The sequence below is a fragment of the Cherax quadricarinatus genome, chromosome 1 (genome assembly GCF_038502225.1).
Source record: "Cherax quadricarinatus isolate ZL_2023a chromosome 1, ASM3850222v1, whole genome shotgun sequence".
NCBI lineage: Eukaryota > Metazoa > Arthropoda > Malacostraca > Decapoda > Parastacidae > Cherax > Cherax quadricarinatus.
The window spans coordinates 91,276,087-91,348,175 of NC_091292.1; the positions used below are offsets into that span (position 1 = coordinate 91,276,087).

Below are 72,089 nucleotides of genomic sequence, written 5' to 3' on the forward strand. Positions count from 1 at the left end.
ATCTAGAGTACCACAGTGTTTTCTTTATTAATGCTAATATCATAAATTTTGTTGGGTGCATGTGCTACTCTTTGTGCAATAATGAGAAAAACGTAGAAAAATGAATTTTTTTTTAAATATGCATGTACATTTACAGTATTAAAGTACTGTATGATCAGCTGACTACAGGTTAAACTGATGCTGGGGGCTCTTGATCCAAGGAATTGGACCTGCCCACTCCATCATTGGATTGAACCTGATTGTCCCCCATTTCCCCAGCCATTGTATGACACCTATGGGTTTAGCACTCCTCTGAATATACAGTAATAATGGAGGGTAAGCCACATGTAGAGTCATCTATATTGTCTTGTTACACTGCAGAAATAAAGGGTAAACGCTACTTGTATGTACCTTTCAAGACAAGGATTTTCTAAACAGTAAGTGAACAGAGACTTCCATAAAACATATAGCAGTGTGTTGGGGTGGATAAGTGTGAGCTTCAGCAGTCAGCATGTTGCCCAGTACTGTCCTCTAGTTATGTATGTCTCAAAAAAGTAGACACTGCTTAGCCTTGCAAATTATGTCTAGGATTCTCTGAGTAATGAAAAAACATAAGCTTTCACATAAATGTCCCAAAGTGTAAGCTATCATTGTTTTCTTTGAAAGAGGTTAATAGCAGCTGCTCTTGCTCTAGGCATTGCTGGTACCATTGATGCTAGTAGTGATTTTGCTGGGGCTGCTGATGCTGTGATGCTGGTAATGGTGTTGCTGGAGCTTTTACTATTCATGCTGGTAGTGGTTTTGCAGTGACTATTGTTCTTGATGGTAGTGGTGCTGTTGCAGGCAGCTGCTTCATGTGTACTATTTTGAACATTACCTTACACTTCCAGTTTCTGGGTTATCAAGGGATTTTACTCATATTTCTGATAACCCCAGCATCACTTGTGTTCTTGGGTGCTATGGTTAATAATACCCAGAGATGAGACAGTTAGGGTAATAACAAAAGTGCTTGGCAAACACTTTGTTACAGGCAGATGGCCATCCACCTACTCTTGGCAATATCAAAATTTCTGCCATGTTTTATTAAGATTTTGTGTTTAATATTTACCTAGCTAAGCTTGTTGGAGGCTGCAGTAACAAAATCTCCCAGACCAGGGCTGTGTTAAATTAGGGTTCACTCTCAATAACTGCTTGAAATTTGTGTTATTTCTTTAGCCTATTTTTTGGCATAAAATTTTGAATGTTAGTCATACCTTTTTTTTTTTTTTTTCCCAACAAACCGGCCGTATCTCACCGAGGCAGGGTGGCCCAAAAAGAAAAACAAAAGTTTCTCTTTTCAAATTTAGTAATTTATACAGGAGAAGGGGTTACCAACCCCTTGCTCCCGGCATTTTAGTCGCCTCTTACAACACGCATGGCTTACGGAGGAAGAATTCTGTTCCACGTCCCCATGGAGGTAAGAGAAAATAAACAAGAACAAGAACTAGAAAGAAAATAGAAGAAAACCCAGAGGGGTATGTATATATATGTTTGTACATGTATGTTTTCAGATACTTGGGAGTTGACGTGTCGGCTGATGGATTTTTGAAGGATGAGGTTAATCATAGAACTGATGAGGGGAAAAAAGGTGAGTGTTGCATTGAGGTATATGTGGAGTCAAAAAACGTTATCTATGGAGGCAAAGAAGGGAATGTATGAAAGTATAGTAGTACCAACACTTATATGGGTGTGAGGCTTGGGTTGTGAATGCAGCAGCGAGGAGGCGGTTGGAGGCAGTGGAGATGTCCTGTCTAAGGGTAATGTGTGGTGTAAATATTATGCAGAAAATTAGGAGTGTGGAAATTAGGAGAAGGTGTGGCGTTAATAAAAGTATTAGTCAGAGGGCTGAAGAGGGGTTGTTGAGGTGGTTTGGTCATTTAGAGAGAATGGATCAAAGTAGAATGACATGGAGAGCATTTAAATCTGTAGGAGAAGGTTGGCGGGGTAGGGGTCATCCTCGAAAAGGTTGGAAGGAAGGGGTAAGGGAGGTTATGTGGGTGAGGGGCTTGGACTTCCAGCAGGCATGCACGAGCGTGTTCGATGGGAGTGAATGGAGACGAATGGTATTTGGGACCTGACGATCTGTTGGAGTGTGAGCAGGGTAATATTTAGTGAAGGGATTCAGGGAAACCGGCTATTTTTATATAGCCGGACTTGAGTCCTGGAAATGGGAAATACAATGCCTGCACTCTAAAGGAGGGGTTTCGGGATATATTGTGGAGGGATATATTGTGTATTTTTATACGTATATAGGTCTTAGACAGGGATGTGTAATGTCACCATGGTTGTTTAATATATTTATAGATGGGGTTGTAAAAGAAGTATATGCTAGGGTGTTCGGGAGAGGGGTGGGATTAAATTATGGGGAATCAAATTCAAAATGGGAATTGACACAGTTACTTTTTGCTGATGATACTGTGCTTATGGGAGATTCTAAAGAAAAATTGCAAAGGTTAGTGGATGAGTTTGAGAATGTGTGTAAAGGTAGAAAGTTGAAAGTGAACATAGAAAAGAGTAAGGTGATGAGGGTATCAAATGATTTAGATAAAGAAAAATTGGATATCAAATTGGGGAGGAGGAGTATGGAAGAAGTGAATGTTTTCAGATACTTGGGAGTTGACGTGTCGGCGGATGGATTTATGAAGGATGAGGTTAATCATAGAATTGATGAGGGAAAAAAGGTGAGTGGTGAGTTGAGGTATATGTGGAGTCAAAAAATGTTATCTATGGAGGCAAAGAAGGGAATGTATGAAAGTATAGTAGTACCAACACTCTTATATGGATGTGAAGCTTGGGTGGTAAATGCAGCAGCGAGGAGACGGTTGGAGGCAGTGGAGATGTCCTGTCTAAGGGCAATGTGTGGTGTAAATATTATGCAGAAAATTCGGAGTGTGGAAATTAGGAGAAGGTGTGGAGTTAATAAAAGTATTAGTCAGAGGGCAGAAGAGGGGTTGTTGAGGTGGTTTGGTCATTTAGAGAGAATGGATCAAAGTAGAATGACATGGAAAGCATATAAATCTATAGGGGAAGGAAGGAGGGGTAGGGGTCATCCTCAAAAGGGTTGGAAAGAGGGGGTAAAGGAGGTTTTGTGGGCGAGGGGCTTGGACTTCCAGCAAGGGTGCATGAGCGTGTTAGATAGGAGTGAATGGAGACGAATGATACTTGGGACCTGACGATCTGTTGGAGTGTGAGCAGGGTAATATTTAGTGAAGGGATTCAGGGAAACCGGTTATTTTCATATAGTCGGACTTGAGTCCTGGAAATGAGAAGTACAATGCCTGCACTTTAAAGGAGGGGTTTGGGATATTGGCAGTTTGGAGGGATATGTTGTGTATCTTTATGCGTACATGTATATGCTTCTAAACTGTTGTATTCTGAGCACCTCTGCAAAAGCAGTGATAATGTGTGAGTGTGGTGAAAGTGTTGAATGATGATGAAAGTATTTTCTTTTTTTTGGGGATTTTCTTTCTTTTTTGGGTCACCCTGCCTCGGTGGGAGGCGGCCGACTTGTTGAAAAAAAAAAAATATGCTTCTAAACTGTTGTGTTCTGAGCACCTCTGCAAAAACAGTGATTATGTGTGAGTGAGGTGAAAGTGTTGAATGATGATGAAAGTATTTTCTTTTTGGGGATTTTCTTTATTTTTGGGTCACCCTGCCTCGGTGGAAGACGGCCGACTTGTTGAAAAAAAAAAATGTATGTGTAGTGTGACCTAAGTGTAAGTAGAAGTAGCAAGACGTACCTGAAATTTTGCATGTTTATGAGACAAAAAAAGGACACCAGCAATCCTACCATCATGTAAAACAATTACAGGCTTCCGTTTTACACTCACTTGGCAAGACAGTAGTACCTCCCTGGGTGGTTGTTGTCTACCAACCTACTACCTAGGGTTAGTCATACCTACAGTAAACAATTCATGCTCTTGTCACATGTTCTCAAATTTTTAAAAGGTTATCATGAATGTGTTTCCCACTTCCAGGTAATTAGGGAAGAAGGAATGATGCTGACTCCGTGTGAAGAGCTCCTTATATCACTGTCTTCCGAACCACAGCCTCCACCCAAAGTGCTTGTTACTTCTCACCCTGCCAAAATGTCTCTTGCCTGCCTTCTCTCTGTTACTGATGAGTCTATTAGCAAGAGATTGCTGACTTGTATGCTCGCTTCAGTTAGAGCTCGTGGTAAGTTTAGATTGTACATACCTTCCACTTTTCCTCTGTAACATGGAACAGATTTGTACATCGTTTCTGACATCTAAAATGTCCTAGCACACACTAATTGATTCCCTTTGCTGAAAGTCCCTTTTTTCACACTTACGGAAACTAATCTGCACCAACTTTGATTTAAATTTTACACTCGCCCTAGTACTCCACCTTGATTTATCCCTACTACAGGTACACTCCTACCCTTCACCAACCTATTTTTCCCACACTCCTATTCTGTATACCTCTCTCCCATCCACAGTGCTTTATGATCCATATTAGTTTAGTGCATGAAGTTGGCTAATTTTTTTTTTTTTTTTCAACAAGTTGGCCGTCTCCCACCGAGACGGCCGACTATTATTATTATTATTATTATTATTATTATTATTATTATTATTATTCTTATTATTCTTATTATTCTTATTATTCTTATTCTTTCTTTCTTTCTTTCTTTCTTTCTTTCTTTCATTCTTTCTTTCTTTCTTTTTCTTTCTTTCTTTCTTTCTTTTTCTTTCTTTCTTTCTTTCTTTTTTCTTTCTTTCTTTTTTCTTTCTTTTTTCTTTCTTTCTTTCTTTCTTTCTTTCTTTCTTTCTTTCTTTTTCTTTCTTTCTTTTTCTTTCTTTCTTTCTTTCTTTCTTTTTCTTTCTTTCTTTCTTTCTTTCTTTCTTTCTTTCTTTCTTTCTTTCTTTCTTTCTTTCTTTCTTTCAACACACCGGCCGTATCCCACCGAGGCAGGGTGGCCCAAAAGGAAAAACGAAAGTTTCTTCTTTTACATTTAGTAATATATACAGAAAGGGTTACTAGCTCCTTGCTCCCAGCATTTTAGTCGCCTCTTATGACACGCATGGCTTACGGAGGAAGAATTCTGTGTTCCACTTCCCCATGGAGATAAGAGGAAGTAAACAAGGACAAGAACTAGAAAGAAAATAGGAGAAAACCCAGAGGGGTGTGTGTATATATATATGCTTGTACATGTATGTGTAGTGTGACCTAAGTGTAAGTAGAAGTAGCAAGACGTACCTGAAGTCTTGCATGTTTATGAGACAGAAAAAAGGACACCAGCAATCCTACCATCATGTAAAACAATTACAGGCTTTCGTTTTACACTCACTTGGCAGGACGGTAGTACCTCCCTGGGCGGTTGCTGTCTACCAACCTACTACCTAGAATTTCTTCAACACACCGGCCGTATCCCACCGAGGCGGGGTGGCCCAAAAGGAAAAACCAAAGTTTCTCCTTTCAAATTTAGTAATATATACAGGAGAAGGGGTCACCAACCCCTTGCCCCCGGCATCTTAGTCGCCTCTTACAACACGCATGGCTTACGGAGGAAGAATTCTGTTCCACTTCCTCATGGAGATAAGAGGAAATAAACAAGAACAAGAACTAGAAAGAAAATAGAAGAAAACCCAGAGGGGTATGTATATATACACTTGTACATGTATGTGTAGTGTGACCTAAGTGTAAGTAGAAGTAGCAAGACGTACCTGAAATCTTGCATGTTCATGAGACAGAAAAAAGGACACCAGCAATCCTACCATCATGTAAAACAATTACAGGTTTCCGTTTTACACTCACTTGGCAGGACGGTAGTACCTCCCTGGATGGTTGCTGTCTACCAACCTACTACCTAGAATTATTATTATTATTATTATTATTATTATTGATTTTCTGATCATCTACCTCGGCGGTATCAAAAATGCTTAAGTTAGGCTACATATAGTGAGCACAGGTCATCAGGTTAAGATATAATGTGTTTTAGTTTTGGCTTTTGAGTATGTGTGATTGTACAGTATTTAGCTTTGTAAAAAAAAAAAAATGACAAGTCAAAGCACTTTGTAAATCACACAATTTTCTCTCCCCATCGTACCTTCTCTTGTTATCTTCCCCTTCTCCATTCTCTTGATCATTTTCCTGGCTTTCTGTTGATCTTCTCCTCCCTTGTCTTGCTTTCATCCTGTTCTCCCTTCTCTTGCTCTCGTCCAGTCCTCCCTTCTCGTGCTCTCATCGTGTCCTCCCTTCTCTTGCTCTTGTCCTGTCCTCCCTTCTCTTGCTCTCATCCTGTCCTCCCTTCTCTTGCTCTTGTCCTGTACTCTTGCTGTCTTCTCCCCCCTCTTTTCATTTATTGTTCTCCCTCTCCCATCTTGTTCTTTGCTCTCCCCCTCCTGTCTTGCTGTCTTTGCTTGATCTCTTATTTTACTCTCTTCTCTGCCTCTTTTCTGTTTTCCTTCCTTGCTCAGTTTCTCTCTTTACCACCCTCTCGTCTCTCTTCTCCCCCCATCCATTTTCTATCCCCCATTTATCATCTCACTCTCCTTACCATTTTCTCCTCCTCCCTTGTTTCTTATTTCCTCATCCTTCTCTCCCCCATTTTGTTCACTCTTCTATCCCTCTTTTTTTTTTTTTTTTTTTTTTTTTTACTCTTTCCTCCCTCATTTTTTCACTCATCCCTCATTTTTCTTCTCCCACATATAAAAATGTACAAACGTTTAAACTGTGTAAAAGTCTACTTTATACATTAACATTATCAATTTTAACCCTTTCACTGGCCAGACCCCTTAAATTAATTTTTGCTCCCAGTGTCCAAATTAAAAAATTAAAATTCTTCTGAAATGGTAGAGAATCTTTTTCTAAAGGTAATGACACCAAAAATATGAAATTTATAGAAACCTTTCAGAATTATCAGTCTGGGTGCAATTTGTGCATCAATGATTTTGCACACTTAGTCCTATTTTAAACCAATTAAAATGCTCTATTCAGTGAAATTCTTAGCTATTTTGCTAGTATGCCTTCCATTCCATTGATTGTGCACAATATACCACCCGTTCAACTATCAGAACTACCCTACAAAATGCACAGTCAGTAATTTGGCCAATTTTGTATAAAATTTAAAAAATTAAAATTTAAAAATAGTCTAAAACAATCATTGTAGACAATCCAGGCACTAAAACATTTCCTCTTTATGTTAATCATGTCCCCAGGCCTCTCCTATATTAAACTTGCCTTCCATTTTGAATGCATCACATAAAAAATAAAAGATTTACCTTATGTCTTGGCTATAAAGAATAACAGGAATGATTGGTTGTGGTTTATGGTGTCCCAATAATTGAATCGGATCTATTAAAAATCCATAAAACAGACTGGCGGTGTTGGGAGGGGGGCCATTCCCACCCTCAGGAAAATTGGCAAAAATTTAATTTCTACTAATTGGAGCCCAATATCAAGCTGCTTTCAGTCCTGAAACCAACCAAACTCATTTCTATTTCAGCAGTATATCCTCCAGTCTATCAAGTGACACCAAACAATAATCAATAAAACCTTAAAAGCCATCCTAGAAAACACCCCAGTCACTGTTTTAAACCAGAAACAAGGTCAGAGTTTTAGTTTTCCCATCATTCACTGTGAGGGGCAGGATTTTTTTTTTTATACTATGCACACTCGCCACACACTCTTTGTCTAATAGACCAAAATATGCTGCTTACAGCTTATCAGGGGGGCTGTGCTCAAAACTTAGATCTTCATGAGGGACTCAGGCATCAATAACATAGATCTACATGACAGCCACTGAAAAGGTTAATAGATCTCTGTAAATTTTCAGGTATATTTGGTGGCCACTGCAGTGTGAATGTTGGAGAAAAAAATTATTTAGACTTGTACAGTCGGCATGGGTTCCTAGAGGTGACAACACAAAGTACAACATTATACTTAGGAAGATCCTTCTGATGACCACCACCGCCTTGCACTGACTGTCAGGCGCTGCCAGTACCTGCTGTGTTGCAGCCTCCTGAGAGAGAGAACTCATCCTGGGCTACATGCTATGGTTATCTTTGAAATCAATTTGCCTGGGCATTTTTATGTTCTGGTGCAACTGGATATGTGCCATGGTTTCAGATGACTCAGATTTCACCAAACTTTAACATTAGTCCCTGATGCCAGTTATTCAGAATGATTGGTATTTGGGTGATCAATCTCAAGGCTGTCTTCATTCAGTTTAAGCTATTGCAGCTGTTAAATGTGATACTTATGTTGACAAGTTGTTAGCAAATTTCATGTAATTGTTGTTCCTAATTATGGAGCACAAAAGGTATTTCTTCAAATGACTTAAGTATTCTTTGCCAACAATTTGTTTACTTTTTATTTTTAGTCATACATATAACAGAGTACGTTTGAATATATGTAGTCATGTATAGTTACAAATCTTTTTATCAATAAAATTATTCTATGATTGTATTCTTTGTCTCCTTGAAAAATTGACTCCAACTTTGAGCATTTTTGGCAGACCATGTTCTCAGAATATTTTTTCAAAGAAATGCCAAACATTTAAAAAATTAATCTGTGTACCGAAATTTAATATTTAAATAATTATTTCATATTTATTTGGCTCTTACTATATTAACTCTACCAACATTTGACTGATGTTTAATTTTTCTTTTAGAAACGGTATTAATGGATATTCTTTTACCAAAAAATAATTGAGAATCCCTGGTGCTATGACAAATTCGTAAGTAACTGGAGCATTCTGAAGATAGAAAAAAAATTTTAATAGGACATAATTAAAAGGTTTCTGGTCCAGGACCAAGCAATCTTTCAAATAGGGGGTTGCCTTTATGCTTGTAAAGGCTTTTAGTCAAAGGAATTTGAGCTACCTTTCCCTTCCTCGACCCCTCAAAGGCAATGCCCTAATGCTGGTGATGGGCCCTCGAGTATTAAGGGAATTGGAGCTATCCTCCCCTTAGATTGAAATTTATTTCTTTTTTGTTCCCAGGCACTGTATGACCTCTAACCTTCCTTGAAGTGAACCTAAATACCTCTCATTCCCCAGGTGTTAAATGACCCTTACAGGTCATATAACAAAAATGTTTAGCACCTGTGGGTTTAGTTTCCCCTATAAATATAATTTGCTTTTAAATGGTTTATATTGAATTCCTAAAAGAAGGAAAACAGATTTGAGCATTGGAAATCCAGTGAGCATATTTTGAACAAAATTTTTTTTTTTTTCATTAAAATGTGTTGGTTGCCCACCACATTTTTTTAAATATCTATGCTACTCGAGGTAGATGCTTTAAAAGTTAGTGTAGGGCTCTTCATCCAAGAAACTGGAATTATCCTACCTTTAAACAAACTCCCCTTAAGGAAGGTTCCTTGATACAGGTAAAGGGCACTTGATCTAAAGAATCTGACTGAACAAACATGAATGCCTTCATTTTTCCAGGTGCTCTGACCCCTATGGGTTTAGTACCTGTTTTTTTTAACATCAGTCATCTCCCACTGAGGGTGACCCAAAAAGAAAAATACTTTAACCTTTTCAGGGTCAACAGGCCCTCTCCGAGACTTGTTCTCAGGGTCGGCCAAATTTCAAAAAAAAAAAATATTTTTTCTTATGAAAATATATAGAATCTTTAACCGATCATAATGACACCAAAAGTATGAAATTTGATGGAAAACTTACGGAATTATGCTCTCGCGAAGTTAGCGGTCTTGACGATGTTTACGCATCGGCGATTTTGCCCACTTTGAGCCCTATGTTTGGCCAATTCCTGTGTATTAGTCGACAAAAATCATAACTATTTCTCTAGAACTCCATTTTTTATACTGAATGAGTACAAGAAACCACCCATTTACTGATTTCAACTATCCAATACAGTGGTCAGAATTTAGCAACTTTGCCAATTTCACACAAATTTCAAAAGATGCCAATTTCCAAATAGAGTCCAGAATAAACAAGAAGACATTCCTGGCACTAAAATAACATTTCCTCTGTTCATTAGTCACATCCCCAGGCCCCTCTTATATTTCTTTGGCTTTCCACTTTCAATTTTTATTCTTACAAAAAAATAGAAGATTTACTGTTATGCAGACTACTGCATTAGTGTAGAAATGGTATAAATAATATCAGCGCACTTGTGAAAGAATATTAGACTCGCCAGTTGACATGTATTGGACGCTTGGCATGATTTATTTACTTTTGAACTCTGGTAAAAATCGAACATTTCTGCTACTTTGAGCTCAATTTCAAGGTACTTTTCATTGTAAAACCAGTCAAAATCATCTCAGTTTCTAGATGCACAATAACAAATACCATACGAAAATACAGTGCAAACTCGCTGTTTTATTCCAAAAACAGTCGGTTTTTTTTTTCTCAAGCACTGTGTGCTGCAGGATTTTTTTTATACTGCGCACACTGACCACATAGACCCATTCTTTCATATGTATGCCTACCAGCTTTCTCCCACTAGATTTGAGGGCGCTAGAATTTAGGCGTACTAGTACGTCAAAAACCCTGGGTCGTAAGCCGTACTAGTACGGCCGAAACCCTCAAAGGGTTAATCATTCAACACTTTCACCTCACTCATACATAATCACTGTCTTTGCAGAGGCACTCAGATACAACAGTTTAGAAGGCCCTGCAAACTGCCAATATCCTAAACCCCTGTATTTCCCTTTTCCAGGACTCGAGTCTGACTAACTGGTTTCCCTGAATCCCTTCACAAAATATTACCCTGCTCACACTCCAACAGTTCGTAAGGTCCCAAAAACGATTTTCCTCCATTCACTTTCAATGTGCTAATGCACGCTTGCTGGAAGTCCAAGCCCTTCGCCTACAAAACCTCCTTTACCCCTTCCCTCCAACGTTTCTGGGGATGACCCCAACCCTGCCTTCCCCAACAGATTTATGAGCTCTCCAAGTCATTCTACCTTCTTCCATTCTCTCTAAATGATCAAACCACCTCAACAGCCCCTCTTCAGCCCTCTTGACTACAGCCCCCTCAAGGAAGGTTCCTTGATGTTGGTGAGGGGCTCTTGATTTAGGGAATTGGATCTGTGCTCCAGTTCCCCGAATTAAGCCTGAATGCCTTCCACATCCCCACCCCCCAGGCGCTGTATAATCCTCCGGGTTTAGCGCTTCCCTCTTGATTATAATAATAATAATAATAATAATTGACTACAGCCTCTCCTCACTTAGCGACGTACTCATTTACTGACGCCTTGGACTTACGACGGGCTCTCTGACCAGTATTCACACCTAAATAATGTATATTAGGGCTGATTTCCTCTATTCTGTTTATTTCAACATACAGTACACTACTGTATAAATATTTAAAAATATACCAGAAATGTTATAAATGGTGAAAAGGTGACATTAAAACTATCAAAGATGGTTGATACAAACTTGCTACCATTATAGCATTCTTCTCACTTAGCGACGAATTTGTTTAACGATGTGGTCTCAGGAACGGAACTCCATCGTTAAGTGAGGAGAGGCTGTAATACTTTTAGTAACTCCACACCTAATTTCCACACTACGAATTCTCCGCATATTACTTACACCACACATTGCCCTTACGCACGACATCTCTACTGCCTCCAGCTGCCTTCTCACTGGAGCATTTACAACCCATGCTTCACACCCACATAAGAGTGTTGGTACCACTATGCTCTCATACATTCCTTTCTTTGCCTTCATGGAGAACGTTCTTTATCTCCACAGACACATCAACTCACCACTCACCTTTTTTCCCTCATCAATTCTATGGTTTACCTCATCCTTCACAAACCCAGCCACTGGCAAGTCAACTTCCAAATATCTGAAAATATTCACTTCTTCCATACTTCCTCCAGTGTGATTGAAAAGTTTTCTTTATCTAAATCCTTTGATACCCTCATCACCTTACTCTTATCTATATTCACTTTCAACTTTCTGCTTTACACACCTTCCCAAACTCGTCCACTAACCTTTGCAACCTTTCTTTAGAATCCCCCAAAAGAACAGTATCATCAGCAAAAAGTAACTGTGTCAACTCCCATCTTGTATTTGATTCCCCATAATTTAATCCCACCCCTCTCCCCAACACCCTAGCATTTACTTCTTTTACAACCACATCTATATGTTAACCATGGTGACATTACACATCCCTGTCTAAGGCCTAATTTACTGGGAAGTAATCCTCTTTCCTACACCCTAACCTGAGTCTCACTATGGCTTAGCGCTTCTTTTTGATTATAATAATAATGAGTCTCACTATCCTCATAAAACTTTGCAGCATTTAGTAACTTACTACCTAATCCATACACTTGCAGCATCTGCCACATTGCTCCCCGATCCACTCTATCATATGCCTTTTCTAAATCTATAAATGCAATGAAAACTTCTCTACCTGTATCTAAATACTGTTCACATACATGCTTCAATGTAAACACCTGATCTGCACATCCCCTACCCATTCTAAAGCCTTCTTGCTCATCTGCAATCCTGCTTTCTGTCTTACCTCTAATTCTTTCAATAATAACCCTAAAATACACTTTACCTGGTATATTCAGTAAACCTATTCCCCTATAATTTTTACAGTCTCTTTTGTCCTCCTTCCCTTTATATAAAGGAATTATACAAGCTCTCTGCCAATCCCTAGGTACCTTCCCCTCTTTCATACATTTTTTTTAACAAGTTGGCCATCTCCTACCGAGGCAGGGTGACCCAAAAAGAAAATCCCCCAAAAGAAAATACTTTAATCATCATTCAACACTTTCAGCTCACTCATACATAATCACTGTTTTTGCACAGGTTCCCAGAACACAACAGAAATTATTTAGAAGCATATACGTATATACACAACATATCCCTCCAAACTGCGAATATCCCAAACCCCTCCTTTAAAGTGCATGCACTGTACGTACTTCCCATTTCCAGTACTCAAATCTGGCTATATAAAAATAATCAAGCCCCTCACCCACAAAACCTCCTTTACCCCCTCCCTCCAACCTTTTCAAGGATGACCTCTACCCTGCCTTCCTTTCCCTACAGATTTATACACTCTCCATGTCATTCTACTTTGATCCGTTCTCTCTAAATGATCGAACCACCTCAACAACTCCTCTTCAGCCCTCTGACTAATACTTTTATTAACTCCACGCCTTCTAATTTCCACACTCCGAATTCTCTGCATAATATTTACACCACACATTGCCCTTAGACAGGACATCTCCACCGCCTCCAACTGCCTCCTCGCTGCAGCATTTACAACCCAAGCTTCATACCCATATAAGAGTGTTGGTACTACTATACTTTCATAAATTCCCCTCTTTGCCTCCATCATTCACCTTTTTTCCTTCATCAATTCTATGGTTAACCTTATCCTTCATAAATCCATCTGCCGACACGTCAACTCCCAAATATCTCAAAACATTCAATTCTTCCATGCTCCCTCTCTCCAATGTGATATCCAATTTTTCTTTATCTAAATCATTTGATACCCTCATCACTTTACTCTTATCAATGTTCACTTTCTACTTTCTGCCTTTACACACCCTCCCAAACTCGTTCACTAACCTTTGCAACTTTCCTTTAAACTCTCCAATAAGCACAGTATCATCAGCAAAAAGTAACTGTGTCAACTCCCATTTTGTATTTGATTCCCCATAATTTAATCACACTCCTCTCCCCAACACCATAGCAGTTACTTCTTTTACAACCCCATCTATAAATATATTAAACAACCATTTAGCGCTTCTTTTTGATTATAATAATAATAATTAAACAACCATGGTGACATTACACATCCCATTCTAAGACCTACTTTACTGGGAAGTAGTCTCCCTCTCTTGTACACACCCTATCCTGAGCCTCACTATCCTCATAAAAACTGTTTACAGCATTTAGTAACTTACCACCTCTTCCATATACTTGCAACATCTGCCACATTGCTCCTCTATCCACTCTATCATATGCCTTTTCTAAATCCATAAATGCAATGAAAACTTCCCTACCTTTATCTAAATACTGTTCACATGTATGCCTCAATGTAAACACTTGATCTACACATCCCCTACCCACTCTAAAACCTCCTTGCTCATCTGCAATCCTACATTTTGTCTTGCCTCTAATTGTTTCAATAATAACCCTACCATACACTTTTCCTGGTGTACTCAGTAAACTTATTCCTCTATAATTTTTACAATCTCTTTTGTCCCCTTCATTTTATAAAAAGGAATTATACATGCTCTCTGCCAATCCCTAGGTACCTTCCACTCTTTCATACATTTATTAAACAAAAATACCAACCACTCCAACACTATCCCCCCCTGCTTTTAACATTTCTGTCATGATCCCATCAGTTTCAGCTGCTTTACCCACTTTCATTCTACATAATGCGTCACGCATCTCCCCCACACTCACATCCTGCTCTTCTTCACTCCATCAAGATGGTATACCTCCCTGGCCCGTGCATGAAATTACCGCCTCCCTTTCTTCGTTGACATTTAAAAGTTCCTCAAAATATTCCTGCCATCTACCCAATACCTCCATCTCCCTATCCACTAACTCCCCTATTCTGTTTTTAACTGACAAATCCATTCGTTCTCTAGGCTTGCTTAACTTGTTTATCTCACTCCAATTTTTTTTCTAATTTTCATCAAAATTTCTTGACATTGCCTCTCCCACTCTATCATCTGCTCTCCTTTTACACTCTCTCACAAGTCTCTTCACCTTTCTTTAACTCTCCATATACTCTGCTCTTCTTATAGCACTTCTGCTTTGTAAAAACCTCTCATATGCTACCTTTTTCTCCTTTATCACACCCTTTCACCATTCCACCAATCACTCCTCTTTCCTCCTACACCCACCCTCCTGTAGCTACAAACTTCTGCCCCACATTCTAATACTGCATTTTTAAAACTCTTCCAACCCTCCTACTACTCATACTTGCACTAGCCCACCTTTCTGCCAATAGTTGCTTATATCTCACCCGAACTTCTTCCTCCCTTACTTTATACACTTTCACCTCTCTCTAACTTGTTGTTGCCGCTTTCCTTTTGTCCCATATACCTCTTTCTCTAACTGTAGCTACAACTAAATAATGATCCGATATATCAGTTGCCCCTCTATAATCATGCACATCCTGAAGCCTACCCATCAACCTTTTATCCACCAATGTATAATCTAACAAACTATTTATTTGTCCTCTTTTTCATAAAATATGTATTACTTATTACCAAACCTCTTTCTACACATAGCTCAATTAAAGGCTCCCCATTTTCATTTACCCCTGGCACCCCAGATTTCCCTACTACTCCCTCCACAACATTTTTGCCCACTTTAACATTGAAATCCCCAACCACCATTACTCTTACACTTGGTTCAAAACTTCCCACACATTCACTCAACAATTCCCAAAACCTCTCTCTCTCCTCTATACTTCTCTCTTCCCCAGGTGCATATATGTTTACTATAACCCACTTTTCACATCCAACCTTTATTTTGCTCTACATAATCCTTGAATTAATACATTTATACTCCCTCTTTTCCTGCCATAGCTTATCCTTCAACATTATTGCTCCTCTTTCTTTACCTCTAACTCTATTTGAAACCCCTGACCTAATCCCATTTACTTCTCTCCACAAGGAAGGTTCCTTGATGTTGGTGAGGGGCTCTTGATTTAGGGAATTGGATCTGTGCTCCAGTTCCCCGAATTAAGCCTGAATGCCTTCCACATCCCCCCCCCAGGTGCTGTATAATCCTCCGAGTTTAGCGCTTCCCCCTTGATTATAATAATAATAATTCTCTCCACAGAAACACACCCACCCCCTTCAGCTTTGTTTCACTTTAAGCCAGGACATCCAGCTTCTTCTCATTCATAGCATCCACAATCATCTCTTATCATTCGCACAACATCCACGCACATTCAGACTTCCCACTTTGACAATTTTCTTCTTCTTTTAAGTAATCTGTACAGGAAGAGGGGTTACTAGTCCATTGTTCCCGGCATTTTAGTTGACTTGTATAACACGCATGGCTTATGGAGGAAAGATTCTTATTCCACTTCCCCATGGATATAAAAGGAAAAGTAATAACAAGAACTATTAGGATAAAATCAAAGAAAACTCAGATGAGTGTGTATAAATAAATGTGTACATGTATGTGTAGTGTGACCTAAGTGTAAGTAGATGTAGCAAGACGTTCCTGTAATCTTGCATATTTATGAGACAGGCAAAAGACATCAGCAATCCTACCATCATGTAAAACAATTACAGGCTCTCATTTTACACTCACTTGGCAGGACGGTAGTACCTCCCTGGGTGGTTGCTGTCTACCAACCTACTACCTAAATTTATTAAACAAAAATACCAACCACTCCAACACTATATATCTCCCTCTGCTTTTAACATTTCTGTCATGATCCCCTAAGTTCCAGCTGCTTGACCCTCTTTCATTCTACGTAATGCCTCACACATCTCCCCCACACTTACTTCCTGCTCTTCTACATTCCTAAAAGATGTTATACCTCCCTAGCCAGTGCATGAAATTACCGCCTCCCTTTCTTCATCGACATTTAAAAGTTCCTCAAAATATTCCCGCCATCTACCCAATACCTCCATCTCCCTATCTACTAACTCCCCTACTCTGTTTTTTACCGACAATAATAATTTTATTGCAATAATAATATACGGTATTGACCTTTTTGACATTCCTTTTTATGTCACAATTTACATTATTAATTTCATAAGATTTTTGTTTGATACCAGCGAGAAGCACTTTATCTGAAGAACTGGACGTGACTTCTCGTGGATTGAGTCTGGTTGCTCCCATTTCTCTCTGGCACTTACGACCTCACCAGGCTGAGTACTTCCCTCATGAATGTAATAATGATAATAATAATAATAATAATAATAATAATAATAATAATAATAATAATGGAATATTATTTATTCACAAATGAACAATCTGCACACAGAAATCACTCTCTACGAAAGCAAAAGATTCAGCAGGTGGTGCAATATCCCCCGATGGAAACAGGTGCCATGGGTATACTAAGAGACAACACACAAAAAGTGTCAGGGGACCAACACTTAAACTGCCTCCCAGCATACATAAGGGGAATTGCCAAAAGACCCCTCGTTGTCTTCAAGAGGAAGCTGGACAGCCACCTAAAGCTAGTACCTGACCAGCCAAGCTGTGGGTTGTACGTCTGTGTGCGGCCGGCAGTAAAAGCCTAGTTGATCAGGCCCTGATCCACCGCAAGACCCGGTCATAGACCAGGCTGTGGGAGCTTGACATCCCAGAACACCCTCCAGGTAAAAAAAACAGTCAGAGAAGACCAGAAGACAGGTTGGATAATGGTAGATGAAGGAAGAAGTGGTGGCAGTGATAGTAAGAATGGTAATAGTAAAATCAGTGCTAATAACAGAATTAGTACTCACCTATTTGTGGTTGCAGGGGTCGATTCATAGCTCCTGGCCCCGCCTCTTCATTGATTGCTACTGGGTCCTCTCTCTCCCTGCTCCATGAACTTTATCATACCTCGTCTTAAAACTATGTGTGGTTCCCGCCTCCACTACGCCACTTTCTAGGCTATTCCACTGCCTGACAACTTTATGACTAAAGAAATACTTCCTGACATTCCTTTGTCTCTTCTAAGTCTTCAACTTCCAATTGTGACCTCTTGTTTCTGTGTCCAATCTCTGGAATATCCTGTCTTTGTCCACCTTATCTATTCCACGCAGTATTTTATATGTTGTTATCATGTCTCCCCTGACCCTCCTGTCCTCCAGTGTCGTCAGGCCGATTTCTCTTAACCTTTTTTCGTAGGACAATCCCCATAGCTCTGGGACTAGTCTTGTTGCTAACCTTTGCACTTTCTCTAATTTCTTGACGTGCTTGACCAGGTGTTGATTCCAAACTGGTGCTGCATACTCCAGTATGGGCCTGATGTAAATGGTGTACAAAGTCTTGAACGATTCCTTACTGAGGTATCGGAACGCTATCCTTAGGTTTGCCAGACGCCCGTATGCTGCAGCAGTTATCTGATTGATGTGCACCTCAGGAGATGTGCTCGGTGTTATACTCACCCCAATATCTTTTTCCTTGAGTGAGGTTTGCAGTCTTTGGCCACTTAGACTATACTGTGTCTGCGGTCTTCTTTGCCCTTCCCCAATCTTCATGACTGCATTTGGCAGGGTTAAATTCAAGGAGCCAGTTGCTGGACCAGGCTTGTAGCTTGTCCAGGTCTCTTTTTAGTCCTGCCTGATCCTCGACCGATTTGATTCTTCTCATTAACTTCACATCATCTGCAAACAAGGACACTTCTGAGTCTATCCCTTCCGTTATGTCATTCACATATACCAAAAACAAAACAGGTCCTAGTGATTATGTATGAGTGATGGTGAAAGTATTTTTCTTTCTTTTTGAGTTTTTCATTCTATGGGTTATCCTGCCTCGGCGGGAAACAGCCGATGTGTCAAAAAAAAATTAGTAATAATGGTCATACTAGTAGTTAGTAGTTGTAGCAGTTGTGTAAGAAAGGTATAAAATACCGACAATATGAAAGTTAAGACACATGTGCAACATCTGGATATCTTTATTGTAGACGTTTCGCCATCCAGTGGCTTTATCAATACAGATTCTAGGACATAATATAGTTCTACTGTCTTCCTATTATGTCCTAGAATCTGTATTGATAAAGCCACTGGATGGCGAAACGTCTACAATAAAGATATCCAGATGTTGCACATGTGTCTTAACTTTCAAGTTGTAGCAGTTGTAGAAATAGTTGTAGTAATAGAATCAGAAATAATTGCAGTAAAAAATAGGAGTAATAAGAGTAAACTACGATTCAGGGAGATAAACAGATAATTCCACGTGATGAATGGTTTGAAAAACCGACAAGTTGAAAATTGAGACACTTATGCAGCATATGGGAATCTTTATTCAGGAAACGTTTCGCCACGCAGTGGCTTCATCAGTCCAATACAAAGAGGAAGGCGTAAGGAGAGGAGGAGTATGATGTAATCAGTCCCTCAGCCTGGAGTCTTCAACACTTGTTCAACATTTGGACGAAGACCTACTTCGACTAGTGGATGGTACCACTATGACCCCGCCTCCGCCTGCTTCACCTCACCTCACTACAATATATAAGCCACGTCTACGGCCCTATGCTGTACATTCTACAAGATTGATGGACTGAACACATCGACTCCAGGCTGAGGGACTGATTACCTCATACTCCTCCTCTCCTTACGCCTTCCTCTTTGTATTGGACTGATGAAGCCACTGTGTGGCGAAACGTTTCCTGAATAAAGATTCCCATATGCTGCATAAGTGTCTCAATCTTCAGATAATTCCACCCTTAGGACACATCCTCAAGGGGCTCGCAAAGGAACGAAGACAGGAAAGGCAAAGGAAATACTGATCCTCTGCTAAAATGATCTAACTTTCTTGTTGAACTGGACCTTATACACAACATTCCTAACATGAATCTTAGTCCCGATTATGTTATAGTAACTGACCTCCACATGAACCAGATAAATGATCTAAATCAAGTCAGGCAAAGGTGACACTTCCTTGCCCCATGAAAAAACTGCCCCATTCCACACCACTATCCCTCTCTTCCCCCCAGAAAAACTTCTTAAATTACAATCAAGGTGGTGCCTTGAAGCCAAGCAGGATGCCTTAAGCTGCATTAATGCCTTAGTCACACAGCGTACTCTCACAAAATATGTATGTTGATGGTTCTGCTCACCAAACCAATGGAGCAGCTGGTAGTGCTGTATTCGTACAGTGATGACTCTCATAAAGAAATTGGAACATGCATCAACAATTGGGCTTCTATCCTTCGAACTTAACTGTTTGTTGTACTCCTTGCATTCAAATGCATCCATGTATCAAAAGTTGACACTTTAACTGTAACTGGTTGACACTTTAACTGTAACTGGTTGACACTTTAACTGTAACTGGCATGTTTGTATCAGAAACCAGACGAGTATGGTAGGATTGTGGAGAGAGGAGTCAGAGTACACCTATGGATTCCACCTCGCATTGATCTTCAGATGCATGATAGAGTACCATCAAAGACGGAATAGATCAGATCTTGAGCTGTAAATTAGCAGTTTAGAAACAATAATGTGAAAAGAACTCCAAAATGAACTTCATTGACTCAAATCTGTGATACATCCAACAAAATAAGCAGACTCTTGGATGTCACTTCTGCCAGGCTCTGACTGAGTTACCAGTATCTGGGAGGTTAAATCACCACCTGATGGTGCAGACCCAACTTAATGTAAACTCTGGCAGATGGACAACTGTCACACCTTGCATTATTTTGCGCTGCAGTACTATAACATTAATGACTTCTGTAATAACTCACCCAGAAATGTTCAAGAAATGTCAAGGTATTTTATCCACAATGGCATTTTGCCAACCATTATGGTAAAATACGCTTTGTCCACTGTAAACACTCTACAACCATTTATTTTTTTTTATTGTTACAAGAATACCTTGCTAAAAGAGAATTCATAGTTTGGAGATTAGGAGGAGGTGGAGTCATTAAAACTATTGTCCAGAGGGCTGAGGAGGGACTGTTGAGGTGGTTTGGGCATTTAGAGAGGCTGGAGAAAAATAGGATGACTTGGAGGGTGTATAAATCTGTAGTGGAGGGAAGGCAGGCTAGGGATAGCCCTTGGAAATGATGGAAGGAGGGGGTAAAGGAGGTTTTGTGTGCACGGGGCTTGGACATCCAGCAAGCATGTGTGAGCTGCTGGAGTGTAAGCAGGGTAACATTTTGTGAAGGGATTCAAGGAAACCGGTTAACCGGACTTAATACCTGGAGGTGGGAAGTACAGTGCCTGCACTCTAAAGTGCAGTTTACATTGCAAACTGAACTGTTTGCAATCCTAATGGCGCTAAAGCTAACCTATGACACTGAGCTTGATTCTATCATCATTACTGATTCTGTCATCATTGAAGGCTCTTAACTCATATAATGACTCCAACATCCTCATTGGAGAAGACAGGTACAGATACTCAAAAATCAGGGACAAAGGAATTAATGTATAATTACTATGGATCCCATCACACATTGGATTATTCCTTCATGATAAAGTTGATATGTTAGCCAAGAAGAGTACCCAGAAGGAGAATGTAGAATATAACTTTGGTATATCTGTGTCTAGCATTAGGAATAATATTAGGAGAGAAGTAAATAATAAAAATGATTGTTATAGGAATACAGTTAGAAGCCTGAGTAGATCTATAACCCACTATGATAACATGAACGTAGATAAGTATGTTTATGGAGCAACGTGCAATGTGAACAGACTGACTGATGTTGTAGTGGCCAGGCTTAGGCTTGGTTACAAGTACTGACTGATGTTGTAGTGGCCAGGCTTAAGCTTGGTTTACAAGTACTGACTGATGTAGTGGCCAGGCTTAGGCTCGGTTACAAGTACTGACTGATGTTGTAGTGGCCAGGCTTAAGCTTGGTTTACAAGTACTGACTGATGTAGTGGCCAGGCTTAGGCTTGGTTACAAGTACTTCTGGCAGTTTGGGAGACATACAGATGATGATCAAACTAAATGTAAATTATGTGATCAGGCATATGGTCACTGTCTTGAACACTATGTGCTTAATTGTCCACTTATTGAGGAATACAGAGACAGTACAATAACCTATGTGATAAGTCAAGATATCTTATTAATGAAAGTAAGATACCAGATATACTAAGCAAATTTCCTAAATTTGCTTGTAACAGATACCTGAATTATAGATATGTATATATAAATCCGTATGTACACCTGTTAACCCCTTTTGGGGCCTAGTTCCTAGGCCTTTTGTGTATCCGTATGCTCTTGCGCTACCGTCCACAGGATGGATATGGGATGCACAATAAACTAGCCACTTCGGTGGCAAAATCTAATCTGGTGAAAGTGTTTATTTTACGCTTCACCTTACCTTGGTGGGAGACGGCCAGTGTGATAAAAAAAAACTTGCTAAAATATAAGATGATGTTCTTGCAATTTTTTGTGACCTAATTCCTGTCTGCATAAATAATTCTGAGTGAAGACTCATAGAAATTAGAGCATATATCAACAACTGGGCTTCTCTTCTAACTGAACTGTTTGCTATACCTCTTGCACTCAAATGCATCCATGTATCTAAGGATGACACCTTAATTGTGTTACAATCCAGACACATGTATGGCTCAGTGGCTCGATTGACAACGCACTCATCTCACATACTGAGTGTCCGTGGTTCGATCCCTAGCATGGGTGGAAATGCTGGGTATATTTCCTTACACCTGCTGTCCCCTGCTCACCTAGCAGTAAGTAGGTACCAGAGTGTGAGTCAACTGTTGTGTGTCGCATCCTGGGGACAAGCTTAATTAACCCTAATGGAAATAAGACAGACAGTCCCCGATGATGCACTTACTTTATTGGGTTATTTTGAGTGTCTAATCCTCCGGATTAAAAATCCAAACAAAATCTTATCCTATCTTAAGATTGTAGACAATGGAGACACAGTGTATATTGGTAGATTTCATCTCACACTGGCCTGCATGACCCTGGTGGGTCTGGTGCTTTGTTTTGATTATAATAATTCAGATGCATGACAGAGTTAATGAGCTGGCAAAGGCCTTCAAGGAGGGGGCAGATTACGATATTGGTCTGGAGTTTGCCTGGAGAGAGTTCCGGGGGTCAACGCCCCCGCGGCCCGGTCTGTGACCAGGCCTCTTGGTGGATCAGAGCCTGATCAACCAGGCTGTTACTGCACACAATCCACCGTACGAGCCACAGCCCGGCTGGTCAGGTACCGACTTTAGGTGCTTGTCCAGTGCCAGCTTGAAGACAGCCAGGGGTCTATTGGTAATCCCCTTTATGTATGCTGGGAGGCAGTTGAACAGTCTCGGGCCCCTGACACTTATTGTATGGTCTCTTAACGTGCTAGTGACACCCCTGCTTTTCATTGGGGGGATGTTGCATCGTCTGCCAAGTCTTTTGCTTTCGTTGTGAGTGATTTTCGTGTGCAAGTTCGGTACTAGTTCCTCTAGGATTTTCCAGGTGTATATAATCATGTATCTCTCCCGCCTGCATTCCAGGGAATACAGGTTCAGGAACTTTAAGCGCTCCCAGTAATTGAGGTGTTTTATCTCCGTTGTATCGTCTGTCAGCAGTTTGACAGCAATACTACAGAAAGAACTACAATGACTCAAAAAATGAGGGAGAGCGACACCATCAATCCGCCTCTCATCATTCCATCATGCAGAAGGAGCCACATGTCTGTGGTGCATCCATCAGGCTCTGACTTGGCTATTAGTATTTTTGAGAGGTCACATCAGCATCACCAGATGATGCAGACCAAACTAAATACAAACTGCCAGATGGACATCTGTCGCATCTTCTGTCACTTTGTGCTGGAATGCGATAAAATTAATGAACTTAGACAACTCAATACAATTTTTATTTCTTTGAAAAGGTTACGAACAATTGATGGATAGTCATAAAAAAAAAAACGATAACTTTGACCTTACTTCTTTTAAAATTGTGGACCGCTAAGCCAGCGGAAGGCCTTGGTCAGATGACCAAAAAGCTCCAGTGGTGGGTCATCATCTGACTAAGACCCGCGTCAGGAAACACTTGTCCTGTTTCCTGACGAACCTCACCTAACCTAACCTAAACCTGGAGTTTACCTGGAGAGAGTTCCGGGGGTCAACGCCCCCGCGGCCCGGTCTGTGACCAGGCCTCCTGGTGGATCAGAGCCTGATCAACCAGGCTGTTGCTGCTGGCTGCACGCAAACCAACGTACGAGCCACAGCCCGGCTGGTCAGGAACTGACTTTAGGTGCTTGTCCAGTGCCAGCTTGACGACTGCCAGGGGTCTGTTGGTAATCCCCCTTATGTATGCTGGGAGGCAGTTGAACAGTCTCGGGCCCCTGACACTTATTGTATGGTCTCTTAACGTGCTAGTGACACCCCTCCTTTTCATTGGGGGGATGTTGCATCGTCTGCCAAGTCTTTTGCTTTCGTAGTGAGTGATTTTCGTGTGCAAGTTCGGTACTGGAGTTTACCTGGAGAGAGTTCCGGAGGTCAACGCCCCCGCGGCCCGGTCTGTGACCAGGTCTCCTGGTGGATCAGAGCCTGATCAACCAGGCTGTTACTGCTGGCTGCACGCAAACCAACGTACGAGCCACGGCCCGGCTGATCAGGAACCGACTTTAGGTGCTTGTCCAGTGCCAGCTTGAAGACTGCCAGGGGTCTGTTGGTAATCCCCCTTATGTATGCTGGGAGGCAGTTGAACAGTCTCGGGCCCCTGACACTTATTGTATGGTCTCTTAACGTGCTAGTGACACCCCTGCTTTTCATTGGGGGGATGTTGCATCGTCTGTCAAGTTTTTTGCTTTCGTAGTGAGTGATTTTCGTGTGCAAGTTCGGTACTAGTCCCTCTAGGATTTTCCAGGTGTATATAATCATGTATCTCTCCCACCTGCGTTCCAGGGAATACAGGTTCAGGAACCTCAAGCTCTCCCAGTAATTGAGGTGTTTTATCTCCGTTATGCACGCCGTGAAGGTTCTCTGTACATTTTCTAGGTCAGCAATTTCACCTGCCTTGAAAGGTGCTGTTAGTGCGCAACAATATTCCAGCCTAGATAGAACAAGTGACCTGAAGAGTGTCATCATGGGCTTGGCCTCCCTAGTTTTGAAGGTTCTCATTATCCATCCTGTCATTTTTCTAGCAGATGCGATTGATACAATGTTATGGTCCTTGAAGGTGAGATCCTCCGACATGATCACTCCCAGGTCTTTGACGTTGGTGTTTCGCTCTATTTTGTGGCCAGAATTTGTTTTGTACTCTGATGAAGATTTAATTTCCTCGTGTTTACCATATCTGAGTAATTGAAATTTCTCATCGTTGAACTTCATATTGTTTTCTGCAGCCCACTGAAAGATTCGGTTAATGTCCGCCTGGAGCCTTGCAGTGTCTGCAATGGAAGACACTGTCATGCAGATTCGGGTGTCATCTGCAAAGGAAGACACGGTGCTGTGGCTGACATCCTTGTCTATGTCGGATATGAGGATGAGGAACAACATAGAGTGGTAAATTTTAATTATTCATTATTTTACCTTATTACTGAAGTGAGGTAGCCAAAAATTTTATAATTAATAAGATTTATAGTAGTGAGGTAGCAAAAAACACTATTACAAATAGTAAAATTTTGGGGGATTATTTCGAGTCGTTTCAAACTAGTTGAATGATTTAGTACATTTAGTGTTGGCAAGATTAATTTTGGGAGATATAATTTTCAAGTATAGCCCTAAATTGACTGGCAGGCAAGGGACCTCTTTCTGGTTCAGGCAATGAATTCCAGATCTTAAGGCTCTTTATGTGCCTTGCATTTTTGCACAAGATGGTCCAGGCACGAGGGATGTTGAAGTTATGTGGGTTGTGTTGTGCCTGTGTGTTCTGTTGTAGTTGTAAAGTAAAAGGACACAAGTGCAACTAATGTGACATTTTATTGTGGCAACGTTTCGCTCTCCAAGAGCTTTATCAAGCTCCTGGAGAGCGAAACGTTGCCATAATAAAATGTCACATTAGTTGCACTTGTGTCCTTTTACTTTACATATTGTCTGTAATTCTACCAACTTTATTACATTCTGTTGTAGTTATCAAGATGTTTGAGCAAAGGGTTTATATTGGAGTTTAATGTTCTCTATATATAGTTCAAGAAATGCCAAAGTATTTTATCCATAGTGGCATATTACCAACCATTCTGGAAAAACACCCTGACTTTGTCCACTGTAAATAACTCATAAGTCACAGTAGTAGAGGTAGGAAACACAACTCTGGTACCCACAGTCAGTGGTCAGGCTTCAAACACCTTTTATTGTACAGCAATAGAGAAGTGGAACAAACTGCCTGTACATGTCAAAGCCAGTCATAGCATGAACTTGTTTAAGAAGACAGCCAAAAGGTACCTAATGAATGTAGGGATAAAGGGAGGAGTGATTTCTGGTATAACTCACATACATGTACCTATTAATGTGACCTGTCCTCTCTTTCATGTAAATGTAAATAGTCCTGGTATATCTCCTTTTACTGTTTAAAATAATAAGGTATTACAATAACCCCAATGGAAATAAGTCACTTAGACTTTCTTGGATTATCTTAGGTAATATACACATAAGCTGCTATGTAAGTTATTGTTGGTGTTTATAAAGCCACTGACACTGCTGTTTTGTATGAAAACCCCTCAAGGAAGGTTCCTTGATGCTGTTGAGGGGCTCTTGATCTAGGGAATTGGATCTATGCTCCAATTCCCCAAATTAAGCCTGAATACCTTCCACATCCCCCCCACAGGCGCTGCATAATCCTACGGGTTTAGCGCTTCCCCATTGATTATAATATGTATGAAAACTTATGTAACTGTATATGTGTACCTGTACATAAATAAACTTACCTAACCATTTAACCTAGTTTAACATGACTCACGAAATCGTAATGACACGATTGCAAACAAACCATACCACGGGCGGGATTTGAACCCGCGGTCAGAGAGTCTCAATCTCCAAACCGTCGCGTTGGCCACTGGACTAGCTAGCCACAATAAGATTCGTCCAACTAGGTATATTTCTACACCACGGTGGTGCCTATGCTAACCTTCCTATGGTGTAGAAATATACCTAGTTGGACGAATCTTATTGTGGCTAGCTGGTCCAGTGGCTAGCGCGACGGTCTGGAGTTTTGAGACTCTGACCGCGGGTTCAAATCCCGCCCGTGGTATGGTTTAACCTAGTTTAAATTCAACCCAACCTTGCTAAAATAGAACGTGATTCAAAATTACATATGAGCTACACTAATGTAAATAGTTTATTACCACTGTCACATAAATAACTCATTACGATTATAACCAGATATAAGAATTAAATGGGCTATTGCCACTGTAACTTGTTTAACTGTCAAAACTTTGGGGCCCAGTCACTAGACCCATTATGTGCCTTTATAATCTTTCGACTGCTGCCCACAGGATGGGTATGGGGTGCATAATAAAGATATTAAACTAACAATTTAAATCACAATGCAGTAGGTGGCGAGTGTTGGCAAGCCGTCATGATCAGCTGATGATCACAACAAAGCATCATGGAAGCTTTCAGGATGTCTGTATTCTGTGTCAAGACCACCACACGTTACCTAGGTATGACCTCTCAGGATGTCTGTATTCAGTGTCAAGACCACCACATATTACCTAGGTATGACCTGTCAGGATGTCTGTATTCTGTGTCAAGACCATCACATATTACCTAGGTATGACCTCTCAGGATGTCTGTATTCTGTGTCAAGACCACCACATATTACCTAGGTATGACCTGTCAGGATGTCTGTATTCTGTGTCAAGACCACCACACGTTACCTAGGTATGACCTGTCAGGATGTCTGTATTCTGTGTCAAGACCACCACACGTTACCTAGGTATGACCTCTCAGGATGTCTGTATTCTGTGTCAAGACCACCACACGTTACCTAGGTATGACCTCTCAGGATGTCTGTATTCTGTGTCAAGACCACCACACGTTACCTAGGTATGACCTCTCAGGATGTCTGTATTCAGTGTCAAGACCACCACATATTACTTAGGTATGACCTCTCAGGATGTCTGTATTCAGTGTCAAGACCACCACATATTACCTAGGTATGACCTCTCAGGATGTCTGTATTCAGTGTCAAGACCACCACATATTACCTAGGTATGACCTGTCAGGATGTCTGTATTCTGTGTCAAGACCACCACACGTTACCTAGGTATGACCTCTAAGGATGTCTGTATTCTGTGTGAAGACCACCACATATTACCTAGGTATGACCTCTCAGGATGTCTGTATTCAGTGTCAAGACCACCACATATTACCTAGGTATGACCTCTCAGGATGTCTGTATTCAGTGTCAAGACCACCACATATTACCTAGGTATGACCTCTCAGGATGTCTGTATTCAGTGTCAAGACCACCACACGTTACCTAGGTATGACCTCTCAGGATGTCTGTATTCAGTGTCAAGACCACCACACGTTACCTAGGTATGACCTCTCAGGATGTCTGTATTCAGTGTCAAGACCACCACACGTTACCTAGGTATGACCTCTCAGGATGTCTGTATTCTGTGTCAAGACCACCACATATTACCTAGGTATGACCTCTCAGGATGTCTGTATTCTCTGTCAAGACCATCACACATTACCTAGGTATGACCTGTCAGGATGTCTGTATTCTGTGTCAAAACCACCACACATTACCTAGGTATGACCTGTCAGGATGTCTGTATTCTGTGTCAAGACCACCACATTACCTAGGTATGACCCGTCAGGATGTCTGTATTCTGTGTCAAGACCACCACACATCACCTAGGTATGACCTCTCAGGATGTCTATATTCTGTGTCAGGACCACTACACATTACTTAGGTATGACCTCTCAGGATGTCTTTATCCTGTGTCAGGACCACCACACGTTACCTAGGTGTCCTGTAGCTTGCTTGGTAGCGCATTCAGCTCACTGAGGTCCATAGTTTGATCCCCGGTACAGGTGGAAACATTAGGAATTGTTTCTTTAAGTCACCTTCTGTCCCTGTTCACTTAGCAGTAAAATAGGTACATGGGTGTTACTCAGCTGGTGTGAGTCACATCCTGGGGACAAAATTGACCTAATTTGCCCGAAATGCTACTGGATCACGACAACAAAGTCCTAGATACACTTGAAGACAAAAAGAATGCAGATGTAATATATACAGACTTTGCAAAAGCCTTCGACAAGTGTGACTATGGTGTAATAGCGCACAAAATACGTGCTAAAGGAATAACAGGAAAAGTTGGTTGATGGATCTATAATTTCCTCACAAACAGAAGACAGAGTAGTAGTCAACAGAGTAAAGTCTGAGGCGGCTACGGTGAAAAGCTCTGTTCCACAAGGCACAGTACTCGCTCCCATCTTGTTTCTCATCCTCATATCTGACATAGACAAGGATGTCAGCCACAGCACCGTGTCTTCCTTTGCAGATGACACCCGAATCTGCATGACAGTGTCTTCCATTGCAGACACTGCAAGGGTCCAGGCGGACATCAACCAATCTTTCAATGGGCTGCAGAAAACAATATGAAGTTCAATGATGAGAAATGTAAATTACTCCGATATGGTAAACATAAGGAAATTAAAACTTCACCAGAGTACAAAACAAATTCTGGCCACAAAATAGAGCGAAAAACCAACGTCAAAGACCTGGGAGTGATCATGTCGGAGGATCTCACCTTCAAGGGCCATAACATTGTATCAATTGCATCTGCTAGAAAAATGACAGGATGGATAATGAGAACTTTCAAAACTAGGATGCCAAGCCCATGATGACGCTCTTCAGGTCGCTTGTTCTATCTAGGCTGGAATATTGCTGCACACTAACAGCACCTTTCAAGGCAGGTGAAATTGCTGACCTAGAAAATGTACCGAGAACCTTCACGGTGCGCATAACGGAGATAAAACACCTCAATTACTGGGAGCGCTTGAAGTTCCTGAACCTGTACTTCCTGGAACGCAGGCAGGAGAGATACATGATTATATACACCTGGAAAATCCTAGAGGGACTAGTACCGAACTTGCACATGAAAATCACTCACAATGAAAGCAAAAGACTCGGCAGACGATGCAACATCCCCCCAATGAAAAGCATGGGTGTCACTAGCACGTTAAGAGACAATACAATAAGTGTCAGGGGCCTGAGACCGTTCAACTGCTTCCCAGCATACATAAGGGGGATTACCAATAGACCCCTGGCTGTCTTCAAGCAGGCACTGGAAAAGCACCTAAAATCGGTACCTGACCAGCCGGGCTGTGGCTCATACGTTGGATTGCATGCAGCCAGCAGTAATCAGCCTGGTTGATCAGGCTCTGATCCACCATGAGGCCTGGTCACAGACCAGGCCGCGGGGGTGTTGACCCCCGGAACTCTCTCCAGGTAAACTCCAGGTAATAACAAGGGGCTGTCTGTATAGCAGTATGTCACCGATGTCAACTAGGCGGCCTGTATACATTGTACGTGTATTGTAGAAACCAAGATAATTGTTATTATTATGACCTCTCAGGATGCCTGTGTTGTGTGTCAGGACCACCACACGTTACGTAGGTATGGCTCTTAGAAAGTGGGGACCTAAACTGATAGGGAATACACAAAACAAAATGAATGTATTTACATATTGTTAGTATTACTGTGATTCATTTCCACTAATATCATATATTTTATGATACTGTATGTATGTTTTAGTTTCTGTATTATATAAATTTTGCATGTATGTACTGTATGTATAATTTACAGGTTTCTCTGTGGTAAAACGTAGAATGTGCCATTCTGTTAGTCAGATTGGGGAGCACAATCAAGATGTATCAAGATTGGCCCAAGAGGGACAAACCAAGCGATTCATCCGAGCTGGTCAACCCACACCTCTCACACATCCACATCTTGTGCAGCCTGGCGAGGTCATTACTTTGAATCACCTTTGTTAATTCATCCAGTTTTAGGAATTTGCCTAAATTTGCTTGGTATCTGGTCCTGTTGTTTACAGTGTCTTTAGGTTAGTCCATTTTTTGGTTATGATTGCTCTATCAGTGTTTGTTACTATGAAAGTGATTTTCCTAGTTGGTTGAATTTGGTTTTCATTCATTTCTTTTTATTCTTTATTTGTTATCCTGAAACCGATTTCATTGGTTGGTTTGGACCTGTTACTACAAACAGTGCTAATAATCTACAATAATTGGTGCTACTGTATTTACACAATTCCTCATGAATTTGCTAAGCTTCAGTGATAATCTGAGAAACATAATAGTGATCAACAAACATTAAAAATCACTTAATAATTGCTGGAGATTTCAACATTATTCTTGGTCAATCAAATGATCTACAAGTATCAAGCTTCCCTCTTAGTTTGTATTCTTGCCTCCTTCCTAATACCTTTGATCACCAGACCCATTATAATCACTGAGACGTCAACTTCTGTTCCAGAGTCAACATAATAACACCTCTAATCCCTTGTTGCCCGTGAGAGTCTCACACACACACACACACACACACACTTGATAAAGCACGTCAAGAAACTAGAGAAAGTACAAAGGTTTGCAACAAGGTTAGTTCCAGAGCTAAGGGGAATGTCCTATGAAGAAAGATTAAGGGAAATCGGCCTGACGACACTGGAGGACAGGAGGGTCAGGGGAGACATGATAACGACATATAAAATACTGCGTGGAATAGACAAGGTGGACAAGGACAGGATGTTCCAGGGAGGGGACACAGAAACAAGAGGCCACAATTGGAAGTTGAAGACACAAATGAGTCAGAGAGATAGTAGGAAGTATTTCTTCAGTCATAGAGTTGTAAGGCAGTGGAATAGCCTAGAAAATGACGTAGTGGAGGCAGGAACCATACACAGTTTTAAGACGAGGTTTGATAAAGCTCATGGAGCGGGGAGAGAGAGGGCCTAGTAGCAACCGGTGAAGAGGCGGGGCCAGGAGCTAGGACTCGACCCCTGCAACCACAAATAGGTGAGTACAAATAGGTGAGTACACACACACACACACACACACACACACACACACACACACACACACACACAGAGTCAGTTACTCTAAACTTTGTAGTTAATGGTGAGTTAAAAAAAAGGTCTGCACCAGAATGATGAAAATAAGCTCACCTTTAATATACAAAAAAATTCTACTATATCATTTTTAGAATAAACCATGTACACAGACATCAAAATTAATGAATCCAAAGTACACGAAAAATACAAGCGTGAGCTTTTAGGTGTGTTCATAGATAATAAATTAAAATTTAGTGATCATTTCCAGTTCATTTCAGGAAAGTATTAAAAAATGGTAGGTATGCCCTCCACAATTAGCTGTTATTTCCCCCCAATTTATGTATACTAACATTCTATTTCACTCTTATGTACTCATACCTCACCAATGGAATTTATGCCTGGGGTTCTGCCTCAGCTGTCAACCTTAAACCAATTATTGCACAACAATAGGAAGCTATCAGAACTATCACAAATTAAAATTTTTGGCAACACACTATTCTCTTGTTCAAATCCCTAAACCTATTAAAGATAAATGCCATACAAACTGCTGTTCACTTCACACACATCAAGGGAGGTGCCTTAATGTCAGTGAGGGAATCCTGATCCAAGGAAGTGCATCTCTCCCCTCCCTTCCTGATTCCCTTCCATGTGCTGCATTACCCCTATGGGTTTAGTGTTCTAATCCTAATTGAAATGATGATGATAATAATAAGTCACCCTACCTTGGTGAGAGATAGACATTGAGTTAATAATAATGATGATGATAATACTGTAATAATAATAATAATAATAATAATAATCACATCTTCAAAACATTCCACTGTAATGGTGATGCTGATCTAAAACACTTCCTTTAAAGCTGTAACAGAACACGCAGGCATCATACTCAAAACAAATATAGCCTTGTATCTGTACAGTAATTGTTTTGTTAAGATTTTGCTCAAGGGAGCAGATGTTATATAGGTAACTAACAAACTACAACATCATTAAATGATGTATCTTCTTATGTACAAAAGTCTAATTGTATTTCAGGTCACATTTGGCATATCTTATGGGGAATATAGTGAACGTCGGCATAAACTGATGGAGAGGCTGGGGAAAGAAGAGGGTAAACACCATGTTGTTATTCTTCCTGCTACTCCAAAGCGGTATATGATAGACAAAATTCCTTATTTATACAGGCAGGTAAGTTCTACAGGATAAAAAGTTAGGCTATGGTAGTAGGTTGGATTTTAGTAATACAGTAATCAGAAGCTTTTGGATATTTCAGTAATTTTTAAAGTTACAGATTTTGGTCTTAAAACTAGGAATGAATTGATGAAAAATTTATGTAAATATGTTGAGTTTATTATTATAGATTTAGCTGGACTTGAGACCTAGAAATGGGAAGTACAATGCCTGCACTTTAAAGGAGGGGTCTGGGATATTGACAGTTTGGAGGGACCTCTAAACTGTCATATCTGAGCACCTCTGCAAAGACAGTGATTATGTATGAGTGAGGTGAAAGTGTTGAATGATGATGAAAGTATTTTTTCTTTTTGGGTCACCCTGCCTCGGTGGGAAACGGCCGATTTGTCAAAAAAAGAAAAGTAGAGTTTTATTGCTTTTTTAACTGGAGCGCTAGTCCCGTATAGGATATAAACTATACAGAAGTGCAACTTGTAAATTGTCCAAGACGGACCGAAATGTCATCATAAACTTGTTTCTCCCCTGTGTGTGTGAGGGTTATTTGTGTATTGTTCTAGTCATGGTATTGTGCCTTTTTGTTCTTCATACAGAAGTGCCTTCATTTGTATGGGAAATGTTTTCTGGAAAACTAAGTGCAAAATTCTTTCAAGAAAAATAAAATAAAACTTAAATGGGACAGTAGGGTTTTTCCATTTTTGTCTACCAGCCAATACTACACTATACAGTATAACATTTTATATATCGTTACTCTAGACTCTCTGTGAATGAAAAAAGTGAGCTTTAAGTTTCTCTGAAAGTTCACATTCCTGTAATTACCATATACTGTACTGTACACCTAGGCTTTTCTCTCTCTCTCTGTTTCTGTCTCTCTTACACAGGGTTTTACAAGCTAAGAGCTGTTACCTACATCAGTTCATTTGATAGCCTTTTTATTGTTAAGAGATATACAAATAGGGAACAGGGCAAAGTTGGAGCCATCTGTGGGCCAGCGGTTTCATTTGGTAAATTCACTTAATTTCATTGATGTCCTAATGTTGTATGAACATGTTCCAGACTTGAGTCATCCTGGGAAGAAATGATCTCAGATGAAGTGATGTTCTGGAGAAGGGCACAACCAGAGTGTAGTTGCTGCTTGCTGCCTGTCTTGTTGTGTAGAAGCTCAATTCTCGGTCTCTGTGGAGTGGAACCAAGTGTGCTACTTTGACAGTATGGCCTTGTACATAACAGTAAGACCACCCACATCCCTTTCTCTTTCTCTCCCTTTCTCTATCTTTTTCCATTTTTTATAATTTTCTTTCTCTTTTTCTCTTTTTTCATTATCTTTCTTTCTCTTTTTTTCTTTTTCCTTCTCTTTTTCTTTCTTTTTTCTTTCATTTTTCTTTCTGTTTCTTATTCTTTCTCCATTTCTCTTTTTATTTCTTTCTCTTTGTTTCTCTTTCTCTTTGTTTCTCTTTCTCTCTCTTTCATTTTCTGTCTTTTTCTTTTTCTCTTTCTCATTTTCTTTCTCTTTTACTCCTTTTCTTTCTCACTTTCATGGTATGGCTAGTAGATCAGTGATAAGAGTATTCAATGTAGCTGAAAGAAACTGGATTGAATTTATAGGTGAGGCAAGTCATAGACGGTGAGTCTCCTTACACCTACTGCTCTTGTTCACTTAGCAGTACTGTAAAGGGGTACTCATTAGTGAGCTGTATGTTGTGGATTGCACCTTATGGAAGGCTTTAACCCCTTGACTGTCGCAACCCCCAATCCTGAGGTGTCTCCTGGTGTTGCAAAATTTAAAAAAAAATTATATTTTTTCTTATGAAATTATAGAGAATCTTTTCCCGATTGTAACGACACCAAAAGAACGAAATTTGATGGAAAACTGACGGAATTACGCTCTCGCGAAGTTAGCGACCTCAGCGATATTTACAGATCGGTGATTTCACTCACTTTGAGCCATATTTTCGGTTAATTCCATTGTTCCAGTTAATCAGACTTATAGCTATTTCTTTAGAACTCCGTTTTTTTCTATCGACTGAGTACAAGAAACTGCCCATTTACCAATTTCAACTACCCAATAACGTGGTCAGAAATTTGCAATTTGGCCAATTTCACGAAAATTAAAAAATATGACAATTTCAAAATAAGGTCCAGAATGAACAATGCAGACATTCCTAGCTCTAAAATAACATTTTCTTTGTTCATCAGTCATGTCTCCAGGCCCCTCTGATATTACTCTTGCTTTCTATTTTGAATTTTTATTCAAACAAAAAACAGAAGATTTACTGTTATGCAGACTACTGCAATACTGTAATAATTGTACAAATAATGTCAACCCATTCATGACTGCATATTAGAATGGCTAGTTGGACATTTATTGGACAATGACATCAGTTGTTTTCTTTTGAACATCGGCAAAAATCAAACATTTCCCCTAATTTGAGCTCCATTTCCAGGTTCTTTTCATAGTAAAACCAATCAAAATCACCTCTATTTCTATAATATGTTTTTCATTCTATCAAATGAGACCAAGAAAACGAGAATATAACCATAAATACTATACGAAAATAGACCACAAAGTCGGCATTTTAATTAAAAAAAAAACGGTTGGAGTTTTTTTCTCATTATGCACTGCGTGCTCCAGGATTTTTTTTATATGGTGCACACTGACCACACAGACCCATTCTCTCACATGTGGGCCTACCAGCTTTCTCCTGCTTGATTTGAAGTTGCTAGAATTTATGAGTAGTATATATATATAATTGCAAAGGTTAGTGGATGAGTTTGGGAATGTGTGTAAAGGTAGAAAGTTGAAAGTGAACATAGAAAAGAGTAAGGTGATGAGGGTGTCAAATGATTTAGATAAAGAAAAATTGGATATCAAATTGGGGAGGAGGAGTATGGAAGAAGTGAATGTTTTCAGATACTTGGGAGTTGACGTGTCGGCGGATGGATTTATGAAGGATGAGGTTAATCATAGAATTGATGAGGGAAAAAAGGTGAGTGGTGCGTTGAGGTATATGTGGAGTCAAAAAACGTTATCTATGGAGGCAAAGAAGGGAATGTATGAAAGTATAGTAGTACCAACACTCTTATATGGGTGTGAAGCTTGGGTGGTAAATGCAGCAGCGAGGAGACGGTTGGAGGCAGTGGAGATGTCAGGTGTAAATATTATGCAGAAAATTCGGAGTGTGGAAATTAGGAGAAGGTGTGGAGTTAATAAAAGTATTAGTCATAGGGCAGAAGAGGGGTTGTTGAGGTGGTTTGGTCATTTAGAGAGAATGGATCAAAGTAGAATGACATGGAAAGCATATAAATCTATAGGGGAAGGAAGGCAGGGTAGGGGTCGTCCTCGAAAGGGTTGGAGAGAGGGGGTAAAGGAGGTTTTGTGGGTAAGGGGCTTGGACTTCCAGCAAGCGTGCGTGAGCGTGTTAGATAGGAGTGAATGGAGACAAATGGTACTTGGGACCTGACGATCTGTTGGAGTGTGAGCAGGGTAATATTTAGTGAAGGGATTCAGGGAAACCGGTTATTTTCATATAGTCGGACTTGAGTCCTGGAAATGGGAAGTACAATGCCTGCACTTTAAAGGAGGGGTTTGGGATATTGGCAGTTTGGAGGGATATGTGTATGCTTCTAGACTGTTGTATTCTGAGCACCTCTGCAAAAACAGTGATAATGTGCGAGTGTGGTGAAAGTGTTGAATGATGATGAAAGTATTTTCTTTTTTGGGATTTTCTTTCTTTTTTGGGTCACCCTGCCTCGGTGGGAAACGGCCGACTTGTTGAAAAAAAAAAAAAAAAAAAAAAATATACGTCAGACACGGTGGCTCATAAGACGTATATATACGACCGAAACAGTGAAAGGGTTAAAGGACCCCAATGAAAATTAGCTGCATTGCTAGTTCTCTTGAGTTATTCTGTATTATGATTATAAACCAGTGAACATCGTCTTGTTCTGTTTTTAGTAAATCCAATGATCAAAAAATAAATCGTTCACGTGTGAAACTGAATTTTTTGACTGCAGAAATAATGAGAGGTGTATCTACCATATTTATTTAGTTAAACACAGCTCAAATTGTAGTATTTATTTATTTATTTATTTAGAAATTTTAGCATACATACAGAGGTACAAAAAAAATACAGGTAAGAGCAGCATGCCAAAGCCACTTATATGCATAGCATTATGGGCTGGCTTAAAATTAACTTAAGATTAACTAAGCAATGATGAAATCAGTGATAAGACATTATTGTAAACAGATAACTATAAAGCACAAATGAATATTACAAAGACAGGTCATATGGTTGCATGCATTGCTGTTCATTCAGTAGAATGGAGTATTCTGTTAGGTAGTGTATTTAAAAAAATAACAAAGTTAGATTGGGTCCTAGGTTTAACATTTATGTGATATAATTGTGAGTAACATATAGGCTATACAATTTATAAGGTTCAGTTATTCAGTATTTATTTGGTTTTGGGTGAGTAAGTGATCTTTGAGAAGAGACTTGAATTTGTAAACAGGTAGTGTTTCTTTTATATTTACAGGTAATGAATTCCAGATTTTAGGGCCTTTTATGTGCATTGAGTTTTTGCATAGCGTGAGATGGACACGAGGAACATCAAAGAATGATCTGTGCCTTGTGTTATGGTCATGTGTTCTGTTGAGGTTGGCAAGGAGATGTTTGAGGGGAGGGTTAATATCAGAGTTAAGTGTTCTATGTATGTAATAGGTGCAGTAATAAGTATGGATGTTTTGTATGGTGAGTAGGTTGAGTGTTTTGAATATTGGTGGAGTGTGTTGCCTGTAGTGAGAATTTGTTATCATTCTAACTGCAGCCTTTTGTTGGGTAATTAGTGGTCTGAGATGGTTAATTGTTGTTGAGCCCCATGCACAAATTCCATAGGTGAGATAGGGGCAAATAAGAGAGTGATAAAGGGCCAGGAGGGCTGACTGTGGAACATAGTACCGTATCTTCGATAGTATGCCTACAGTCTTGGAAATTTTCTTAGAAATTTGTTGTACATGTGTATGAAATTTGAGTCTATTATCGAGGTGGATTCCTAAGAATTTTCCCTCTGTTAGCTTTGTGATAGGTGATCCGTTTATCGTTATGTTAAGAGGTACATCTGTAGCTCTGTTACCAAACTGAATGAAGTAGGTTTTGTCAATGTTTAGTGTAAGTTTGTTAGTCCTCATCCAGGTAGATATTTTCTGTAATTCGGTGTTTACAGTATTGGCTAGCATGACTGGGCTCGGGTGAGAGAAGACATGTGTAGTGTCATCTGCAAAAAGTGTGGGTTTGAGTAATTGCGAAGCATTTGGTAGGTCATTTATGTATAGGAGAAAGAGAAGAGGGCCAAGGGCACTTCCCTGTGGGACACCAACTGTAATTGGTTGTGCGGAAGAGCTTGCCCCATTTGCGTACACATATTGGCTTCTGTTGCTGAGGTAAGACTTGAGGTAGTTGAGGGAGTGCCCTCTAATACCATAGTGTGACAATTTTACGTGGAGCAAGTCATGGTCAACTGTATCAAAAGCTTTACGTAAGTCAATGTGTATATATGTTCTAGCATGTGTATAATAGCATCATTAGTATTTTTATTAGGCCTGAATCCAAATTGGCAGGGGTTGAGAATGTTTTGGGAGATGAGGTAGGAGTAGATTCGTTTATGAATTAATTTTTCGAAGATTTTTGAGAGAGGGTGTAAATTGGATATTGGCCTATAGTTATTCAACTCTGTTTGGTCTCCTCCTTTATGGATCGGGGTGACCCTTGCTATTTTGAGAACTGTAGGGAAGGTGGAGGATTCAATGGATTTGTTAAAGAGTGTTGCAATGATTGGTGATAGTACTTGTGACGCTTTTTTGTATATAAAGGGTGGTAAGGTATTTAAATCTCCTGCCTTGTTTTTCAGTGCGTTGATAATAAGGGAGACTTCGTATGGGTTAGTCGGAGCTAGGAACAGTGTGTTCGGGTAGTTGCCAGTGAGGTAGTCATTTGGTGGGGTATCTGAGCTTGGGATTTTATTGGCAAGGTTTTGACCTATAGTGGAGAAGAAATCATTGAGTCTGTTTGCTGTTTCTGTTGGTGGGAGTTGGGGTTCATCTGATTTTGCTAATTTTATTTCGCTATGTCGTGATATCTTTTTTGTTCCCAGAATTTCTGATAGGGTCTTCCAGGTCTTTTTTATATCACCTCGTAAGTTGGATAATCTGTTCTCATAATACAATTTTTTTGCCCTTCTTATCAGGCTGGTTAGGATTGACGAGTAACATTTTGTTTGGTCTCTGGTTATGTGACCCTTTCTGTACTGTTTTTCATATCGGTGTTTTGTATTTATGGATTTGAGAATGCTGGGTGTTAGCCAGGGACTGTTCAGTCTCTTAGCTGTCATCTGTTTAGTTTTTTTTAGGGCAGTGCTTGTTATAAAGGTATTGGGTCTTTTTTAGAAAATTATTAAAACATTCGTCAATATCTGTATAGATTTCTAGCTCAGTGTGCCAGTCAATGTTTGTTACTGCTGTTGTGAAGTTATTAATGGCTGCCTCATTGTGAAGTCTGAAGGTGACTTTAGTAGTGTCTTGGGGTATTTTACCAAGAGTTGTTATGAGGAAAGTAGGGTAGTGGTCTGTGGTATTATCTGTAATTATGCCTGATTTTAAAGGGGATATGGTGTTGGTCCAGATGTGGTCAAGTAGGGAAACACTAGTCTCTGTAACTCTTGTAGGTTTTGTTACTGTTGGTAGCAACATGCAGTTACTCATTGTGTTTGTGAATTCAGTAACGTGTGGGTCCTGGTCTTGCAGGAGATTTATATTGAAGTCACCTGAGAGTAGTAAGTGATCTTTGTTCATGCGTGCATCAGTTATCATACTTCCTAGGTTTTGACTAAATTGGCTAATGTTTGATTGTGGAACTCTGTAGATGTTTATCACTGTGAGAGGTTTTTGTAGGTATTTGGATTTGAATTTAGCTATTATATATTCCCCATGTTCATCCCTTGTGCAAGTATTAGTGATACATTCTAGTTGGTCTGAGTAGTATATAGCAGTGCCACCCCCTTGTTGGTCTGGCCTACAGTTGTGTATGGCTGTGTAACCAGGAATGGCATAGACATCTGTAGTATCAAGCTTTAGCCAGGTTTCAGTTAGTGTAATGATGGACATATTGGCATGCAAGGAATTTAGTAATGCTAGGAGGTCATCATAATGCTTGCTTAAAGATCTGATATTGTAGTTAAAGATAGTTATGTTGTTGTTGGCTCTGAGAAGTGCCTTTGATTGTTCTGCTGTGTAGTAATTACAGTAACTGTTTGAATCATTTAAGTCATTAAATAAGAGGTTGGTATCAGGATCAATGCTTGTAATCATAAGATTTGTAGTGAATCTATAGTTAGAATTAAGTAAAAAATAAAGTAAATATTCTAAAGCTAAAAAAAAAAATAGAACCTGAATCCAATGAGCATATTCTTTACAAGATTTTCTGACTCATACCAGTTTTGAAATTGTCAAAGTGTTCCACTTGATGGCTTTATTAGGAAAAAAGCCTTACCATACTATAAAAAGTGTGTGAAGAGGAAGGACAGCCCAAAAACAAGTGCATATTTAGTTCTAGATTGCTTAACAGGTTTAGAATGCACACAGGGCTTTATAAAGTACTGCAGGATAAAATAAAAACGTGGCATATGATAGAATACCTGCTCACTTCACTGCAACAATCAGCTAATAAAGCTGCATCAGCATTCAAAGATCCCCAACTTTCAGCATCACATCAGCCCATGAACCTCAACCTGGTAAGACTACCGCTGCCTTTTCCAATCACTCCAGCATGTTAACCATCTCCAACCTGACTTGAGGGTAAGTAGCAAATACTACATATACAGTATTTATGTAACCATTTTTAAGCTACATGTGCTCTTCCTCCTCACTGTCTGAACCTCACTAGAATTCAGGTATTTCACAGAGCATCCTCATCAATAAAAATTAAGTAGTAAAGTGTTATTGTTATGAAGACTTTGATAGAAAAGAAGATTGGTTTGAGTTTTTTTTTTTTTTTTTTGAAGTGTGAGGAATGCAACCCTATTTTTTCCCATACCTTTTTCACTCCATAAGTTGTGAAAATTATTGGTATTGCAGTTTTCAGGAACATAAGCCCTTGAATTATGAATGTTTACTGTGCATATTTTGGATACTACACAGATAATGGGAACTTGTAGGTGGTGGTGGTGGAATTACCCTCATGTCACAAATGCCCCATTGTATGGTATTTTGATTACAACTAACAAACTCCCTTGATGTTGCTAAGACATTTTTCATAATGTTTGGGGACAAAGCTCAAAATATTAATTTAAACATACAGTGGACCCCCGCCTTACGATATTAATCCGTTCCTGAGAGCTCATCGTAAGCCGAAATTATCATAAGGCGAATTAATTTTCCCCATAAGAAATAATGGAAATCAAATTAATCCGTGCAAGACACCCCAAAGTATGAAAAAAAATTTTTACCACATGAAATATTAATTTTAATACACACAAACTGAAGAAGACATGCACAATTGCTGCTCTACTAAGAATAGAATACATGACACTTACCTTTATTGAAGATCTGATGATGATTGATGGGATGGGAGGAGGGGAGAGTGTGGAAGTTATTGTTTAGAAGGGGAATCCCCTTCCATTAGGACTTGAGGTAGCAAGTCCTTTTCCGGGGTTACTTTCCTTCTTCTTTTAATGCCACTAGGACCAGCTTGAGAGTCACTGGACCTCTGCCTCACAACAAATCTGTCCATAGAGGTCTGTACCTCCTGTTCCTTTAAGATTTGACTAAAATGGGCCACAACATTGTCATTGTAATAGTCACCAGCACGGCTTGCAATAGCTGTGTTAGGGTGCTTTTCATCCATAAAGGTTTGCAGTTCAACCCACTTTGCACACATTTCCTTAATCTCTGAAGTAGGCACAATGGATTCCACAACTGGCATAGGCTTCTCAGAGTTAGCCCCAAACCCTTCAAAACCTTTCTTAATTTCCATACTAATTCTCACCCTTTTTACCTCAGGGTTGGCACTAGAAGCATTCTTATGACCCATGGTGACTTATTTTGCAGTTACAAGCACAAAAAACACTGGGACAAGGCGAAATATACTGAATGTATGCGTGGTTGTGACCGCACTGGCTGGCTTGTAAACACTGGCGCTGAGGCCACATGTGGGACGCGTCCCGGACGAATCGCGTGAGGCAAGGCAAAATTTTTGCGTTCAAATGTATCGTATGGCGGATTTAACGTAACGCGATGCCATCATAAGGCGGGGGTCCACTGTATAACTAAATGCACTAATGCACCAGTTGAAATTGTGGATTTATTTATCCCATACAGTTTTTATGGATGTTCATTTTTCATTTTCTTCATTATTGTTTGTACCAAGATTTAAATTTTCTTTTCCTGAAAAAGATTTTTCACTCTACAAAAAAATTATTTGATATTCTTTTAACCGAATAGTTTACCAGAAATCAATTATGGTATTCATATTGATCTGATTGATAATATAAATATATTGTATTATATTCCAGGATACTGATATGCTTTATATGTCTGGATGCTTGGAGCCTGATTGTATTCTTGTCCTACACACACTGCCAGGCAAGAGAGCCCCAGTACACAAGTCTGTGATGTTCATCCCGCATCATGACCCTTGTCAAGAACTATGGGATGGCCCTCGCACCGGACCTTCAGATGCCTCAGGTGTTTGGGGTGTAGATGCTGGACTACCCCTTAGTGAGCTTACACATTACCTTGGCCAACTAGAGTCAGATCTAAACTCCCCTACTCTATGGTATCACTCACAGTGTTCACCTAATCCAGGGATTCACCGGCAGTTACAAGGATGGCTGCTTGGAGGGCGCCAGGGAGGGATGGAATCACCAAAATTTCACATACATGCTCTTCGAGTAATCAAGTCTCCTGCAGAAATAGAATTAATGAGAAAAACATGTAGAATAAGTGGAGAATCTATAGCTGCCACCATGCGAGCTACAAGAGCTCCAGTGATGGAACACCAATTATTTGCTGTGGTAGACTATCAGAGCAGGATGAGAGGTGCAGATTACTTGGCTTATCCTCCTGTGGTAGCTGGTGGGCCCAGAGGAAATATAATTCATTACATTAATAACAATCAGGTTATTAATCCAGGAGAGATGGTTTTAATGGATGCTGGTTAGTAATAATAAACAGTTTTTTAAATTTGTTCATGAGCCATTTTTTATTTTTTCATTAAATTCTCTTGTACCATTATAATCAGTTAAATATATAGCACTTATTATGTACATACTTGAAATTATGCATTTTTTGGTACAGGAAGTGAGTTTAGGGGTTACAGTGGTGATGTTACTCGCACTTGGCCTGTTAGTGGAGAATTCACATCAGCCCAGCGAGATGTTTATGAGGCAGTACATGAGGTACAAGAGGCTGTCATAACTGCCTGCAGACATCATCCTACTCTAGATCAATTATTTTCTGCAATGTGTACCAGACTTGGTAAAGTACTACAGGAACTCTGTATATTACCACTAAATTTCACTGAAGGGCAGCTAATGCGAGTGAGTATTATGTATGTGCCATGAATATAACTTAGAAATTATGATATAACTTTGTTAGATGATGATATTTATTAAAAAAATACAGAAAATAAGCTTTGAATATGGGAAAAATTAAATAAAGATTAGAGCACAGTATTTCAATGATAATTCCACATACAGGAATGCCTCACTAATGCAGCGGGTTTAGTTCGAAACCACTGCCAAAAAACGAATATCACCGTAAAGTGAATCAGCTTTTTCTTCACTTGCCAGTGCATATTAAAACCTAAAAACATGTTTACACTATAATTTATTAAGTGTGCAATATCACTAGGCCTAAAAAAAAGAGATGAAAAACTAAAAATAATAGCACACTGTTATTGCTTACCTTAAAATATTTTCATCCTTTGCTTATGGTGACTGATGAACATTTTAGAATTATCAGAGGAAGGCTGAAGGGAATAGTGGACCTGGTTTGATCTTCTAATGTCTTTCTTGGTGTTCCACATGCCTTTCTTACTAAGCTTGATCATTTCTAGCTTTTGATTTGAGGAGGCTTGCAACTCCTCTTTTCAACAGAATTAACCTTAGGGTCCATTTTACTGTAATTAATAATTACAATAATAACAATAAGACAAGTAAAAACTTTGAAAATTGCCAGAATATGACACTGAAACACTCATTGCACAAATGCTGTAAATAGACAGCACGGGTCAGCTGATGTGTGTGTGTCACCACCAAAAATAATAAACCTGAATATAATTGTAGAGTTCTGTATTAGCGAAATACTCTAAAATGAGCTCTGTATTTATGAGGTATGCCTGTATGCAGCTTTATTGCTTTCATTTTTCTTTTCTTTTATAATGAAAATGAATATTCTAATAAATTTCCTTGTAAGCACTATTTTCAAGTACTGTGTAACTTGTCTTTTAGGCTGCATATGGATTTTGCCCTCACCATGTGAGTCATTTTCTTGGGATGGACGTTCACGACACACCTCTAGTACCAAGAAATCGTCCATTAGAACCTGGCTGTATAATTACTGTTGAACCTGGTATGGTATTCTTAATTTTCTTTCTGTTTATATACTTGATGAAATGTTTCCTCTTCCAACTCCCTGTTTTTGATGAGTTTAACTGATATTAACCCTTAAACTGTCCAAACGTAGATCTACGTTCACGTGCATAGCGCTCTGACCTTGATTTTCCCCATTTGAAAGCATGTAAAAAAAAGTAGATCTACGTTCGGAGCCCCCTGCACGTGGACGTAGATCTACGTTTGGACAGTTTAAGGGTTAATAGAAGAAATACGAGGGTATGTATCTGTGCAGCAAAGATTGTGACTGACTTCACTTGCCTGGATATCCACTAATGCTGTATCTGTTATGTTTCTGGGAAGCATTATTCCTGTGGCCAGGTCATCCAATCCATTTTGCTAGAAAACTAGTAGGAAGACACAAATAAGCTACAGTCTTAATTTACCAGTGTTTTATCTGTGTTCAAGTGTAGACCAAAGGTTTACATTGAAGCACATTAGTGAATAGTGTTTAAGTAAAGGTGAGGATCATTTTGTTGCATTTATGGGTTTAGAAAAAGCATATAGTAATTAAATGGATAGAAGAGTAATGTTGCAGATAGTGCAGATGTATGGAACAAATTGGTGGTAAGTTTCTAAAACCCTTTGAGTCTTTATGCAGGTAGCCATGCTCAGGTATATAGGAAAGGGAAGGATTATGTGATGTCACCATGGTGCGGGATTAAAAGGTAAAAAATTAGATACGAAGTGGGACTTGCGACATTTGCTCTTTGCTGATGACAAGTTCTTTTGATAGATTCTGAATAAAGATTTTATTACTGTACCATATCATGGTTTGTTTTTACGTAGTCGTTACTAATATTATTTCTTCAGTGCATTATACACTATCTTTCTAATTCATCATCTTCATTTTACAGTTCTCCCTTAATGCTAATATATCACAATGATAAGATTGAACCTCATTCATCTGATCTCCCATAAACCGACCTCTCTGATTTAACGTAAAAATTCTCAGTTTCATAACCATGACTTTCCCATCATCTGAGTTGGTATAGTTATTATTTTTGCAGCCACTCCACATATTCTTCATTTAAAAGCAGATTTAACATATTCATTTTTTCTAGGTATATACATAAGTGGAAACAATGTGAATGTCCCCTCTCGTTACCTGGGGATAGGAGTCAGACTAGAAGACGATGTTCTTATAACTGAAGACGGTGTAGAGGTCCTCAGCAACTCCTGTCCAAAACACCCAGATGAAATAGAAGCTATTGTTGGTGCTGACTACAAGTAATTTTTTGTTTTGTTTTGGCATGTCTTCAGCTTTTATGTATTTTGAGGTACCTGTACTCTATATGTGTCCCATAGTGTGGTTCAGTATGTTTAAAGGATTCTTATGAACATAAGAAATAAATATGGACTCATTGTATGTAAAATTAACATAAATGTTGAGAACCATATAAGACCTCATAATACAAAGTACAAATTATTTCTCTCTCAAGAATCTTTCATTAAGTTTGTTTTTATAAAAAAATTATGCCTATTCACATTTGCAGTTAGATTTTAATGTTTATGGGCATAATTTTTGTATACCATTTATCATGGTATGAACCTTGGTAAAAATGTACCGACAGGTTGGTTTAGAAAAACACGTAAGTAAACACTAGGACATATTCATTAAAAAACGTTTCAGTCCTGGGACCTTGATGACTTCAAGGTCCCAAGACTGAAATGTTTTCTAATAAATGTCCTAGTGTTTACTTAGGTGTTTTTCTACACCATTTATCATCAGCAAGATGATTTCATCTACAGTCACCCCTACAGATTTGCAGGTTTCCATATTTGCATGTTTCAGTTATCCAAGTTTTTATTAATTGGCATCCAGCTAATTGATTTGATTATCCAACAGTTTTCTGGCTCAAATTTCTTTTTTTTTATTCCAATCATTATTTTTTATGATTTGCAATATTAACTAGATTAGTCATGTATCACAGTGATACATATTACAGTAAAACCTCTCATTAATGGATTTCAGCAGTTTCAGACAAGAAAACTGGCATGACAAACTGTAGTATTGGACAAAATGGGCAAAAGTCTGTAATTCCGGTTTTGGCCATAGCAATAGTGTCAAGTTATCTTCTGAACTATTGGATCAAGCCCAATGATTCCGACGTTTGTCTGGTATGGGCCAGAGTGACCACATACAGGACCTGTCTGTTTTATTGTTCCCTGAGTCACAGGCCACCCGTACCAGTTTTTATTTGTGCTCAGTCATGCAAACACCTGTTATTCAGTCTAATTTTTACTGGATGTAGAACATTGTGTGTGACTTCATTAGCATAATAAGTAAAGTACAATTAACAATGGCTTCTAGAGCAAGTGGTGGTGTCAAGAGGAAATGTGTGGCTCTCAGTGATACGTAGAAACTTAAACTAATTAAGAAGATTGAGTTTGGCATCTCAGTGGCACAAGTATATGAGGAATATTGTGTTAAGAACCAGTGTCTGATATCCATAGAAGCAAGAACAAACTTACAAAATGTCTAAGTTTAGTGCAGATGCTAGTGGAATTTTACAGCTCCTCTTGACTCAGAATAAAGGCTGTTAAAAGTTATTGAGTCACCGCTGTCAATCACTGTAGTTTACACTATCTTTCCACCATGAAAATGTAAGTAAAATTACTGTAAATTATGTACAATGCAGGTACAATGCCAATTTTCCAGCATTGGCTGGCCTGGCACCTCTTTTAGTCTGGACAAAATTACAGGATTACTTTTTTTTTGCAGAGTAATTTAATAGGTGGCCGCAGATAGCATTGTGAGTAGTGTGTTCTCACTCGTATTATTTACACTGCAGTTGTTGGTAGCTATCCTTTGATTTTGTGCAGTTCTTAGTGTATTTTGCTAACAACCCTAGTTATGACTAGGGTTAATAGCTATATAGGTAACTTGTCAGTAGCCATGGCTGTTGACAAGTTAATTGAGTTGTCAGGTGAATTAATCAAAGGACTAGAACAATGTTCCTTTGTGGTAGAACAAGAGCTCATGAATTTTTATTTGATGCATGGAAAATTACACAGGGACAGATCATAGCACATGAAGCAACTTCACTTGGGTGAAATATTTAAAAAAAGATAATCAAGCAGAATTTATCAAAGCAGGCCTTCATCTGAAAATTCTGTAGCTTCATCTTCAAGTACCCCAGATGTCCTCCCTGTAACATCACAGATCCATTATGAAACATTCAATTATGAAACAGACAATCCTCAACTTCCAGATATTTGTAATTAGTTCTACAGTTCCAGTAAAATTCTAAAATTTACCACTGTAGGAGTAGTAGTCCTGCAGCATTTTTTTTTTTAAGTACAGTAATTAATAACTTCCTAAGTAGTAGGTTGGTAGACAACAACTGCCCATGGAGGTACTATCGTCCTGCCAAGTGAGTGTAAAACGAAAATCTGTAATTGTTTTACATGATGGTAGGATTGCTGGTGTCCTTTTTTCTGTCTCATAAACATGCAAGATTTCAGGTATGTCTTGCTACTTCTTCTTACACTTAGATCACACTACACATACATGTACAAGTATATATATACACACACCCCTCTGGGTTTTCTGCTATTTTCTTTCTAGTTCTTGTTCTTGTTTATTTCCTCTTATCTCCATGGGGAAGTGGAACAGAATTCTTCCTCTGTAAGCCATGCGTGTTGTAAGAGGTGACTAAAATGCCGGGAGTAACCCGTTCTCCTGTATAAATTACTAAATTTAAAAAGAGAAACTTTTGTTTTTCTTTTTGGGCCACCCTGCCTCGGTGGGATATGGCCGGTTTGTTGAAAGAAGAAGAATTAATAAACTTGTTTTATTTGTAGTTTTTTTTTTTTTTTTTTCAACAAGTCGGCCGTCTCCCACCGAGGCAGGGTGACCCAAAAAAGAAAGAAAATCCCCAAAAAGAAAATACTTTCATCATCATTCAACACTTTCACCACACTCGCACATTATCACTGTTTTTGCAGAGGTGCTCAGAATACAACAGTTCAGAAGCATACACATACAAAGATACACAACACATCCCTCCAAACTGCCAATATCCCAAACCCCTCCTTTAACCCTTTGACTGTTTCCGACGTATAAATACGTCTTACGAGCCAATGTTTCTGACGTATTTATACGCACAAATTCTAGCGGCTTCAAATCGAGCGCCAAAGGCCTGGTAGGCCTACACGGGAGAGAATGGGTCTCAGTGGTCGGTGTGCACCCTGTGAAAAAAATCTGGGACCTAGCGGTGCATTGTGGGAACGCCATGTTGTCAGTCCATTTTCACCATGCCTCTCGGTAAGAAGTTCCTCACTCCTCGGCGGATTGGAGGTCTTTTGTTCCCAAGTGATAGCTCTAACAGCGATGAAAGTGTCAGTGACAGTGAATTCAAGGGTTTTCAAGTGAGTGTTACCGAAAAAAGTGCCCAGGATAACGTAAATAGAGACGAAAACCCAGATGACCCACAACCTTCGACCTCTGGTGCTGTGCCGGCTTGTTCACGTTCACGTTCGCCTGTACCAGGACGAAAGAGGAAACTATTTGGTCGTGTACAACACCCTGATGATAGCAGTGATAGTGATATTGATAGTGATAGTGATTTCAAGGTCATTGAAAGCAGTTCTAGTGACAGTGAGAGTGAATATTCCCCAGTGAAGCGCCAGTATGTACGACGTAGCATGCGGTCTGGTAGTGTTTCATATGTTGTTCCAAGGGGAAGGAGAAACTCTGGGAGCACATCCCGTGGCCCAACACCACGACCTGATAGTGAAGATGACGATATTGTAACGATGGGTATGAATGGTGACAGTGAGGGAGGAGGCAGTGGTGGTGATAGTGAGGGTGGCACGGCCCATGTGGCACCATCACCGGGCCACGCTACTAGCCACGCGGCTGACTTAGCAGAACAACCAGCCTCACCCTACCCCACACTGCCACAACCTGCACCACCACAACCTGCACAGCCACAACCACGGTACAATATCCAGACCCCACCAGCAGACCACATCTGGGATTGGCAGGACGGTGACGAGTTTGTTCCCAGTCCCCATGACTTTGATGAAACACAAAGTGGAATAAAGCCATCTTGTCCACTTGGAACAATGCCAGTGAACTGGACTGCTTTGAGTTATTTTTCGATGAACCCCTGATGGACATCATTGTCAGGGAAACAAATACATACTGTGAATACACCATGGCAAATACAATTCTCTCACCAAAATCACGGCTACACAAGTGGAAGGAGACAACTGTGGCAGAGATGTACCTGTTTTTTGCCACAATAATGCTTATGCCACATGTGTATAAGCACACTGTCACCACATACTGGACAACAGATCGCCTGATTTCAACTCCAGGTTTTAGTGACATTATAGGTGTCAATCGTTTCCTGATACTGTTGCGTATGTTACACTTTTCAGACAAAACCAGGCCTGACAGAAGCGACAGGTTATATAAGATAAGAAATGTGTTTATGTACCTGAAACAAAAGTGCTGCATGTATTTTTATCCCTTCAGGAAGCTTGTTATTGATGAGTCCTTGATTTTATTCAAAGGAAGACTCTCATTCAAGCAATATATACCAAGCAAGAGGAAACGCTTTGGTATAAAGCTATTTGTACTGTGTGATTGCAGAAGTGGTCTTGTTTTAGATATTATTGTGTACACTGGCAGTAATACTTTGAGAGATACCATGAAGTTATTGGGTATCTCTGGTGATGTGGTTCGAACAATGATGGAACCATATCTTGGTAAGGGGCATATGTTATTTACTGATAACTGGTACACAAGCCCCTTACTCAGTGATTTCTTGCGAGTGAACTTGACAGACGTGTGTGGCACAGTGCGTCGTAATCGTAAACATATGCCAAGGTTCGACGCTGGCACTCGCAGAGGTGAGGTGCAAGCCTTTGCTGCCAATGACATCATGGCATTTCGGTGGCATGACAAACGTGATGTCACATTGTTGACATCAGTTCACACAAACGAAATGGTACCCAGTGGCAGGGACAACAGAGAGACCAATGAACCCATTCTAAAGCCTGCAGCTGTCATGGACTACAACCTCAATATGCGCTTAGTGGACAAATGTGACATGCAGATTGGGTTTGCAGACTGTGTACGCAAGAGTTATAAGTGGTATATCAAACTTTTTTTCCATCTTGTTGATATCTCTATGCTAAATGCTTATAACATATACAAGTTGAAGACCAACAAAACACCAAAATATGGTGAATTTTGCCTGTCAGTAATCAGACAAATAATTGCAAAGTACAAAGGCGCAACTCCTGCAATAGACCAGCGCCCACAGACGTCATCTCGTATGAGGCCTGGTGATCACTACCCCATACAACTGCCTCCTACTACTGCCAAGAAAAATGCTCAGAAGAGGTGTTATGTATGTATGCATACCACAAAACGCCCACAAACACGCAGAGACACTCGTTTTATGTGTGAGGAGTGTGAAGTGCCCCTCTGCATATACCCATGTTTCAAAGAGTTCCACAAGCTGCAGCAGTTCTAGGAACGTGTTTAGTGACTGTACATATGTATATATATTATGGAACAATAGTAATAAACATTGTTTTGTATTGTTTGTTTGTGTAAACAAAGTGTATACACAAACTAATAGTGATAAAGTTTGTTCTGTTATTGTGTTGTAAATAATGAGTGTATATTTGAACAATGCACCTTACATTGGTCTCACAGGCCACATAAGTTACCTGGAAAAGAAAAATATTGAAAAATGCAAGAAACCTTTGAATTAGAGTAAATAAAAGAATACCGGGTGGGCGGCAGTCGCTGCTGTTGCCGTACGCACGTCAATTTCTGCAAACTTTGCGGCTCTATATCTCGGTAAGTACTGATGGCAAAAATTTTTTTTTAGGCTTAAAACACTAGTAAAAATATTCCTAACATTTTCATAAGAAAAAATAATTTTTTTTTTTTCGAATATTTGGCGACATAGAATGACAGTTTCAGAGAGGGCCCTGAAACAGTCAAAGGGTTAAAGTGCAGGCATTGTACTTCCCATTTCCAGGACTCAAGTCCGACTATATGCAAATTTGTAGTTATATTTAATTTAAGTTTCTATCAGACCATGGTGGGTCAGAGGTGTATTGTTGAATTATTATTATGTGACCTCTGTTGGTCTGGCAAAATTGATATTTCAACAAGGCCTAGGAACCAAGGGTGCTAGAAAATCAATGTTGTACCTGTACTGTAAAATTATTATATAGTACAGTACTGTACTGTAGTACTACAGGTTACAATACCAGTATTCTTAGTGTCTGGTTGTCTGCATAAGTGGAAAGTCCACTAGTTCAGAAGACAACCATTCATAAGTAAAGTTAATTTCATAATTGGGAAGTTTCATACACCCTGTCCTCCCTATTAGTCCATTAATGAGAGGGTTCACTCTGTTTTAGTATTAGTCATGATTTTATTTTTATTTTTATGAGACCTTCAGGAATGAACTGCCCCTTCCCTGTGAATTTGTAAGAATGACTGTATTTCAGCTTTGGCTATGTTTATGAAGAGCAAACTGCTGATAACAGATACATAGTAATTTCTCATATCTGATCTTGACTGCCATACTATTAAATTTCCTGTGTGAATGGTTATTTTTTCTGCAGTATATATCATTAAAAGAAATAATTTTACTTAACTTATTTCCATATTTGTATGATATTTTGTGTGTATGTGTGTGTATTTGGTTATTAATATAAGGTTATTAAGTAAACCTTTCCACATAAGGATATAGATATTATAAGAATACATTTCATATTTTGAAAACAGACACTCTTAGTGTATGCTTTCTGGAGAAGAATGTTTAGCTCTTTCTGAAAGTGTCATGCTGATCACATTGGCCTTCTTTTTGGGAAATAAGTCAGCTGGCTTACGTTAAAATATTAAAATAAAATATGACAATTAATTTTCACTCATCAGCTGCTCTGTGTCATTTTAGTGGTGAATAAACTTTACAAGTTTAGTGTTTTTTTTTTGTGAAAATAATAATAATAATGATAATACTGAACCATAATAAATGCCAATAGTGAGGCTTAAGTTAGGGTATATAGGAGAGAGAGGATAATTTTTTTCAGAAAAGGTAGGCCATAGACAGGAATTTTTGGTGTTCCCATAGTTGTTTAATGTATTTTTTCCATAGATGAGGTTATAAAAGAAGTTAATGATGGAGTGTTGAGGAGAGGTATAGGATTAACCCTTTCACTCTCTCACTTACATCTGTCTTAATCACTGTGCCCTCAATTATGCTATGATTGGTAAATTTTGGCCTAGACACAGGGTAGTTTCATGGTTTTACTGGCTGGTTCTTGATATCATATGACAGAAAGGAAGACATACTAGTAAAATGAAGATGATTTTAGTTGGTTTCAGACTGGAATTGGTTTGAAATAGGCCTCAAGTGGCAGAAATGTTTGGTTTTTGGCAATTTTCCCAAGGACATCGCATAATACCAAATTCACATAATGTGAAAATAAGACATATGCATATATAATTAAGACATTGAAGGAGGTATTTTGCCACTGGTGGCCTTTTCAATTAGGACTGAAGTCACAAGTAGCATAATGCCTCCTTCAATAAATGTCAATATTAACATGTCTGTACTTGTACAAAATAACAAAAAACGAATCTGCATAAATCAAGGTGAAACCTGTACTGGTATAAAGGTTTTGGACTGTCACACACAAATAGTTGCTCACCTTATGCTTAAACTTAGTTAGCTTTCTATTAAAGTGTAATTTTGAATGAGAGTCAGCTTCCCTAACCATGAAAACAATAATGGCTGTTGAGATCAAGAAGACATATTTGAAAAAGGAAATGAAATGTTTGTGATAATAAATGGTTTAGAAAACCAACAATTTGAAGAATGAGACACTTGTGCAACATTTCTGAATCTATTGTGGAAATGTTTTGTCAGTCAGTGGCTTCTTCTAGTAAGTAAGTTTATTCAGGTATACACAAATACAGTTACATAGAATTATCATACATAGTAGCATATGTGTAGAGAACCTAGGATAACCCCAAAAAAGTCAGACAGAGTGACTTATTTCCATTGGGGTCCTTTTACCTTATTATTATAATATAAAGGTTATAATATTTTCTTATTATTCTACAATGAAGATAACATCTTATTATCATACTAAAAAGACTATCTACTACACCAAGGTCATTAAGACTATCTACAATACGAGGGTCATTACTAGGAATAAGGTAAAATTTACACGTATGTTAGCTAAAAAATAGTATAGTCCAATACAGAGAAGAATGGTGGAAGATGAGGAGTTTAAAGTAATCAGTCCCTCAGCCTGGAGTCAATGTGTTCAGTTTATCATTCTTGAGAAATGGTAAATTTCTCAAGATTGTCTCATTCTTCAGTGAAATGATTCTCTCTTTTTGTGCCACTTCTGTGATACAGAATTTATGAAATACAACCTACCTCCATGTACCCAGTGTTTTTATATACAGTGATGTTTGACACAGTACTTTCTTTAATCAGGTTAAACTGCTGGCTTGTGGAAAGGGAACCGAGAGGCATTTTTAATATACAGTACAATATATTTTTTTCACAAATACTCTAATCGCTTCATATTAAGTATGGCATGTGGAATAATATGGACTTAGTTTATAGGCATAGGTATAATTCTTTATCCAGATATAAGGTAGTAAATATCAGCCTGTGGATTTGGCAATAAGTGCATATTTACGTACAACTTGTGGATTATCCCACTTTCCATAACGAACTGAATGAGTATGTTTGTTTGTACACTAAGACCCTAATGACAAAGATTATAAGGAGAATTCAGGCAATATTGCCATTGATCAATTAAGGTGCAGTGTTTTCAGTCTTAATAAATGTGTATTGTTTATGGTCATTTTGGAAAGGACTTATTGTAATACCATAGTAGTGTAACTGAGATTATTACTTTTCAAAATGATTAGTTAAATAAACTTTCTTAACACATTTATGATGCAAAACAACCACGGGGGGAGTAGAATGATAACTCATCATTCTACTTCCCCTGTGGCTGTTTTGCATCCTGTATCGCTTGGTTTGTGATATTTGCATAATATATTTATGAATATACTGTGCAAGTATTATATATTTGTTTAAGCAGATTATGGGTTTAAACTCTGTACTTGTTGACTTTTCCCGTGTAATATATGCATCTGTAAGTTAAGGACTGGAAACATAACAAAAGCATTGTCAACTGATGTTTTACAGTAGCTTGACTTTTATGCTCAACATATGAAAGTGCATTACAGAAGGGCCCCACTTATATGGTAGGTTAGGTTCAGGCTATCGCTGGAAAGCGGAACACCATTTTTTCACTTATAAATGCATATAAATGCCAGATAAGTTTACACCAACATATATTAAGTTAGCAATAGAACTAGGCATTAAAACAATAAAAGTAAAATACACACACAGTACACTCATTACTACTTACCTTAAAATATTTGTAGTCTTAATGTAGGTGAGGTGAGTAGTATTTATTGTAAGAAGTCAGGTATGGGAGGTATGGTAGCCAGCCAGGCCACCCCACTCACACATAATATACTGCGACATTTAAGGCGCTCCAAAGCGATAAAGTGCATATACAGTGGTACATTGGGATATGAACTTATTTCGTTCCAGAAGGCTGTTCGAGTGCTGATACCGAACGAATTTGTTCCCATAAGGAATAATTTATATTAGATTAATCCATTTCAGACCCCCAAAAATACACTTACAAAGCACTTACATAAATACACTTACATAATTGTTCGTGTTTTGAGCTGTTCGTATCCTGAGGTACCACTGTACAGTACATTCATTACTTACCTTAAAATATTTGTAGTCTTAATGTAGGGTGGCTCATGGTGACCGTATTAGAAAGTCAGGTGAGGGGAGCCATATAGCTAGTTTTGATCATAATTTGAAATGTCTGTATTAGCGGAATGCTGAAAGGCGAAACACCATAAAGCAGGGCCCTGCTATACAGTGAAACCTCAGTACTCGAACAGATCCCTACTTGAACAATTTGGTATTCGAATGCTTTGTTCGGTAAAAAAAATCGCTTGGTAGTCAACCGTTTGCTCAGCACTAAACAAACATGACCTGCCAGAACTTCACTGTAAACTATTTCATGTTTCTTTGCATTTTTTGGTGTTTTTTATATTTGTATAAATAAGTCACCATGGGGCCTGTGAAGATTAGTAATAACAGCCAACCAAAAAGAAAATTGGTTTGGAAAAATTCGTTCAGTACTTGAACAGATTGGCATTCGAACAGCCTTCTGGAATGAATTAAGTTCGAGTACTGAGGTTCCACTGTACACCTACCATCCGACTTTTTCGGTTCCGAGAAACCGGTCGTAAGTCGAAATGGTCGTGTCGAACTTTACTACTGAATATCAACAAAACATTGTTGTAATGACTTTATTTTATTGTTTTATTTTGGTATTTCATGTTTTACTTTACTTTTTATGCTGTTAGTACTGTATTTTATACTGTAAGGTTTAGGATAAACACTGTGTACAACACAAATAGTTGTTTATTTCCAAGAAATTTGGCATAAAAAACATGGTCGTAAGCCGAGTGGTCGTAAATCGAGCAGGTCGTAAGTCGGATGGTAGGTGTATATAAATGCTTACTAGTTCATGAGGGATGGTATTCGAATGCTTTGTTCAGTAAAAAAAAATCGCTCGGTAATCAACCGTTTGCTCAGCACTAGACTAAACAAACATGACCTGCCAGAGCTTCACTGTAAACTATTTCATGTTTCTTTGCATTTTTTGGTGTTTTTTATATTTGTATAAATAAGTCACCATGGGGCCTGTGAAGATTAGTAATAACAGCCAACCAAAAAGAAAATTGGTTTGGAAAAATTCGTTCAGTACTTGAACAGATTGGCATTCAAACAGCCTTCTGGAACGAATTAAGGTCGAGTACCGAGGTTCCACTGTATATAAATGCTTACTAGTTCATGAGGGATGTAGGTAGCAGACAGGAAATAGACAGGTAAAGGAAATATATGTGTAAAGAAAATACATACAAATAAAGAAAATAAAGAAATAGATATAAAGGAAAGGTAACAGAAGCAAAGAAAAATAATGTAAATAAAGACTACAAAGAATATGTATCCAGTATGTTACTTTTAAGTTGGTAGATTTCCATCTGATCTTTTGGTGCCCTTTTCTTATTTCACACACTAATATATTACAGGAGGGTCTCGCTTTACAGCATTTTGCTAATGCAGCAGTTTTCAGTTATACCCATTCTTCATTTATTCAGACTTCCTACAGCAAACATATTCACCATTCACTATAAACTAAGGATGAAAATATTCTAAGGTAAGTAATGTGTGTACTGTTCATGCATTTGTTTTTAGACTTAACTTATTGCTCACTTAATATGTGATAGTATAAACTTGTTATCAGGCTTTTATATGCATTTGAAAGTGAAAAAAGGCTATATTTCACTTTAAAGTGGTAGCCCAGAACCTAACCTGCTGTATTAGTGGGCCTTCCTGTATATGAAATCACACTTGTTTTTGGGACTGAAAAATAAAGAAAATTTATTACATTTAAGTCATTTTATGGGTTTAGCAGACAGATAAAATAGTGTTATTGAGGTTTTGTATGGTAAAACTTACCCTTTAACTTAATCCATGTAATTAAATTGAGAGTGTATCCATATATATGTCATTGCATGTTATGGTCAGTATGACATGTTGGAAATTATGTCTGGTATGTTAATTTCTTAATTAAGGAAATGATAAACCAATAACCATTTCTAGTTTCTACACTTTTACAGCCTGGCCTGTGGCCAGTGTTCTCTGGTGACCACTTGATCAGCCAGTCAATTGTACTATCTGTGCTAAAAGAGAGTATTTAAGCATGTTCTTCCCCTTGATACAAAAATGTTAATTATAATTTTGCTTAAAAAACTCCACTCACCCATGAGGAGACAGAAAAAGTAGATTAATTTTATTTTTACTGTGCATTAGTAAGATGCCATTAAGTTAAAATGTTCATAATGTAAACAAAATTTGCATAACAGATCCACAGAGATTAGAGCGAAAAAGAATATAAATAGACCATTAGTTGGAAACTGGCATAATATGGTTTTAAAATTTAACAGAGCTTGAAAATGTGTACATGTGTACACTTATGTCCACATTAAAGCTCCAGCATTAGTACACCATAAATGAAACCATGGCATACTTTTGTCTTATGGTAACTTTCTGGGTAATGTAGAAGGCTACATGGTGGGAAAGTAGAAGTCTTAATGGGCAGGCAGTTGAAAAGCAAACTACACTGAGTTCAGCACTGTGTTGGTGTCTGGCACACTTCTTTCCAGAGGGACAGTCAATAAGATTTTTTTTTTTTTTTTTGAGGTTGAGGATTGGCTATGCGCAAGGACACGATCACAGTGCACATTTTAATCATATTTCCCATTTTATAAGTATCTTTGTAGGAATCTCAGTGACATTTTTAAAGGAATCTTTCAGTGTCTTTGATTTGATGGCATTTTTAGTGGATACTGATGATTTTAATCTGTTATTATTTGTGTGTTGTTTTAAGGACTGTTTATGTAGGTTTATCTATGTTGTGGTTTTATTGAGTACAGGTATACTGAATGTATTGTATGTTGTGAATGGAAGTGTATAGTATGTTTTTAATGTATAGTATGGAGCTTAAATAAGCTTTTAGTCCCAGCTCTTTATAAAAACCACATTTTTTCCACTCTTTCCAAATAAAGTTAGTGTGCATAAGATTGACACCAGTAGACTGATTTTTCCAAAGTTAATCATATCTGTGCTCTGTTTCTTAAAATGGGTTATTATAAAAGAAATTTTAATCTTGAGAACAGCTGGGCCATGTTGCTCGTGACATCACTAATGTGTGGAATCATAGTTATTATTTTTAGTAGCACTAAACAAGTACAGTGGATCCTCAGTTTTTGTGATTAATCCATTTTAAAAAGTCTGACGAAAACTGAATCGTATGAAAACTGAAGCAACATTTCCCATAAATAATGTAAATCCAATTAATTTGTTCCAGACACCCAAAAATAAAAAAAAAAAACATTTTATAAAGAATAACTATAGTTTTACATACAGAAAACAATGAGAAATAAATATGACTAATGAAATGAATAAATGAACATTTAACATCACTTTTACTTTTACTGAAGACTCTTGTTGGCGCAGGGAAGACAGCGAGGAGGGGAGACGGAGGAGGAGAGGTTATTGTTTGGAAGGGAAATCCTTTTCCGTAAGGACTTCAGGTATCAAGGCCCTATCCAGGGTTACTTCCCTTCTTTGTCTTTTACTGGCACTAAGACCTGCTTGAGAGTCACTGGACTTCTGTCGCATGAAAAATCTGTCCAGAGAGGTCTGTTTCTGGCGTCTCTTTAAGATTTGCCTAAAATGGGACAAGGCATTGCCATTGAACATGTTGCAGACACGGCTTGCAACAGCTTTGTTAGGGTGATATTTCTCCACAAAACTTTGCAACTCACTCCACTTTGCACACATGTCCTTAATCAGTGAAGAAGGTACATTCTCTTCTCTCTCTTCCTCCTCCTCTGAAGCAATTTCCTCAGCTGCAGTCTGTTGCTGTTCCAGTTGAAGGTCTTGCAGCTCTTCAGTGGTTAGCTCTTCCCTATGTCGTCCACCAACTCTTCCACATCCTGGCCACTCACATCCAACCCCATGGACTTCCTCAAAGACACAATATTCTGTCGTTTTTCTCACCTTCTTTATCAAAAGGCTGGCACTCGGAACTTTCTTTGGCCACATGGTGGCTTATTTAGCAGTCGCACTCAATAAACAAGCACAAAAAACAATGATTATTACGAAATGTTTTGGATGAATGTGAGGGGTGATGCTCACTCAACGAGAAACAAAGGCAGACTGAGTCATGAATGCATGGGATGCTTTGTGTGGGCGCTTGAGTGGCCGAGTCACACGGAAACGTTTGGTACAGACCATTTTCAGCTCTACGAAAAGTGAGCGGATGTACGAAAACTGGGACAAAATTTTGACGAAAAAAGTCGTTGAAAACTGAATCCTATGAAAACTGGGGCATACAAAAACCGAGGTTCCACCGTACTGGTCATTTTGTGCTACAAGGCAAGGAAAATTGAACTGGTAGAAAAGATGTGAAGGTGATGAATAGAAAGCATCTGTAGAAACAAGAAATAGTCATTTTTTTAGTTGATGTAGGTAATCGGTGTCAGTTGAAAAGTCAGAGAGAAGTTGGACTAAAGATGATACTATGAACAAGAAAGGCAGACTGTGATACTATTGCTGGATAAGTAAAATGGGATTGAGTATGCCTTCAATGTTGGTTATTATCTTCTTTAGGTACATATGGACATGGACCTGCTCCGCATGGGTCAGTAGGCCTGTTGCAGTGTTCCTTCTTTCTTATGTTCTTATATATTGACACCAGGGCCATTTGGTGCTTTGTTTCATTTTCTCCATCTCCACATTACCTGTTGAATAAATAATGTCTTAGTGTTTTACAGAATATATTTCTTTTCATCCTAGGTAGTAGGTTGGTAGACAGCAACCACCCAGGGAGGTACTACTGTCCTGCCAAGTGAGTGTGAAACGGAAACATGTAAATATTTTACATGATGGTAGGATTGCATGTGTGCTTTTTCTGTCTCATAAACATGTAAGGTTTTAAGTATGTCTTGCTACTTCTGGTTACACTTATGTCACACTACACATGCATGTACAAGCATATATATACAAACCCCTCTGGGTTTTCTTCTATTTTCTTCCTAGTTCTTGTTTATTTACACTTATCTTCATGGGGAAGTGGAACAGAATTCTTCCTCTGTCAGCCATGCGTGACAGAGGTGACTAAAATGCCGGGAGCAAGGGCCTAGTAACCCCCTTCTCCTATATATATTACTAAATTTAAAAAAAAAAAAAAAAAAAAAAAAAAATTTTTTTTTTTGGGGGGGGGGGGGGGAAGGCCACCCTGCTTCAGTGGGATATGGCTGGTTTGTTGAAAGAAGATTTCTTTTCATATTTGTTCTACATACTATCTCAGTGCTAACAAATGGTAACTGCTTCACTTTTATGGGAGATGAAGTACAGTGGACCCCCGCATAACGATGGCATCACATAGCGATTAATCCGCATACCGCTTACTTTAATCGCAAAAATTTTGCCGCGCATACCGATTAAAAACCCGCTCACCGATTTTCGTCCGAGACGCGTCCAATGTGCGCCCTCAGCCAGCCTCACATGTGCCGCCCGTGCCATTGTTTACCAGAGAGCCTACGCGGTAACATCCAAGCATACACTCGGAATATTTCGTATTATTACAGTGTTTTCGGTGCTGTTTCTGGAAAATAAGTGACCATGGGCCCCAAGAAAGCTTCTAGTGCCAACCGTACACCAATAAGGGTGAGAATTCCCATTGAAATGAAGAAAGAGATCATTGATAAGTATGAAAGTGGAGTGCGTATCGCCGACCTAGTCAAGTTGTACAAGAAACCCCAATCAACCATCGCTACTATTGTGGGCACCAGAAAGACAATCAAGGAAGCTGTTCTTGCCAAAGGTTTAACTGTGTTTTCGAAACAAAGATCGCAAGTGATGGAAGATGTTGAGAGACTCTTATTGGTGTGGATAAATGAAAAACAGCTAGCAGGAGATAGCGTCTCTCAAGCGATCATATGTGAAAAGGCTAGGAAGTTGCATGAGGATTTAATTAAAAAAATGCCTGCAACTAGTGATGATGTGAGTGAATTTAAGGCCAGCAAAGGTTGGTTTGAGAGATTTAAGAAGCGTAGTGGCATCCATAGTGTGATAAGGCATGGTGAGGCTGCCAGTTCGGACCACAAAGCGGCTGAAAAATATGTGCAGGAATTCAAGTACATAGACAGTGAAGGACTGAAACCTGAACAAGTGTTTAATTGTGATGAAACAGGCCTGTTCTGGAAGAAAATGCCAAGCAGGACCTACATTACTCAGGAGGAAAAGGCACTCCCAGGACATAAGCCTATGAAAGACAGGCTTACTTTGTTGATGTGTGCCAATGCTAGTGGTGATTGCAAAGTTAAGCCTTTATTAGTGTATCACTCTGAAACTCCCAGAGCGTTCAGGCAAAAGAATGTCCTCAAGGATAATTTGTGTGTGCTGTGGAGGGCAAACAGTAAGGCATGGGTCACTAGGGACTTTTTCTATAACTGGTTACACCATGCATTTGCCCCCAATGTGAAAGATTACCTAACTGAAAAGAAATTAGACCTTAAGTGCCTCCTGGTGTTAGACAATGCCCCTGGTCATCCTACAGACGTGGCAGAGCGACTTTATGGGGACATGAGCTTCATTAAGGTGAAGTTTTTGCCTCCTAATACCACTCCTCTCCTGCAGCCCATGGACCAGCAGGTTATTGCAAACTTCAAAAAACTGTACACAAAAGCTCTGTTTGAAAGGTGCTTTGTAGTGACCTCAGAAACTCAACTGACTCTAAGAGAGTTTTGGAGAGAGCACTTTAATATCCTCAATTGTGTAAACCTTATAGGTAAGGCTTGGGAGGGAGTGACTAAGAAGACCTTGAACTCTGCTTGGAAGAAACTGTGGCCAGAATGTGTAGACAAAAGGGATTTTGAAGGGTTTGAGGCTAACCCTGAGAATCCTGTGCCAGTTGAGGAATCCATTGTGGCATTGGGAAAGTCCTTGGGGTTGGAGGTTAGTGGGGAGGATGTGGAAGAGTTGGTGGAGGAGGACAATGAAGAACTAACCACTGATGAGCTGATAGATCAACTTCAAGAGCAAGAGGCCAGACCTGGGGAAACTGGTTCAGAGGAGGGGAGAGAGAAATTGAAGAAGTTGCCTACTACAAAGATAAAGGAAATCTGTGCAAAGTGGCTTGAAGTGCAAACCTTCATGGATGAAAATCACCCTCACACAGCTATTGCAAGCCGTGCTGGTGATTATTACACTGACAATGTTGTGAAACACTTTAGGCAAGTCATAAAGGAACGAGAGGTACAGGCCACTATGGACAGATATCTTGTGCGAAAGAAGTCCAGTGACTCTGAAGCTGGCCCTAGTGGCATTAAAAGAAGAAGGGAAGTAACCCCAGAAAAGGACTTGCTACCTCAAGTCCTAATGGAAGGGGATTCCCCTTCTAAACACTAACACTCTCTCTCCCCTCCTCCCATCCCATCAATCATCACCAGATCTTCAATAAAAGTAAGTGTCATGTAATTGTGCATGCCTTTTTCAGTTTGTGTGTATTAAAATTAACATTTCATGTGGTAAAAAAAATTTTTTTTCATACTTTTGGGTGTCTTGCACGGATTAATTTTATTTCCATTATTTCTTATGGGGAAAATTCATTCACATAACGATTATTTCGCATAACAATTACCCCTCTTGCACGGATTAAAATCGTTAACCGGGGGTCCACTGTATATGACTACTAATACTGTCTAGCATATCTAGTAAATCTGTTGGTTTCTATATTGCTTGAAAATATATTTCTGTTCAAAATACTTTTGATATAGTGGTTTGATAAATGTAGAATGTTCCTTCAGTATTGGAGCCAACTATAGGTACATTATTTATAAGTGTTTAATTTAAAAATAAATATTTTGTTGAATTAGTTGTTCACATGAGAAAAGCAATTGTCATTATAAGAGTGTTGGTACTACTAGACTTTCATACATTTCATACATTCCCTTCTTTGCCTCCATAGATAACATTTTTTGCCTCTACATATACCTCAATGCACCACTCACCTTTTTTCCTTCATCAATTCTATGATTAACTCATCCTTCATAAATCCATCTGCTGACACGTCAACTCCCAAATATCTGAAAACATTCACTTCTTCCATATTCCTCCTCCCCAATTTAATATCCAATTTTTCTTTATCTAAATCATTTGATACTCTCATCACCTTACTCTTTTCTATGTTCACTTTCAACTTTCTACCTTTACACACATTCCCAAATTCGTCTACTAACCTTTGCAATTTTTCTTTAGAATCTCCCATAAGCACAGTATCATCAGCAAAAAGTAACTGTGTCATTTCCCATTTTGTATTTAATTCCCCATAATTTAATCCCACCCCTCTCCTGAACACCCTAGCATTTACTTCTTTTACAACCCCATCTTTAAATATATTAAACAACCATGGTGACATTACACATCCCTGTCTAAGACCTACTTTTACCGGGAAGTAGTCTCCCTCTCTTCTACACACCCTAACCTGAGCCTCGCTATCCTTATAAAAACTCATTACAGCATTTAGTAACTTACCACCTATTCATACACTTGCAACATCTGCCACATTTGTTTGTTTATATACACGTACTCCGTGTCTCTGGCCTCTCATTTATTCATTCTCTCTCCCTCTCTCTTGTTTATTATTTTTATTTCGTTTACTTACCTCTCGCCCTACATTAAGACTACAAATATTTTAAGGTAAGTAATGAGTGAACTGTATATGCATTTTATCGCTCTGGGATGCTTTAAATGTCATAGTTTATTATGAGTGGATGGGGTGGGGTGGCCTGGCTGGCTACCATACCTCCCCACACCTGATTTTCTACAAATAAATACTGCTCATGTTGTACAAGAATGGTATACAATACCGACAAGATGAAATTAAGACATATGTGCAACTTCTGGGTATCTTTATTGTAGACGTTTCGCCATCCAGTGGCTTTATCAATACAAATTCCAGGACATAACTTGAAGATAGTAGAACTATGTACAGAAGATGAGGTAATCAGTCCCTCAACGTAGGAGTAGGTTGAGGGACTGATTACCTCATCTTCTGTACATAGTTCTACTATCTTCAAGTTATGTCCTGGAATTTGTATTGATAAAGCCACTGCTCATGTTACCCTACATTAAGACTACATATATTTTAAGGTAAGTAATGAGTATACTGTAGTATGTGTATTTTACTTTTTTATTGTTTTTTAATACAATCCTAGTTCTATTGCTAACTTAATATATGTTAGTGTAAACTTGTTATCTAGCATTTATATGCATTTATAAGTGGAAAAAAAGGGCGTTCACTTTATGGCAATTTCCGATTTACAGCGGTAGCCTGGAACATAACCTGCTGTATAAGTGGGGCCCTACTGTAACATGTTTTGAAAACATTCAATATATTGAATGGTTGTGAGGATTACAGATTATGAGAATAAGAATATATTGTTTTCCATATGCTCGTGGCAGTGAGAATATGAAAATATACTTTTATCATATTTAGTTGTTGTTATGCTATGTTAGTGAAAGAAGATACTGGCAGAGAGGGTGGCTCTGGAGAGTTCTGGCAGGGAGTTCCAGATTTTGGGTCCTTTTATGTACACTGAGTTTTAACAAAGATTAATACCAACACTCTCCCATTCATTCTTACTGCTGCTCCAGCATTACTGTCATGGTGCTTAGAGACCATCTGTGTTTTCTTAGAAACAAATGCAACCTGCCATCATTTTTCCTAGGCTAATATAGTTGAATACTTATGCAATTAACTACAATAAGACAGTTAATCGCAAATAGTCTATCACAAATGACATATTTCATAAGCCTGACACTGGGTATGTCATGGAGATTTTTGTGTCTAGTATTATGTCTATGGGTTTTGTTGCAACTGTCAAGGAAATGCTTCAGGTCAAGATTTATATTAGAATTTATTCTGTATATGTAGGATGTAAGTATGGTAGTACCAACACTCTTATATGGATGTGAAGCTTGGGTGGTAAATGCAGCAGCGAGGAGACGGTTGGAGGCAGTGGAGATGTCCTGTCTAAGGGCAATGTGTGGTGTAAATATTATGCAGAAAATTCGGAGTGTGGAAATTAGGAGAAGGTGTGGAGTTAATAAAAGCATTAGTCAGAGGGCAGAAGAGGGGTTGTTGAGGTGGTTTGGTCATTTAGAGAGAATGGATCAAAGTAGAATGACATGGAAAGCATATAAATCTATAGGGGAAGGAAAGAGGGGTAGGGGTCATCCTCGAAAGGGTTGGAAAGAGGGGGTAAAGGAGGTTTTGTGGGCGAGGGGCTTGGACTTCCAGCAAGCGTGCATGAGCGTGTTAGATAGGAGTGAATGGAGACGAATGATACTTGGGACCTGACGATCTGTTGGAGTGTGAGCAGGGTAATATTTAGTGAAGGGATTCAGGGAAACCGGTTATTTTCATATAGTCGGACTTGAGTCCTGGAAATGGGAAGTACAATGCCTGCACTTTAAACGAGTGGTTTGGGATATTGGCAGTTTGGAGGGATATGTTGTGTATCTTTATACGTATATGCTTCTAAACTGTTGTATTCTGGGCACCTCTGCAAAAGCAGTGATAATGTGTGAGTGTGGTGAAAGTGTTGAATGATGATGAAAGTATTTTCTTTTTGGGGATTTTCTTTCTTTTTTGGGTCACCCTGCCTTGGTGGGAGACGACCGACTTGTTGAAAAAAAAAAAAAAAAATGTAGGATGTACAGTAGGAATAAATGTTTTGAATTGTGGGGAGGGGGTTGTCTAGCAGTAGACTGTGTGATCATTCGTACTGTGGCCTTTTGTTGAGTTAGTATTGGTTTGAGGTAATTTGCTGATGTGGATCCCCAGGCACATGCAGCGTAGGTGAGGTAGGGATAGATCAGTAAATAGTATAATGCAAGTAGGGCTGTTTGTGGTACATAAAAACGTGTCTTGGAAAGGATGCCAACGGTTTTGGATTTTTTTTTGTAATGTCTTGGATGTGGGTGTTAAATTTCAAGTCACTGTCACGGTGCAGACCCAGAAATTTTCCTCATTATGCTTAGCAATAAGAGTATTGTTAATCATAACGTTTAATTGGACATTACTTGCTCTGCTCCCATACATAATGTAGGTCTTGTCAGTGTTAAGGTTGAATTTATTGATGGCCATCCAGGTTGATATTTTGATCAGCATCATAAATATGGCCAAAGAAAATACAGTAATCATTTTGAGAAATGGTATCCCTTACTACTTCCCTGGAAGTGCCCATGGATGTTTGTGGATGTACTGTATATATTATACCTTAGCTTCAGTTGTTTTGAAGTTCTTTGTGCATATTTCCATGAAATAGTATGATGGAATATTTGTGATGTATGGTATTCATTGGTCATATTTACTAACTCCAAATTTGGTATGTTGCTGTGCAATTAATAAGTGTTTTTTGTGATAATTTATCATGAATTATTTTGAAGTATAGAATTATATTTAAATGTGTACCTTTGTCTTTTTATTGTAAAGCTTAAAGTACCTGTGTCTTGACTATTGGTGTATAATATACAGTAGTTCTTTACTATGTGCCCATATTGTAAGGACTGTTAAGAAGGTTGTTACCTTTACTTTAAGGCTAAAACTTTGCAAAAAAGTTTTCTTTTATGTAGAGTATGATGCCAAAATGTTGATAATTAATGTGTGTTGTAATTTTTCAACAATTAACAGATTCTCTACATGTTATATTTTTAATAAAATTTGAGAAAATGTACTTTACTGAAAATCCTTGTGAAGCTCTCAGTTAAATGAAAATCATTTTGAATTCGGTGGTTTCATATTCCTAGTCAGTAATAATGACTTTTTTTTATAAATAAGGATTTGCATTTCTTCATGTGTTAAAATTATGTGGCTGACTGTTTCTCACAATAGATTCATTATACCATGGCCTAAGCAAAGAATAAAGTACTTCCAGAAGATAAGATAAGATAAGATTTCGTTCGGATTTTTAACCCCGGAGGGTTAGCCACCCAGGATAACCCAAGAAAGTCAGTTCGTCATCTAGGACTGTCTAACTTATTTCCATTGGGGTCCTTAATCTTGTCCCCCAGGATGCGACCCACACCAGTCGACTAACACCCAGGTACCTATTTGCTGCTAGGTGAACAGGACAACAGGTGTAAGGAAACTTGTCGAAATGTTTCCACCCGCCGGGAATCGAACCCGGGCCCTCCGTGTGTGAAGCGGGAGCTTTAGCCACCAGGCCACTGGGCCACCCGAACATAGTCTCTCTCATATATATATATATATATATATATATATATATATATATATATATATATATATATAATCAACGAGTATCTAGTCATCTATAAAAGTCCTGTTTGGTTTCAGGGGCATCTTGCTCATCTGGGCTTTTTGTTGCTAGGATACACCTAGCTAGCTTGATACAGAGAAGTACAAGGAATACAATTTTTAAAGTGCAGCATGCCAAAGCTCCTTGTATGCAGAGCATTGTGGGGCAGGCTTAAAAGTAACTTAGGGCTACCTTTGTGGATCCAGGTGCTGCATGACCCCTATGGGTTTAGCACTTCCCCATGAATATAATATCTAACTGGTTATTTTAACCCCTAAGGCAATTATTGCACTGTATGACTGATTTGGATATGACCACATGAGGCACATATGACCAAGGACTGGTCATATTATGTGCCGCACATAGGAGGGAGAAAACCATATGACGACGTTTCGGCCGTCTTAAACTATTCACAAGTCACGGGTTATTTGTGTATTCTTCCAGTCACAGTAGTGTGCATTTTTGTTCTTTATGGTCAAAATGTTTTTACCAGACTCTGGGAGGCAAGGCTTGATGAGTCACATAGTAAAGAACTATTGTATATTATACAACCTTATAACAACGACAACATAAGAACAGGATGCCACAATATCGTATCTGGAACAAAACAAATAACCAGCTAGTTATTTATGTATAATAACTACAACGAAGGAAAAGGAGGCGAATATTTATTATTTTTTTAATTTTCCCGTATTTTCTCTTCAGACATTTTTCCCCATCATTACCCGAAATGCTCTTCATACATAGTGCCTTTCGGCATGTACACTCAAATGTCATTCTCCTTTGCTCCTTTGTACATTGTATTAGGGCTCTGGTGGCTAAAGCTCTCGCTTCACACGACGAGGGTCTGGGTTCGATTCCCAGACAGGGTAGAAACATTGGGAGTGTTTCTTTATACCGGTTGTCTATGTTCACCCATCAGTAAAATGAGTACCTGGGTGTTAGTCGACTGGTGGGGTCGCATCCTGGGACACTGAACTTATTTGCCCGAAATACTCGGCATAACAAGGGGGCTTTCTATATAGCAATGTATGTCATTGATGTCAGCTAGGCTTGTATACCTTGTACATGTACTTGTAGTAAATAAAGACATTATTATATTACTGTCCGCTGCTGGACAACAGCTAAAGAATGCCTGTTGTCGTTGACTCAGATTGGGTGTCTGGGTGTCCGGCTCTACATGGTTTATGCAAGGTGAATAATTCTGACCTGGAAAAGACACTTATGTACAGTTCAGGACATTTATTAAAGGAAACGTTTCGCCACGAGTGACTTCTTCAGTCTTGAGGACTGAGGAAGCCACTTGTGGCGAAACGTTTCCTTTAATAAATGTCCTGAACTCTACATAAGTGTCTTTTTCCACATCTTGTCGGTATCACCATACCATTGCCTCATTCTGACCTCATTTGGACCCTATTGGTGTCGTTTCTTTTTTGGAAGAAAATTTGTTTCGTAAAAACCCACCCAGATTTGGACAATATAAAGTTCCTGGACTCCCGAGAAGTAGGGCTCGATAAGGCGTAGCCCCTCAAGGAAGGTTCCTTGATGTTGGTGAGGGGCTCTTGATTTAGGGAATTGGATCTGTGCTCCAGTTCCCCGAATTAAGCCTGAATGCCTTCCACATCCCCCCACCCAGGCGCTGTATAATCCTCTGGGTTTAGCGCTTCCCCTTGATTATAATAATAATAATCGATAAGGCGTACATATTAGTGGTCCTTAACAACCCAACACCAACAACAACAGCGTCAGCGGGAGGCGACGCAGCTCTTGTCTCATGTAAATAGTGTTGCAGGTGAGTTATCTTTTCACTACTTTCCTGTATAATGTGTGTGTGTGTGTGTGTGTACTCGTTCACAGGTTGTGTGTACACCAAACTTGAGACTTTATATTTGTTTTGAAATTCGGGATGTTTATTTGCGATTGCTACCTTTTTTTTTTTTTTCACTGAAAACCTGACTATGAAATCCTTTTGGCTGCACTTTCTTGTAGGACATCAAGCTAATCTTAGGTGTGATCTACACACCTCCAACCTACATAGTAACCACAGTAAATTTTCTGGGACGAAATTACTCAGTTATTTAGAAACTAAAATTTAGTTTTAATTGCAGGTTTTTAACTTACTTCAAATCGATTGGAGTAATTTGTCAGGTAGTTTAAGAGTCTAGTGACTTTCTTGAGATGGTCCAGGACTATTTTTTGAAGCCGTTTGTGTCAGAGCCAACTAGGGGAAATAACCTCCTGGACTTGGTTCTTGCAAACAAGGATTCTCAGATAGATAATAATAACAATAATAATAATAATAATAATAATAATAATAATAATAATAATAATAATAATAATAATAATAATAATAATAATAATAATAATAATAATAATAATAATATCTTAATTTACTACATGTACAAGGTATACAGTCCTAGCTGACATCAATGGCATACTACTATATAGAAAGCTCCTTGTTATGCTGAGCATTTTGGGCGAGTTAGGTCAGTGTCCCAGGATGCGACCCACACCAGTCGACTAACACCCAGGTACCCATTTTACTGATGGGTGAACATAGACAACAGGCGTAAAGAAACACGCCCAGTGTTTTTACCCTGTCTGGGAATTGAACCCAGATCCTCGCCATGTGAAGCAAGAGCTTTAGCCACCAGGCCACCAGAGCTTGAGGTTAGTAAGTAACTAAGTTTATATATGTGCAGGTACACATAAGTACAGTTATCATACATAGTTTAATGTGCAAATTATGCAGGATATCCCCGAAAAAGTCAGAATTAATGAAGAACTTGGAGAAAGTGATCACGCATCACAGTTTTAATATCTCATGAAATTCCCTTAATAATGATAACAAAGTTAAGATCCCATATGTGTGTTTGTATGTATGTATGATATATACAGTGGAACGTCTGGCTATGAGTTTAATCCATTCCGTGACCTAGCTCTTAACCTGATCTGCTCATATGCTGAATCAGTTTTCCTCATTTAAATTAATTGAAATGCCATTAATCCGTTTCAGCAGAATTCTGGCTCTCAGGAGGTAGGACAAAAATACTTCAATATGACGCTAATATCAACTCTACGGTTTATTTATCTATCAAAATTCATCTAATATGACATAATAAACAATATAATTATCAGAAACATTATATATACTCTAGAATGAATAAAATAGGCCATAATATAGCGAGTGGTGGTGGTGGCGGCGGCTATTCCCTCTCCCGCTGACTATATCTTCCCATGCTTTTATTATAAGAGAAAACGGAGTGTTTGTGAAGCTAACTGCACTAGTTTCATAAATAAGTTTCATAATTAAGAAATATTGTATAAAAACATAATAGAGAATGTAAAGAAATACGTAGTGGTTTTATAAAGTGTATGTACGCTGGCGGAGGTGGAGGTGGAGGTGGAGAGTGGAAGATAGGCTACTAGCTCCTACTGCCACCACACACCTCGCTTGTTTATCTATGATTTCATGCTGTAATTCCATGGACATCATCCTCTTTTTCTTCTCACCACTGTCCTTTGCACTTACTTTTTTAGGACCCATTATCAGAAAATAGAAATTTGGCAATAATAACATGAGAAATGCTTCCACGGTGACATAAACACATTGCACAGCTCAGCTGATGTTGTGGCGTTGACTGTGCCACCTAGTGGGGATGTTCTGAAACTCACTCATTATTATTATTATTGTTAATTTAGGGAACTGGAGCACAGCTCCAATTCCCTAGATCAAGAGCCCCTCACCAGCATCATGGAACCTCCCTTGAGGGGGAAGCTTGCAACCTGAATTTTGGCTTATATCCCAGAGCAAAAAATTGACCGAGCGATGGCTCGTATCCTGAAAAACTCGCATGGTGGGGCACTCGTAAGCAGAGGTTCCACTGTATATAGATACATATAGGAAAGAATGGAGGGAGGGGACAAAAGAGGTTTTGTGTGCTAGAAGCCTGGACATGCAGCAGGCATGTTCGAGTATGTTAGGTAGACTTAGAATCCTGGAGGTGGGACGTACAATGCCTGCACTTTCAAGGAGGAGCTTAGAATATTGGCTCTTTGGAGTGACATCTAAACTGTTATATCAGGGTGCCTCTGCAAAGACAGTGATTATGTGTGAGTGATGGTGAAAGTGTTCCTTTCTATTTTGGGTCACCCTGCTTCGGTGGGAGATGGCTGTTGTGTTAAAAAAAAAAATAATCATACATACATTCATTACATACATTCATTACATACCTGGAGTATACCTGGAGAGGGTTCCGGGGGTCAACGCCCCCGCGGCCCGTTCTGTGACCAGGCCTCATGGTGGATCAGTGCCTGATCAACCAGGCAGTTACTGTTAGCCGCACACAACCTGATGTACAAACCACAGCCCAGCTGGTCGACTTTAGGTGAAGACAGCCAGGGGTCTATCGGTAATCCCCCTTACGTATGCTGGGAGGCAATTGAACAGTCTTGGGCCCCTGACACTTATTGTGTTGACTGTCAGTGTACTCGTGGCACCCCTACTTTTCACTGGGGCAATGATGCATCTCATGCCAAGTCTTTTGCTTTCATAGGGAGTGATTTTCGTATGCAAGTTTGGTGCCAATCCCTCTAGG

General features: G+C 39.1%; 3 protein-coding genes across 6 annotated transcripts in view; all 3 read left to right on the forward strand.

The window, feature by feature from the left end:
- Oga (O-GlcNAcase) overlaps positions 1-8,440 on the forward strand; it is a 73,226-nt gene extending 64,786 nt beyond the window's left edge. For 2 of the 3 annotated variants that reach the window (XM_053778717.2, XM_053778730.2), the window contains 2 exons: positions 3,996-4,194; positions 7,796-8,440. In XM_053778717.2, the coding sequence (XP_053634692.1) occupies positions 3,996-4,194; positions 7,796-7,938 (342 nt within the window). In that variant the 3' untranslated portion in view covers positions 7,939-8,440. The remainder of the gene's footprint in view (positions 1-3,995; positions 4,195-7,795) is intronic. The other variant, XM_053778722.2, reaches the window with a different exon arrangement.
- Positions 8,441-27,029: 18,589 nt separating this feature from the next.
- Positions 27,030-48,226, forward strand: LOC128690188 (xaa-Pro aminopeptidase 3). 2 transcript variants are annotated; one of them, XM_053778746.2, is made up of 7 exons: positions 27,030-27,167; positions 30,329-30,489; positions 32,616-32,768; positions 42,330-42,972; positions 43,114-43,355; positions 44,268-44,388; positions 45,494-48,226. In XM_053778746.2, the coding sequence occupies exons 1-7, from the start codon at positions 27,113-27,115 to the stop codon at positions 45,661-45,663; spliced, it is 1,545 nt and encodes a 514-aa protein (XP_053634721.1). In that variant the 5' UTR covers positions 27,030-27,112; the 3' UTR covers positions 45,664-48,226. The 2 variants fall into 2 exon arrangements, with proteins under 2 accessions (XP_053634721.1, XP_069940080.1); XM_070083979.1 differs by lacking the exon at positions 27,030-27,167 and adding an exon at positions 27,731-27,772.
- A 20,841-nt stretch (positions 48,227-69,067) lies between these two features.
- The window catches only part of LOC128686058 (SRRM2 protein homolog rsr-2), a 350,784-nt gene continuing 347,762 nt past the window's right edge, over positions 69,068-72,089 (forward strand). The window contains exon 1 of the mRNA XM_070083996.1: positions 69,068-69,283. The gene's annotated coding sequence lies outside the window, so the exon portion shown is untranslated. The remainder of the gene's footprint in view (positions 69,284-72,089) is intronic.

Coding starts and splice junctions, on each gene's coding strand:
- LOC128690188 (XM_053778746.2), top strand. CDS start 27,113: ATGGAAGCTTTCAGGATGTCTGTATTCTGTGTCAAGACCACCACACGT. Junction 30,490..32,615: donor ATCTTGTGCAGCCTGGCGAG/GTCATTACTTTG, acceptor ATTGTATTTCAG/GTCACATTTGGCATATCTTA. Junction 44,389..45,493: donor TATAATTACTGTTGAACCTG/GTATGGTATTCT, acceptor CATTTTTTCTAG/GTATATACATAAGTGGAAAC.